The sequence below is a fragment of the Gymnogyps californianus genome, chromosome 1 (assembly GCF_018139145.2).
Source record: "Gymnogyps californianus isolate 813 chromosome 1, ASM1813914v2, whole genome shotgun sequence".
Lineage (NCBI taxonomy): Eukaryota > Metazoa > Chordata > Aves > Accipitriformes > Cathartidae > Gymnogyps > Gymnogyps californianus.
This window is the reverse complement of record NC_059471.1, coordinates 34,126,732-34,197,565: the sequence shown is the minus strand read 5'-3', so window position 1 is coordinate 34,197,565 and position 70,834 is coordinate 34,126,732. Positions and strand designations below refer to the sequence as shown.

General features: G+C 41.2%; 2 protein-coding genes across 3 annotated transcripts; one reads left to right on the top strand and one right to left on the bottom strand.

The window, feature by feature from the left end:
* Nucleotides 1-26,828: 26,828 nt before the first annotated feature.
* Nucleotides 26,829-51,522, top strand: WBP4 (WW domain binding protein 4). Its single transcript, XM_050902258.1, has 10 exons — nucleotides 26,829-26,913; nucleotides 33,379-33,451; nucleotides 34,953-35,015; nucleotides 35,109-35,232; nucleotides 36,031-36,252; nucleotides 37,188-37,243; nucleotides 40,378-40,444; nucleotides 42,428-42,588; nucleotides 43,647-43,873; nucleotides 46,328-51,522. Coding segments are annotated over exons 1-10 (1,203 nt in total). The 5' UTR covers nucleotides 26,829-26,911; the 3' UTR covers nucleotides 46,536-51,522.
* A 2,374-nt stretch (nucleotides 51,523-53,896) lies between these two features.
* MTRF1 (mitochondrial translation release factor 1) lies at nucleotides 53,897-70,568 on the bottom strand. 2 transcript variants are annotated; one of them, XM_050890889.1, is made up of 10 exons: nucleotides 70,523-70,568; nucleotides 67,490-67,945; nucleotides 62,672-62,763; nucleotides 61,759-61,840; nucleotides 61,422-61,529; nucleotides 61,158-61,330; nucleotides 59,827-59,944; nucleotides 58,495-58,631; nucleotides 56,811-56,909; nucleotides 53,897-55,478 (listed from the first exon to the last, which is right to left on the bottom strand). In XM_050890889.1, exons 1-10 carry the CDS (start codon nucleotides 70,533-70,535, stop codon nucleotides 55,356-55,358), a joined length of 1,401 nt encoding a protein of 466 aa, XP_050746846.1. In that variant the 5' UTR covers nucleotides 70,536-70,568; the 3' UTR covers nucleotides 53,897-55,355. The 2 variants fall into 2 exon arrangements, with proteins under 2 accessions (XP_050746846.1, XP_050746841.1); XM_050890884.1 differs by lacking the exon at nucleotides 70,523-70,568 and having other exon boundaries at nucleotides 67,490-67,970.
* Nucleotides 70,569-70,834: the final 266 nt, after the last annotated feature.

Genomic DNA, 70,834 nt, shown 5'->3' with positions numbered 1-70,834 from the left:
ATAGATGGGAACTGGAGAACAGCAGAAGTGACTCGATACAAAGCTCATAAAAACAAGGTAGCTTTCTCCTAACCTGTCAGCTTTATTAACTCTGTCAAAAGATCCCATGAAAAACACAAGTAACTCTAGAGGAACATACAGCATGATGAAACAGTATATGCAGCCACAATACATATTAACGTGCTTTTTTCTCTCAACAGCAGACAACAATTTGAATCAACCAAGCTCACCCCTTTCTTCCAATTTTGAAACCCAGTCTCGTGCGGGATGACATTTATACTGAGCCTACTTAAGAAGTCAAACCACTACCACGCAAGAAGGTGAGGCAAATGCAGAAGGAGCTTGCAAATGAAGCGATGAGACCGTTAGTACACTAACGGTTACCATTCAAGAAGTGCAAAACATTCCCCTCAAAATAAAAAATATATTTGGTATATTCACACAGAACTGTTGACAATGAGTTAAATATAGGGTGTTCTAGAAATAGACTAAAATGCCTAATGATAGAAGCAGACAGTGACATTCACTCAATCTAGAAACAACCCTTTCCCACAGTTTCCAACCTATGTATTTAGTATTGCTATTCCAAGCAAATTATCTTAACCGTAATATTTTTTCCCCCAATACAGAAAGAAATAATTTTTACATGCAAGTTTAAGAATTGGAAGTTCTTTCCAGGCTAACAAAACAGCTATCATTTTCACATTCAAACCTGAACCTAGTACAAAGTCACAGGTGACCCAAGATGACTGATCTCTTTAAGGACAAATAAATGACCTGAGCTCTAGCCATCCGATTCATCACTAAAGATAGCTGGTAGGTAGTTAAGGCCTAAAGCACATCAAGGTAAGAATGCATAAACTTTAGTCCCTATCTAATGGGATCCTTTTAGCACAAAGGCTGACACAGTGGGAAGTTTTGCCGCAGGACAGGCCCGTATTGAAGAATAAATCGTTTGTACGTCTACACAGATTAGCCCTGTCAGGTCAGGAAAGTGAGAATGTCTAGAGCCTTTCACATGGCTGCTGCGGACTTTTGATAAGCAAAAGACTTCAAATTTCAGTATGTATAGTCTCTGTCAACTACTTTATCTGTGAAGGAACATTTAAGTAAGATTTAAGAAAGCAACATTTAAGGAAGATTTCAGGAAGCAAATAATCTCTAAAGCACATCAGTGGCATTAAAAGGATAAGCACAGTAAATCACTGGCGTATGGTAGCAAAGTTTCAGCACTTACAGAGCAGATTGTAACCAAGGCTGGAAACGTGAACTCCACCTCCTGCCACTCCTGTGCTGAATCACTCCGGCAGGGGAAAGTCCTTGCTGCTCCTCACACACCCAACAAAACTCCAGCGAGCTACCAAAACTGTCAGTGAAAACAACAAAATCTGCCAGCGAAAGCTGAGAAACTTTTGTTAAAGCTTGCAGCAAGTGAAAGCTGGTTTGGAGATCAAAGCTTCTCCTCTGATACAGAGGGAAATCCTGCGTTTTTCTTACAAAGTCTTTTCTATCAGCTCACTGAACACAGTCCTACTGTAGTCCCCTCCCTTGAATACAGCTGTGCTGAAAAAAGAGAAAAGGGTACACTTATACACCTCGTGGTTTTTTTTTTTAATACACAGAAGTGTCCAAAGAGTAACGCACACCACTGAAGTATGAGTTTGCAGCAATACTGAAACATCAGGCTATACCAGGCCAACAACATTCTTCAAATCTGGACCTTTACTTCTTTTTTTTTTTCTCATTTGAGTGCCAAGATCATAGACTTGGCAGTTCTAATATTCAATGGACGAAAAAAAGTGCACGTTAGAAAACAGGCACTTCTGTAAAAGCATGGGTCTGGAAATAATGTTCAAGCTAACTGGCATCTAACGATACCACTCCATGGCTCACCTCCCAACAACCACAAACTCAATCCAAATTGATAGATCCCTGCCTTAGGGTGTGGGGAAAAAAAAATATTTTTTTTTTGAGACAAACAGAGGCTTCAGCTATAAAAATCAACAAAAACTAATGCCATTTCTCTGTCCCTTCTAATCCACTTCGCTGCCTTCTAGAATATCTGTCCAAGCTGTCATCTGTAAGGCTTGGAGGACCTTCAAATCACTTTCCCCTAGCTCCACCACTGCACCCCAGATGCTTCTGTAGCCCTGGCGTAGTCCTTGTGCAGCAGCAACAGAGCCGGAATATGGCAGCTTTGCCTTCGAAGAGGAACTGCTCCTCCACGAAGCCCTGCTCAAGAGAAAGCAGCAGCAGCTACTTACCCTTTAGCACACAAAAAGCTTTCTGCCCAAGATAAGCAGCTGCAGCCTGGGAGCTGACTTAGGATAACTGAAGTTTATAAGGCTGGATGTCTTGACAGGGTCCAGTACAGAAGAAAGAAGGGGAGGAAAGAGTTAAGGAAAGGGAGGCCAGTGCTCTGCCAGTTGCAAGCATGGCAGACAGTTGTTGCCTCAGCCCTAAAATCTGAAAATAAAACTCATGATGAAAAAAAGGAAGATGCAAATACCTTAAAGAATTTTTCAGTAAAAAACTTCTATCGCTAACTCAAAACAGTATTTTTTCCAAGTGGTTCCTCTGTAGTTTTATCATCTTCTCTGTGGATTTTTCAACATGAAACAATGCACGAAATAAATCTCCCAAACCCTTGCAAAAACTGTTGCTTTTAGAAAGAAAAAAAGGCAAAACATAATATCAAAAGATGGTAAAAACACACCATACCATAAGATGCAGAAGGAAGATATGGGTGAACACTGGAAAGGCTGAAGACAAGAGGCAGCCTCACCCAAAACATGACCATTTACTTAATGGTTGCCTCCCTCTCTCCCTCCCCTGCAAATGATCACAGTATTAAGCAAGACTCCATTAGACTTCTCAGATATAGGCTCCATACAGTAATGAAACTGGAAAGTATTCCTCTGTGCGCAACAGTTTGAGCTCCTTGTCATTTCATTTTCAGTAAGAAGATAGTCAACTTTATTGCTCAACTGAGAGACTGAAATATAGGGTCCAACGTTATATACTCAGACAAAACTCCTAAAGATATGCATTTCTGTTCAACTATAAACAAGGTGGAAACACTAATTCTTTTTCAAATTATTGTGCTAGAGTTCAGAAGTACATAATTAGGAGAATCAAGGTGGTTTTCATTCACTAAAAGTTTAAAAAGCAATTTGACACACCGCAATTACCTCCAGGATTTTCTTCTCCCATTACAACTACCACTAAGCCCATTTTATAATTGGTCTGTCCCTCTGCCATGTACACCATTCCCATTACTATAGTTTCTTAATCATTTTCAGGAAAAGGTGAGTAACTGCCCATTTTTTCTGCACGAAACAACTCAACTCCCTCTATTTTAAAACACCACCACGGCGGCTGCCGCCGAATGAGTTTGTTTCGGCAGAAACAGAACCGCAATTTAAGGTCGTGGGCATAGAGAGCGATCCATCTTTGAAACGACAAACCTGCCATTTTAAAGTCGCTCGAGTCCACACTGGGCGAACAGCAGCGGTGGAGCAAAGGTGCTCAAAGCCGCAGCGCTGATTACTAACACTTTGCCCGAATCACTCTGGACCATGCTCTGCTTAAGTGTAGCTTCGGAATAAATAAAATTCGTTTATCGTACAGTCACCTGAGCGGCAGCTGAAGGGGTCAGATCAGCAGCCTGCCTGACAACTCCACACGCTTCAACGGCGACAAAATTGTAAAACACAGCAAAATTACAAATCAGCTGTAACACTTATGAAGTGTGCCGTTCAGAGAAGCACAGCGACGGCCGTAGTGCCCTTCGCCCGGAGCGACACGCTCAGCTACAGGCAGCTCACGGCGCTGCTGCCCCGAAACACCGCTTTTACTCGCGGCTCAATTTATTTTTTGTTTTTCCCAAGCGCGCCCTGGTGCTGCACTTTACCAGAAGTTCCCTTTTTCCCCCCAGTCCTCCCCAGACGGCTGAGGAGAGCTGCTCCAGGCGCGGGCTGCACGTCGAGGCGGCAGAGGCCAGCAGCCCGGGGAAGCCGCGTCCCCCCCGCCCGGCCGGCCGCCCGCCCTTCTCTCCCCGGGCACGTACCGCCTCGTCGCGGGGCCTGCGGCGCCGCCCCAGCCGCCCCACAGCTTCGTGCAGCTAAAATGGCTCCTGTCGAGGGGGGGAAGTGGTGCCCGGGCCCCGGCCGGTGAGTCACCGCGGGGCCGGGCGGCTCGGCTCGACACGACACGACACGCCCCGGGCGGCGGCCAGCGCTCCGCCGGGCCCGGCCCGCAGGTGGCGGCGGCCCCGCTCCGCTCCCCGGCCTGTGCTGACAGGGTGCGTGGGGGAACGGGCAGCTCGGCGGTCGGAGAGGGGCTGGCGGGCTTCGCGCCCCGTTTCACCTCCCCTCGTGTACGGAGCGTGACCAAGCGTGGCTTGCTCTCCCAGCTTACACCAGCGGTGGGCTCATGGCGGCGGCTCCCGCCCGGCTCCCCTCTCCCTCGCCCCGGCCGCTGAGGCGACCCAGTCTGAGCGCCCGTGTCTCGGAGCCCTCAGGTAACATCCCACCCCACTCCTCTTCATGAGTAATAAATAAATCAACACGTTTCTGTGGAACATCTGGTATTTTCTACCAGCGCCGTCTTGCTCAGGCTCAACTGGTTAACCCCAGAAAAAAGCAAAACTTAGGAGGGCCCAAATCGCTCAGGGAGATTTAGTTAACATGCAGTGTTCAATGAAGCACTGACACGCCTCTAACTCCAGAGCCAGGGCTCTCAAGGATCCCCAGTAAATTTCCGATATGCTCCTTATGTTCTTTAAACGAACCGTCGTGCCTAATAAGAAGCTGAAAGCCACCCAGCGCAGAGACGAAGGCAACATAAGCACTTCGGATGGGCTCTACAAACTCATCGGGCACACCACAAGGCCTGACAGAAATTTAATCTTTAAAACATGGTGCGGAGGGTGAGGACAGAATTATTTCGACCATGTTTTAGTAGGAAGGGTAAGCGCACGCTCTGTTTGCAGGCTGGCACGTGCATTCGTTTTCCACTAATTTCCAGAACGACGGAGTCCAAAGCAGCACGCTGGCCGTAAGGGAAGGCACGGCACAAAGACCCAAGCCCATGCAGACGACGAGAAGGTGTAACTGCAGGGCAAGGAGCTGGGAGGCAGGGGAGGAAAGAAAGCAGCAGAGGTGACCTTGCAGTGAGCAGGGAAGACGTGAGTAAAAACCTGAAGCTACTCCTAGCAAACACATGGAAATAATTCCAAATATGATTAAGTGCAACTGTCATTTAACCCTCCCAGTAATAATTAAACAGTAGTCCCACAAGTGGTTTGCTGAGCAAAACTAATTGTTTTATGGACATTAATATTTCTAACTACTGGCTATGTTTAATAACAGAGAAGAAAATTTTGGTTTTACTTCCAAGTAATTCAGTCCCTATGATACCTGCATGGCGCTCAAAGGCAAAATTGGCTCCCAGTTTATTGTTTAAAGAGCAGTTATCCAGGTACGATTTTATTAGATGTATTTTATCATGTTATTTTAGAGCCTGCTTTAGCGGCAAATCTGAAAAAAGCAGCAGCATGTTTTTTGTGACTTACTGAGTAAAGGTAGCAATTAAGTCACTACTGAAGTAGCTTCGCTACAGCTCTTCATCAAAGTATGTCTTCATTTGTATTTCTCGGTTGAAAAAAGACCACGTGGAGGAAACACCGCAATGTTATTTTAGTCACTATATATTTTCCACCTCTTGCAACAGATGTATTTTCCCTCTCTCCAACAACTTAATTCTAATCCAGTCTTAGATCTAAAAGTATTTGTTTCTTGTGCTGCAAAACCCTTTGGAAATCATGGGACATTGAGGGGAGAAATCTGACCCAGGTGTACAGCGGTTACAAGGAAACTGTAACTTGGCACAGGGAGAGTGCCATTTTAATTATTAAAGAAAGTCTAATAGTTATGTTTTATAGGGGAAAAAACCAACACAGTCTTATCCAGGCAATCAACTAAATTGAAAAATCATTTCGTAGTGATGTATGAGCACAAGCTATGCAAACATTTCGCCGTTTCTAAGCTAAACCTGGAAGCAGTATTTTTTTAAAAGCATATGTAAAATGTAAACATATTTAGCGAGAGAGAATGCAGGTGGATGTTCATCCCTGGAACTGTATCAGGTTTCTTGCTAATTATAATTTCGGCTTAAAGAAGAAGTGACCTTGCCAGTTGCTGGGAGGAGTATCTCTATGAAACTTAGATCATCGTTTGCCCAAAAGACACAGATAGACACTGGCCAACAGCATGGCTTAAGCCAATTTAAACAGCTTTAGCCCTCCGCTCCATCCCGGCTGCATATTCCTTGCACTGAGCTACCCCCGCGCTGTTTCCCAGCGCAAATATTTGTGCAGCCGCACAGCGCGGCAGAGGGTGGAACCCACCAGTGGAAAAGTTAAGGCTGCACAAATAAATAAATAATGCATAATACAATTTTCACGTTGCCGTTGGCCCCGGCTCCCAGAGAAACGCATGCCAAATTACACCTCGAGGGGAGCAGTTGCAGCTGAGCGGGCCGCACACTGGCTGGGGTGGGACAGACCTGGATGCGGCTCCCACTTCTGCTGGCCTCACGCGTGACCCCGAGGAAGCCACTTCTCTTTTCATGCCCTGGTTTGGTAATCGCTGTCCCTCCTTCTCAACTGGCTTTGAAAGCTACAGGTCTACAAGAGTGGGATGGGATGGGATGGGATGGGATGGGATGGGATGGGATGGGATGGGATGGGATGGGATGCTTCCCCAGGAGCCACAGGAGGGGACCATGGCAGTCAGCCAGCACAAGAGACGGCATGAGGCTCTGAAGCCACGTGAGGACAGACCAGAGAGATGTGCTCCGGAGGTATGCTGCTCAACCTGAAAGACAGATACATTTTAGTCTCATAAAAACAGGCCGAAAGGGAGGTTTGTGACTGTGTTCAGCTTTTGGTTTTGGATGGGGGTTGGACAGGAGAAAATACTATTTTGATGAAGGAAAGTGAGCAGAAACTTTAGATTTAAAAGCTCTTTCTTTTTTATTTTCCTGCTATATTATATACAAGGTCACCACATGAGAAGCCTAGCAAGCCCCCATTTACGTGGGACCCCATGGTGCCATTCCTAAAGCAGCTCGAAATGCTCTAACTCCTCTCCACTATTGCAAGAGGAGATCCCACCACCCTGCTCTCAGCTCAGGGTCATACCATCAACTCGCACAGGCTCGGGGCCTCATCAAACTCTGGCTCAAGACTGGATAAAAATCTGATTTAAGGAACTTCCATTCCGCATTTGTTTTTGTAGGATCCCAATATCTCAAGCTTTGCAACATATTTAATCTCAGGCATCCCTGCAGGAAGGAAATCCTAATAATCCCATTCACAAGCATGGCAGGGAAGAACACCTGAGCAATGGACATGCCCAAGATCACACCGTATATGTATGGAAGAACAACACTTGAACCAGCCTTCACCCAAGTCTTGAGTTAGGACCCAAACTCCTGCACCTTCCTTTCTCCTTGTATACAACACAAAGAAACAGTAGTAGCACCTCTACAACATTTTAATATAATATATATCTATCATGGTATTACTGTCCCAGTACTTTGGATTTGTGGACTGGCACCTCCTACTGTGGTAGGTGCCACATGAAACACAGACTGAAACTATTGCAGGTTTCTAACACTGCCAGATGCATAATGACCTAAATATTTACACAGGGAGAAACTGCATCAGGAAATTATAAGGTAACTTACTCCTATCCCCAAAGAAAGTCTCTGCTACAGGACATTAGGTATAGAAAAGTTCTCATCACTGTGTTAACAACTTAATCACAAACTCAGACCATATACTTCTGATATTTTTAAGACAATTGTTTGCCATCTACAAACCTCTTGCATTTTCAGAGATTTCAGTAAAAAAGCATCTCAAAGGAGAAATGTGGAACCCAGGGTTTCGGATACCTGGAGTGCAGCCCACGCACCTATCAGTTCTTAACTTGCAATTTAAAGGTATGGTTCAGTGATGTTTTAGTGCATGCTGAGTACAGGCTGAAAGTAGAGCACAATGAATTTGAGAGAAAACAGTCTACTTTTTCACTGTGCTGGTCTTCTGAACTTTAGTTGAATTGTAGGAAAGGAAAGGTGGTAGTAAACAAAGCGCATATGAACAGGCCACTATTCTTTTCAAAAGCTGGGAGGGAAGGTATCCCAGCCGTCCTGTGTTTAACTGGAATCCTTCAGATAGTAAATGTCATCTTCTTTCAAAATACACAAGAGAGTCTTTCGCAAGTCTGTGGTCAGGAAACTCCCAAGTCTCCAGAAATTATGCCTTGGTAGCAGAAGGGGCAAGAGAGGTGTTCGAAATGAAGTGCATTCACAGCCGAGCACCAGGCAGCTTTAACCTCATCCATTTTACGCTTCCAAGTTTGCCTCCAGTATTTCCTAGCGAAGGCAGATTTGGCAAAGTGGCTGCCTTTGCCAGCAGCACAGCAACATCCCACACAGCTACAAACCCCTGACCTTGTACAGCCTTGCACAAACTCTTCTTGGCTCACCTCTAAGGTATTCCTAGGTCACATCCCAGAGATGACAAGCCTCTAGGAAAATCTAGTTATATAGTCACTTTTCCTTGCTCTTTCAAGTTCCTTCCTTCCTCCTTTTGTTATGGGTTTCCCTCTGCTGAGAAGTAATGCTTCTCAGTACTTCTGAGAATGGTTTAAAATGTGGTTATATCCTCCTTTCTAATGACAAGCATGCTTCGGAGGGAAAGAATTGCAAAAATCCAGGTAGTAAATACAGCTCTGACACAGGATAATCTCTGATCCACTCTCAGCCAGAAGCTGCAGGCTCCAGCTTCTCTCTGACACTTCTCCACCAACTCCAACGGCACTTTTCTCTCCCCATCCTCTTCTTGCACGGGTTCTGGTCCGTGCAGTACCTGTTAAACCTTCCACTGATCCCATTAAACACATTATTGCAGCAGAAAGCTGCCTGGGGTGGGTGGGGAGCACTGGCTGCTCTTGAATCAGCTCAGACTGTGATGAGAACTGCCAGCAAAGGACACAGGACCTCCCTCTGTGGGTGGTAATGAACTACTAGACTGGGCCAGCACTAAGGTAAATTTTCACTCTAAGACTCACATGATTGTACAACAGCTGAAAAAAAAAAAAGCTCGAGGCATGTTACTTGGGGGATGCTACAGGCAGAGAGAAGGGACAGAGGTGCTGCTTAACCCACAGCTCTCAGGCCTGAGCTAGGTCTGTTCCACCCTCCCTCTGCACGCTACTTGCCCGTTAGTTTTGGAAAGTGCACTGAAAGTCATTTAACATTCTATAAATACACCTGCCAGTAGGTGTGACAGAAGTCACACTTGTAAACCCACAGCTCTGAGGCAGTCACACAAAGAAATGAAAATAAAGACAGGACAAATTTATACCCCATACTTGTTCTCTCAGTGAGCTTTAGACCCCCCAAAAATCATGAAACAGAAAGAATTAAACCATGATCTGCAAATATTTGTAAAATACATGCAACGTTACCTGGTTTTCTCAGGTGACAGACAGGAGACATCATCGTGCCTCACGTAATGTTATCACTAACCACATTCAGACAGACAGTTAATGCTCCTGTATCCTGAAACCCAACTCACTTACAATTTCCTACTTCCTAATTCTTCATTCAGAGTCACTAAACTGATCCAAAAAGGCCAACATCCCTTCCATCTTTAAATACCGTCGCTAGACTCTGTTCCAGCATGGGCCCTACAACAAATAAGTCAACTAATGGGAAGTAAACAGGCAGAGAAATGTATTTTATACCAACAAATGGGTAACTCTATCTGGATTTTTTTGTTCATCTAGAAGAGCTTACTGCTTGAAAAGACAGAAACAGTTTCTGAAACAAGGCAGAAGATAGTGTACTTCTAATTAATGCCCAAGTACAGCTATGCACTGTAAAGGTACTGCTATTTTATGTACAGAACACCTCACTACAATATATTTCCAACAAACAAAGCCAAAATGACCTCATTTTTGTATGGCAATAATTACTGGATATCCCAAGAGAACCAGCAAGGGCATAGCAATACGATGTTTTTATCCCAAATTCTCACACAGTATGTGTACCAGCCCTGAAAATTCTTTAAAAATATACTTTGATATCGTACAAGGCTATACAATCCTGACTGCATTAAGATTACGCTAGATCCTTAGCTTTCCAAAGGAAATGATCACCTGGGTGTACAGCTGGTTTGAAAGACAAGTATTAAGTCGCCTATCTATTTCTATGGATTTGCACTCAAAACTTGTAAGCAAATACAGGTTTCCTGCTATTGTGCAAGACAGACACAAAGATGAGGGGATACTAGGCATGAAGTGAAATTGATAAATACTGCTAAAATTCAAAAACATATGTATGAAAGAAAAAGTTAGATTTTCCAAGAATAAGAAACAATCTTTCCAGAAAGTAAGTCAGTATTGATTCTTGAAGTAGATCAGCACTGAACATCCTCCCACAAGGTAAGCTTCGGATCCCCCACTATTACACTTCTTCAGAGCTGCGTTGCTGTAACAGGATGGTTGTATTTGCTCTGGAGTCCTTGCAAGGATATTTTTTAAGAATACAAGCTCAATCTGAGACTAGTAAAGATGTTACCATGCCACTAACAGTAAACTTAGCCTTTGCTCTTTTCCTTTCTTACACACACACAAAACCAAACATAAAATCCAGAACTATTTGTAAACATGTTGTTCTGTGGGTTTTGTTCTGTTTTTGATGTCGGAATGTTGTAAACCCTGATATAAGACAGAAAAAAACCCAATCGGGCAAATGAATGAATAGAAATATATACCAAGTGAAACTATGTTGCAAATACACACAGAAGGAACATAAAAGGAGTGGGTAGGTTTTAGATAGTCAAACAGTGGTTTCTTAACTGGGACTCTCTGTAGTTGGCTGAGGAATCCTCATTAAAAAGCTATAACTGTATTTTTCCTCTTCTCATTCTGTGAGTCACTCATTACATTTTTGGATGTTGCAACACTGATGAATAATAAACACATACTGGGAAGAAGAAAAAAAAAAAACAGTGTTCACACTGAATTTTTTTATGTCTATATTTACCCATATAAAAATCGTATCAAGAATGAAGCTGAGATTTGTAGAAGTTTCTATGCAAGGAATGCTATTAATCACAGACAAAGTATTTGGTACAGCCAGAGACAAGCACACAGATATGCACAGAAGTTACAGCACAGCAATGTTAGTATTACTATTATTGTTTGGCCTTTATACAGAGCAAGAGGATAGGGGGAGGGATCATAATGTTCCCCATCAAACTCTCTCCTAAGGGAGAACAGCCAGGCACCGCCCTTAGCTAGACAGTTCTGGACCCAAAGCTGTACTTCTGCAGCTGCTTTTTTTTTTTTAATTAATTTTCTTTTAAAGGGTAGAGAGTTAGGTTGCAGAGACTGCGCAGTCCCAGAAAGCCGTGCTACAGGAAATTATTGTTGATATCTTGAAGAAGTACCACGGAATTATTTATTCACATTTGTGTTTTAGACAATAACAAAGAGCATCTAGCATATGCACATGTTGGGGTGGTTGCTGCAAGGTTTTCCACTGCTCCAGTCAGATGAAAAACTGTTTGCTTCTATTCCAATTTTTGTTGTTCTTTCAATCCCGCCACCCTAGGCAGGCCATGTTGGCTACCTTGCACACTTGTGCCGACTCCCTGTATGGATGCAGGCCAAATTTATGGAATTAAAGGAAATCCAGATAAATATCATTTTTAGAAAAATGTTGAGCTAGTGTTCCACAAATAGTTTACATGCTTATGAGAATGCAACAGGGTATTTCTGCACTGCATAGGATGTGAACACAAAGGAAAGGAAAATGTGTTTATTACTGTTCTTCCAGCTGCTCTAATTAATGGAAAAAGTTAAAAGTGCTAACTTGGAGAGGCAGAAGAAACAAAAGAAGTTGTGCAAAAAAGTAAGCTCATGTGAATGAATCCATTTTCCATTGCAACTCATTCAGATAGAGAACTGGCTATTAAAGAACAGTTAGCTAGAAACACGACCCGATTACTTGCTTGTTCAGGGAACAATCAATACTTTTAGTAGCAGGCTTACCTATCCAAATACATGCTACATTAACCAATTGATGAATACATAAATCATGGAGAAGAGAGAAAAAAAATAAAGACCGCAGGACACAAAAAGGAGGGGTGTCAGGCAGCTTGGTGCTGCAGGGAAGGTGAACTGGCTGCTGGAAGGCCAACATTTTGATCTCTTGGCTACATTTCAAGTTGCACAAACAGCAGCCTTGCATCTTTATGCTGATCTTCGGCCAGGTGAGCAGTCCTACCAGCAAATCCTGTAAGATTACAATCCTGTGGATCACTCCAAGAAACCAAACCCTCACCTCTGCTATTGTCACTTGCCCATAAAAACAAGGTACAGCAGTCGGACATATATCCTAGAAGATACCACTGCACACATGCACAGAGGCTCGGTTCCAGAGAAAATTGCTGCTACTACGATGTGTTTTCCAAAAGCCTCCCAGGAATCATCTTTCTTGACTCTGTGGTTTAGGGAGCCCTGAAAACAAAATCGGGAACCAGAGGCTAAGAGAACGAGAGGACATTATTTCAGGTACGGTTTCACAGATGTGATTTTTCTCCTGCTTTCCACTAACAGAGGTCATTCATTTAATGGAGGGAGCTCAATATTCTTCTCAAGTAACCCGTCATAAAGACTTAGTATTCTCAATGCTCCATATATTTATGTTTATTATTTTAGTCTAATATTGTCAATTTAGCATTTCAGTATATATGTTTAACCTTATAACCCATTTTGTCCTGCATTTACTGAGGGTCCATCAGCTTTAAAGATATCTGTGCTCTGGAAAACATCCCACTAGCCAGTGTGGAATGATTTCAACTCCCTCTACCATCGAGGGACAGAGACCTAAATTTGAGGGTAGAGTGCTCACATTCTAGGACGGTAGCTTAAATTCAGTGTTTCATCCACTGCTTCTCGGTAACCAATGTTATTGCTTGAACTTTTACTTTTAATGCTCCCCCTTTTTAGCAAGACACATTAGAAATGTTTTCCAGCTTTGCACATCAGACAAAAATATACTACTTGTGACTGTGGTCACAAAAATCTTCCTTTATTTCAACCACTACTGAAGAGTAACATCAAACTAATTTAACTGTAATATTCAGAATAATTAAAACAGCTTTTCTTAAGACAGTGGTCAATGATCTCACTCATGAAGGAGAAAGAGTAAAGAAAATGACCTTTTTTTTTTCATTAATTGCTCACATCCTCAAGCCTGCTGGTTTTAGGATATGAGCCCTTGCTGCTTTGCACAAGCTAGGAGCAGCTTACTCCCTGCTACTCTCTGTTCTATAAGAAAACAAACTCCTCTACCCTAAACAAGCACCCTTTAATTCCTTTATTGCTAATCTTTAATTGCATGCAGCAGGGTGCTGCTTCCCCAGAAGATCCCAAATAACCTATCCGAAGGTTGTGGTTCCAGGTGATTCTAACAGGGTTAGGTACATTATTTCTACTTACTTTCTGAAAATACACTAATTTCCCATCATTATACTCAAGAAAATTACATTATGCAGTGAACGTTTTCAAAGCTACACAAGTATATCATTTGTGCACCATTCTGGCAGAAGTCAGATCTGGAGGTGCAGGAATTATGCAACAAAATTATACAGCACGTTGGAAAATTCACTTGTACCATTAAACACCAACTAGCGACACCAGACAGCAAACAGGAAAGATATCACCTGCATCATCAGGAGATGCACATTTGCATTTTTGAGGTGAAATGGCAGCTAGATACCATATAGGGAGGGAAACAGGGAGAAGGGAGCACCACGCTTTGGATACAAATCCACAGGAAACCTGGCCCTTTACTTAAAATGCCCAGGGAACAATTCATGTTTATAGGCAGAAAAGAGCAGGCTGAAGATCTGCAGGCCAAAGTTAATACAGCAAAGACCTTTTAATCTACATAGACAAAACAAAACAGAAGAATGGGGAAAACAGCATGTAATCATTGAGTAGTGTTGGCTTAAGGATTGTTTTCTTCCACGCTTCTGTATTCCTCAAAATGGGGTGGGGTGAGGGGGTGGTGTAATATAAGGTGTAAGTATATGGCCTTCTCCTTCCTAGTTCTACTTAACTAAAGAAAATTATAACCAGGCTCTCATCCCTTTGCCCATCAGCCTTCCACCTTACAGAGTATCATTACTGGCGTAACCACACAAGCCTTAAAAAAAGGGAATGAGATTTACTAACACGACGTCATTCCCCTTACCCCTATATCCAAAATGCTCAAAAAATGCTGCAAAGTCAGTTCTCATAATGGAATGTGGATGCCAGTATTTCTGGATGAGAAGACTTGTGTTAGGTGAGGTTTAATCCATGAGTGGGAGGGGAGAGGATAAGAGGGTCCCACTCATTACTTCATTTGATGTTGTATTCAAAACATCCCCGAAGTCAAGTTACTAAATTCCTATACATTTTATGGGAAAGATCAAAACACACAATGAAATCCTTCCCTCTCTCTCCTGATCTGGATCCGTAAAGGTTCAATTTTATGCAAATATTGTCAAATGTGAGTCCAAGAGACACTTGAAAGAATAAAGCCAAAACAAGACCATAACTGAAGAACAATACCCTCAAGATAATTTAAATATGCTATTACAAAGCAAACAGAGAAATAAGCAGAACATAGTTAAGGCAGACGCAAACACACCATGATAAATTATTAACATTTTGACTCCCAAGTATCAAGACTTTTCCCCAAATCATGATATTTATATAGAGTATACATATATATGGTGTATATATACATACACTATATGGCTGTATATACAATACAGTACACAGTATATGGCTATACATACACTATACAGCTTCCGGTGGGCTGGGAAGCCATATTCAGAGAAACATTGCAAAGGAATTATGAGGAGATCTGACTGACATCTCTCAGTTAATCTGAAACACTATAGCTGGACACTTTTCACTTCTGTATTCTACCCCCTATACATTTTGGTGCACTGAGGTTTGGTTTTGTTACAAAGCTCCTCTCTGAGACGCCATCCAACATCACAGAATCACAGAATGGTTTGGGTTGGAAGGGACCTTCAAAGATCATCTAGTCCACCCCCCTGCCATGGGCAGAGACATCTTGCACTAGATGAGGTTGCTCAAAGCCCCATCCAACCTGACTTTGAACACTTGTTCATCCACACCATCTCTCTGACTCTAAGCAGAGCAGAAATCCGCTTCTGCTAGCTGTGCTTGTACAAGCCCTGAAAAGATGTCTCATCATCACCCATTTATTTTCATTTTTATTAAACACCAAAGGTATAAAGAATTGAAATCCTCTGGGAAAAAACCAAACATCACTAGTGAGATAAAATGGAGCTGGTGGCAGGCTACTCATTCATATACTCTTTTCCCCCACATCCCTGACGGGGCCTTGTTGCCTCAGTTTCCCCATCACTTTCCCTTTGGGTCTGATCACTGGCACCAATCCCAAGCTAACAATAGCACCTGACTCCCCACAGAGTTGCTCAGGGTTGTCTGTACCTTCTTTCCTGTTTGGAAAGGACAGCTAAGTAAGACCAAACTGTCTAACAGGAATTGGGAGATCTTGAGCTTGAGCTCTTGGTCATACCCAACTGGGAAAGCTCTGGTGCTTCACTGATGGCTACCGCTCACTTAGAAAATCTGATCATTAATTAGGTGAAAAAACTGCCTGTCCACACTTCATGCTCTTAACCTCCTCAAAACTATATCACGCTAACACAATGTTTGGGAGAGGAGGGGAAAGAAATCTAAGCTGTAACTACAGATGACTGCTCTTCAACATTATTTCATAGCAGCATTCAGATTTGAGTTCATTTTCCTCACGTTTAGTAAAAGCTAACACTTTGTTCTTAAAAAGGACACAAAAAAAATCCTTCAGTAAACAAATATCCACACACTAAGTTGGGTGAGAGGAATTTAAATTTCTCACTATGGGTAATGAATTCAGCTCAACATTCTTCTGTAAGTGCTGATCTAGCTCCCAGTTATTCTATAGTAGTTTAAATTATCACAATTTTATCAGCAGGACTATTCACAGTTTCTTCTGCATCTCGTTTCCCTGGCTCATATCCTTACAGGTAGAAGGAGAAAACTACTTTGGATTTACCTTCTTCTATTTCCTTCCTTTTCTAATTTGTTTTACCTTATTTTCTCTCATTCCCAACTCTATTCCCTATTCTTCAGGCATATGAATGAACATTCAAGATACCTTTTGGAATAAAGATGGAAGAATTTGATTGTGGTGGCTCCACATAGCAAAAGCATAGAGACGTCTGGTTTTAAGCCACCCAAGCTGTGACCATGTTCCAGCCAGAATCCACATACAATTCTGATCTCCTCCCCTGCTTAAACTGGTAATTTATTTTTCTGGCAGATAAAACAAGTAATCCCAAGAAAGGGTTTTCCCCAGAATGGTGAAAAAACACCTTTAGGATTTTTATTTCTACTTGTTCACTAGCAAATTGAAGGACATGACTTAGAAAACTGATTGGGTAAGAAAGATGGAGCACACATACCAAAAAGTACCAGTGACAGTGTTCATAAAGCCACCTTCTCACATTAGTCCTCCAATTTCTTTAACACAGTATCCAAATTCAGTGGTTTTCCTAATACTTCCCATTTAGAATAGCTTCCTCTGCTAAAAGGCAGTCATTCTGCAAACATTAACGCAGTGCTATACAAAAGAACCACAATTATGCATTTTCTCCCTTAAACCACACCTGCACAAATACTTGCGCCTATTGAAACACCTATAAGAAGACTACTGCTCAGTCTGATAATAAAATATACAGAATGGAAACTTAAATCTGAACATGTATGTAACAGATCCTTCTCCACCTCCAAAAAAAAAAAAAGAAAAAAAAAGGGAGGTCGATATGGCTGTCTACCACGTGTCATAAACCAGAAGCTCCAATGAACTATGCAGTCTCTAACTATATTTAATCTCTAACTATATTTAATGTTGCTACATGTCTTGACGTCAATCTGAAACAAGAAAAGGGGCAATGCATGAGCCCTGGAGGATTAGAGAATTCAGAAAAATAAGTTATATTCTCAACAGGTATTGAGGCAAAGACATAAGACTTAGAACCTAGTCTGAGTCTTAAAGTATGTGAACAACTACACAGTGTTTAGCACTAATTCTCTACAATAAAGGCAATTCTCTCTATAACTACCTTTTTTCTTCAGGAAAACATGAAATGAGTAGTTTTCTTTCACTAATGCACATAGATTTGGGAAAAGAGGAAGAAAACCCCACCTAAATAGTAAAGACAATGAGGGGGCTCGTACAGTAACAGCCTCATGTATGACGACCTTCCAGCTGCTAGTCACACAGCAATGATAAAACAGAGACTACAAACTCTCATTTCTGATGCAGCTTTTATTTCAGAGGGACAAAACACAACACTTACAAAAGTTAACGTATTGGTTTTCTCACAGAAAACATACGGAGACCTCTTAAGCAAACAACATCGTGAAAATGCGCTGTGACCGTTCAGCTGTCTGACCTCTGTTCTAGACTGCCCCAGAAACTACATCCAGAGGCAAAGCGAGTAGCTAGATCAGACTTTAGGTAATGTATTTGCAATAATTCACCTCAGATAAGGTACATAATGATGCAATCAGCCGCTCCTCTCCTGAAAGAGTACAATAATGGTAAAAGTATACCAGTAAATTTGATCACAAGGACATGAGAACTATTTAACAACAACAGATGTGTCCTGCAAAATTTTCAGAAACGGTCATTTGCCAAGAATATAAATGTATATTTCTGGCTCTCACCATCTTGGCTGCAGTGTATTTATGGTCAGAAGCCAGTTCATTCATTCATTAAAATATTACACTTGTAATGGTTGAAAAGTTTTACTACACTGTAATATTAACATTTGAAAACTGAATTTGAAAAAGCCTTAGTAAAATTTTTACAAACCCTAAAGACTAAATCTGTTAACCCATAAAATGTGTTCAACTAGGAAAACCTAAAAAACCCCTAAAGGTTTGTTTCGGATGGCTCAAGATGAAGGTTTCACTTGAAAAGGCATCCAGTGAAAGACAGCTCCACAGAGCACATAGATACTCAAATACGTAAGAAGAAAGGTTAGCACTACTTCAGTGGAGGTAAGCAGGTGCTGGGGGACCTATTCTCTGCACACAATTACACATGGGTATAATTCTCCTCTCCCAGAAGGAAACATAAAAGTAAAATGCTGGCACAAGTCTGCCGGCACAAGGCTGGAGAAAGGTTTACAGTTCAATAGACTGCGGACACATCTCATTTCCATTATCTCCACTAACACACCACTAATTTCCTCAACCCACCCCCCCAACAGCTTGTCAGTACAGTTACCAGAACCTGCCTCAGCTTTGCCACCTAAGCTATACTGGCAGAAGATGAGTGACAAGCTGCTGGGGGGGTGACCGATGGAGAAGAGAGGTAGCCATCACAGCCACAGCAGCCATGGGCATGGAGACCAAGCGGCCTGTACTAACACATGCCGCGGCCCTGTTCCTCCTCGGAATACCCCTGCAAACCATCACTTTCAGTGATGGTGTGAAAAAGGCGATACCTTTTCCTGCACAGCTGTCCTTCAGGCCCAACATTTTACTTAGAAGATGACTGCAGTTGGGATTCATATCAATTAAATGTCAGCCATTTCATTAGATGGTGCTGTCTGGCACGTGCAAGGCGGGACGTGCAGGGAGACCAAGAAAAAGCACTGTGCAAGAGCTGCCTGAAGGCGTAGCTGTTTGGAGAAATTACTGCTAGAAACATTCAAGCACTGGACTTCCTTCTGGAGCTTGGTAGCGGCTTCATTTCTGTTGCGTGCATCCTACAACTTTCCCACCAGCAGTTCCACTTCTCAACCACCAGCTCATGTCCCCCCCTGAAGAGCCCAACCACACCCCAAAAGCATCCGATACACGCTTAACGTGCGAGCTGCTGGGAATGACACAGCGGCAGTGTCTCTCCGAGCGGCAGCAGATGTTGAAACAGAAGCTGCAGCAGCAGATTACCATGTGAGCAACCTTCTGCCAGGACTTGGAGCGTGCTCGGTTTCCTACCTGAATATATGACACATAATCAAGTCGCAGAACAAGGTCAAGCAAGCTGAAACACCTCATTAAATTTCGTTGATGCCTGTATGACCAGGTACTTCAGACACTGTAGCTGCTTAATGTCACTATTGTATTAACGGAGGAAAAAAGACCAGAATATCACACTGCCTAGAGTATGTGGGTGAATCTGAAATAGTAGGTTTTAACAAGAAAAAAGATATTTCTGTATACATACATAAATAAAAGAAGGAAATTAAACTAATTCTGGGGAGCAGGCAAAATTACATCTTCACTGGCCACAGATGTGGTGGATTAGGGACTACGTGTTTGCACACACACAGCAGGTACAGAATAATACATTCAATAAAAACACCTAACTCTTGACTATCCTGATTATAGTTACATTTGGCACTGGTGAAGGGGGAGACCAAACCTGGCAGAGAACACAGTCCTACTACTATTTCTAGCCTTTGTTAATTTGGTTGTCTGGGTGCATAATTATCCTATACACACACAGTTTGTGCTGTTAGGCGCACAGTCAGTTATATAGCTCCGCTATTTAGTAGTATTACGTTCAGATTTGATATGCCCCTGAGATGGACATAGGTCACTTAATTCTGTAAATTTTAATCTCAGCCTAAAACACTGTTTCACTTCACAGCCAGCGAGGGAATAAAACTCACTAAATATTACGAACACAGTAAGACGTCACAAGGTGGCAAACTACAACCCATGACTGCACTTTCAAAACAGACATCATGTGGCGATACTCATATATTGGCGATATATATAGGCGATATCACCTCCATATCAACCCAAGTTTTATCCAACTACTGGAACATTAAAATAGGATTCACAATTTACTGTTGATACTTTGATTTTGCCATTTTCTGAGAAGAAATTTATTAAATAACCTAACTAGAGCTCTTAAAAACGGAAAACATCCAATCTGATTTGTACTTTATTAGTGAGTTGGATACTGTATCTCCTAGAAATCAATAATGCATTATCATTAACTCCAAGGAACGTAGCAATAGGCGTATGGGCCAAACCCTAGGAGGCTGTACTGTCATTATCTTCTCAAACATGCACATCTCAATAAGGCAGCTGAGGAAAGTGTTTTTAGAAATCACGTTTGAGAGGAGTACTTTAGCGCTTAAGTATTTCCAAGTAAGCGGAAATACTTACATGCATGTTTTCAAGAAGTCTAGAGATACTGATTTACAAGAACTTAGGCTCCTCAAGTTTCAGTTCTTCTCAACAGGAAAACTTCCAGTAATGTCATCCTGTATAGAAAACGCAATTTGTTACCTTAAAACATTCATAGGATATTTTAAAGTGTGAATGAAAAAGCCCAAACCAAAACCACTATGTGAAATATTGAACATCAGACCCTGGCATTCTTTTGCATACAATGTACCCTAGAGTAGGTACAATAAAATAAATTTTCTGCAGAAAGAAATACTTCAACACTTAAAGTATATTTATTCTAGTTCAGATGCCAGAGGAAAAAATGTGTCTGTTACATTAAAAAGAATGAACTATGGAATTATAAAACATCATCTCATAACTATCTAGGCTCAAGTGCAATTCCCAGGCCAAATTAAACCTTCGGCTTTATTGTGAAGCTGCCTGAAAAGGAGCTCCGCAGGTAATGCTTCAACTTGATTTGAGCAGTCAGTCATGTGTTTCAGGTTACACAATTATTTCACCGCCATAACTCCTGTTGTTTTAGTAACTGCCGGGGGTGCTACGCTGCCAAGCCATATGCACGTGTGCCCACGTCCCTGTCTCTGGTGTCTGCTTGCAGCAGGAGATCTGGCAGCAGGAGAGGCATGCCCAAAGGACAGAGAGGTGGTTAAGGGGAGAGTGGGCTTGCAGGTACCGTGAGCCCTCAGCAGCTGACTTCTGAACGGTGAGTGACGTCCTTGCCTGTCTAATGACAGGGGAAATTTCTTCATCCCTGAATATAGCTGTCAGTATCCTGAGCAAAGAAAGACCGTACACAAACCTGGGAATATGAAGGGACTCTGTACTGACAGAGAGCAAGCAGTAAGTGATGAAGGTGAGTACCCGATATCCTGTCTCCAGTTGCCACCAGATGTTGATGCTCTGGAGGAAAGTACACAATAATTAATCATAATCCCAGAAGTCAAATTAGGCACCAAGAAAAAATGGCCCTCCTGACCCAAGAGAAAACCAGCCAAGTTCTGAAGCATGACATTTTATTATAATCTTGTCCAAGGTAGCAACATGTGCTACAATACACGGAAGGCACTGCAAATAATCTTGTTTTCTCAATCTAGGGAAGAATGCAGGTGAACAGAGCACAGTCCTTCCCCCTTCTACACACACACTGGAAATGTCTTCCACTGAACCAAGCCAAAGCACATCCTTGAGAAGGAAACCTCATCTCACTTTAAACACTCTCAGCAACAGCAAATTGATTACAATGCTTTCTTGCCCTCATTGCTACTTATTATTTCAAGGTACAACATACCTAACTTCATCTCCCGAACACTGGATGTCTCAGTAGGGTCAAGTAAATATCATGTATTTTCCTTACACATACATACAATATACACAGGCATCATTTCCCCTCTCAGTCTCTTCTGAGCTGAATAAACTCAGTACACCCTGCATTGTGAAGCTTGGTTTCCAAGCCGTGGATCACTTTTGTCACTGCGCTCTTACTAATATTTCACATCCTTCCTCACGTGTGAGCAGCAAAACCAGACACAGAGTTCCTGTGATCTTACTAATGCCACGTACTTTCCTATTTCTGTGCAATATTTATATTGCTATACAGCCAAAGACCACACTTCAGTCACAGCATTACAATGAAAACTCCTGTTGAGATGATTCTCCACACAAATTCTTAAGCCTTCTTTCAAATCACCAGTTCGAAGACAGTCTCCTATCCTGCTGGTGTAACTGCATTCCTGGTTTCTTTGTATGCGGCTGCATGAAAAATGCCTTCTGCTGGATGCTGACCATTTAAAAAAATGATTTGGAGTACGCTGTACTAGTAACTTGTCCCACACACACACAAACCTGCATGTAATCTATTCGTAATGACAAGATATCATCGCAAAAACTGTGAATATAATGATATTAAACAGTCTTACACCAAGATCCAGCCCCCAGGGGACCCCACAAGAAACAGCTGCACTCCCATAGAAGAAAGGCACGCCTAAGTTCCTCTCTAAACTAAGAAAGATTTATGATGCAACTTTGCCAATGTTTGTGGTATTTATTCCACAGTGACTCCATGGCACAATTGTTTTCAACTCACACTTCACTGCAGAGTTAACAGATATATCAGGGACACAATATAGGGTGAGTCCACTACAATAGAACAGTTGATGAATAGCTTAGGAATTTGGGAGATGTGTTTTTTTACAATTCAAAATGCTGGGAAGCAATTTGCTCTAGTTCTACTGTAAATTGGTCTTTAACAATCGTTAAGTCATTCTGAAAGATTCAGAACAAGTGAGCCCTGGCTTGTCATTTATTTCAGAGGCTCCATTTTAAAGTTTTCAATTTTTCAGCCAGGAAAACAACAACAACTCATGTGAGTAAGGAAAAGCATTCATACAATTAACCAAAGAGTTTTAGGTTTGATTATCTATTAAAAAAAAATCAGAATCAACTGGCTGCCAGTTAGTCGACCAGGTAACCTATTAATTAATATTATAATTCAGCAGTGTATTTCCATGTACAGAAACATATACACAGTATTGATGAAGCTTATAGCACCGCCTATTAGACAGTCGCTGAACACTTCCAATGCAAGATCTGCTTCCAGCTGCTTGTAACTTGGCCAGACTTTGACTGTTTGGGTTGAAATTTTCCAAGCTGAATGTCTGCCTCAGGCTAAATTTTGTTCCATGTGTTGTAGAGGTTACCTCTGAGCGAGGGGTGCAGAAAGAGGCAGACTGCGATCAGAAGAACTCAGCCAAAATACTTCAGCTGTTTTCAGAACAAGACCAGGGAAAATGCTGTCTTTCAATGTTAATAGAAATCTCTGGCAAACTTGGAAGGCTGTAGCGCCCTTCTAGCTCTTGGTGACAGATGTGAAACCTGACATGAGGGCTGGAGCTGCTATATTGGAGGTGTCCCTTTTGCTGCCCCCATGAAAAATCCACCTGCATTTGGTCAAACGTCCAAAGATGAATTGCACTTTGTGCATTTCCAGTAGGTATTTGCTAGGCCATGTCCACACTCTTCTCAACTCCTTATGCTGATCAGACGACATAGGCCATCCCCACATAAGCAACTTCTCCCCCAGCACCTGTGCAGGACAGGGCTGCAGCTCAAAGAACCATGCTCCAAGCCAGGGAACAGAAGGAGGCTCCAGGCTTTCCACGTAAGGGCTGGTGGAGGCCACGACGGCACCAGGTACTTGGGACATGAGCAGGAGTCCTGCTTCTCCTTGCCCTTTCCCTGCCCCGTCCTACGGGTCTTTGCAGCAACACAGACCACAGCCACGACCTACCACCACTGGTTATCCTCAACAGAGAGCTCAAACAGCAGAGTCCCAGGCGTTATATTGGGAATCCAGCCGATGAAGGATGGCGACACGAGTATGCTACCCTAGGCTGCCTATCTGCTTTCAGCTCTTTTCCTAAGGGAAAGAAAACCTAGGAAATTACACACAAAAAGCAATATTAAAAATGTAATTAACATGGCAGACTTTAGGAATTATTAGAACTAAGTAGCCTACAGTAATTAAAACCATCTCCTAGTGCTTATATGCATGGAGGTCAATCTCTAATTGCAACTGACCTGGTCACATTTTTTTCCCCATAGAAGCTTTGCTATAATTAACACACAAATTCCTCTTTTTGCCCTTGTTCTCTATAGCATCACTACACACTTTCAAACCACACAGGGAATTATTTCTTTTCTCCCAGGTTCTTTTATCTTTCTCATCACTACAGTAATCCATAAGATAAAGGATACTGTTATCCACGTGTTTTTCAAAGATGGGAAACTAAGATATGAGAAGATTAAAGCAAAAAGTGATGGACACTGAGCGAGCAATTCTGACACTCAAGACCTGTATTTCTAACATGCTTAGACCTACAAAACATCTTCTGTACGTCGAGAGCGAACAGCCGTTGACTTTTGCTCCAGATGGACAAGTTCAGCATAACCGCAAAGCAGATCCCAGGGACTCAGGCCAGGCACCCAGAAAACCCAACAACCCATGTGCGAAAACCTTTATGTTTACGTGGAAATCCTATGGCAAAGGCAGGGGCTGCAAAATCCAATTCTCCAGCCGTCTCAGGCATGAAACTGCCTCTCCCTCTGCGTATAATTGTCTGCCTCGTTCACGTTACCTCTTCTCCCTGCTGCCCAGCCGGGGAGCTGCTACACCTTGGCGGATGCACCTCTGGTTCATCACCCGAGCTGGCCGGGAAGGATGGTGGCGGATCACGTCATGACAGACACCATCATCGCGCACAGGCCCCAGGGCGGCCAGATGAGCCTGGCAGTTTTACAACTCCTGAGCACTTGGCTTTGCAAACTTACCGACAGGGTCGGGCTGGCCGGGGCGGAGAGGTAGTAAATGTATAGAATATATAGAGATCAGCTACATCCACTGGGTGGCAGGCATGTTTCACGGGATCCAGATACGTGTATATACAGAGGTATACAAATGAAACCTCTTAAATACTGTGCTTGTTCCCTGTCTCAGCAGCAGCAATTGAACAGACACCGTTTTAAAAAAAAAAAAAAAAAAAAAAATCCCACAGAGCAAAGTTAACATATTCTGCCTTCATTTTAACACCGCCTTCCTGTCCGCAGCGCTGAGGCATTCAAACTGTCCTGGCACTCGATGGTCAGAGCTGTACGGACACGCAGTGCCCCACGTCACTTCTGTCGGTGGGTGCCCTAACGCGAGGTGGCAGGGACCTTGCAAGAGTCTTCAGAGTCTCTGCTGCACTAATTAATGCATAAAGAGTAATGCCTGCAGAGGCCAAGCCTTTAAACTCTTCCCCAATTTAACAAACTGGGGGGTGGAATTTTTTTTGGACTAACAGCTGTAAATGTGTCTGTGTGCGTAAGCAGCTAAGTTTTAAAGTTCAGAGAAACATAAAAAGCCAGGATTTTCCATGGATTTCCACTTAGCATCTAAGCAGAATCATTTCAAAATTTGCTTAGAAGATGTTTCTGGAGAAGAGGCCATCGACCAAATTTCAACCCAGTGCATATTTTTATAACCAAGATGTAAACTACATAAAAACTACACTTATAATGGAAATGCTGACAAATGCAGAACTACTGCAGTTAGCTATGACAGTCTGACCACAAGTTCTCCTTCAGGAAAAAGCAACATTACTTCCCCCCCTCCTTTTTAAGGCTGCTCGATAGCAAGCTGGGGCAGGGGGTGTGCGGTACGTACGGGTACCTCTGTCTTATCCTTTTATTATGAATTTAAGCAACTCTTATTCCACTTATTTCCCACATGTTGAATAAGCCACCCTCTGGTTTTGCCATAAACAACCAGAGGGCCTCTTAAATCCATGACTCACTCCGCAGGCTTCTCCTCCACCCTTGTGCGTGACTATAGCAAAAAGGTTGCCAGCTGTAGTTGGTGAATTATTTTTTTTTCGCAGCACCGTCGGGAAGTAAGTCACACAGCGCTGGGGCGGGAGACGGGAGCGTGGAATACAAACCCGGCACGAGTTTCATTTGTGGGGGGAAGCAGCTGAGGAGAGGCTTCTCCGGCTTCACCAGCCCCGGCCACCCGGACGCACGGGACGGACGAACACCCCCGGGGGGGCAACACGGCCCGCCCGGGGCCGACGTGTCGGTAGCGCCCGTGTGCGACCGTGTCGTGTGTGTTACCCCTCACCCCCCCGCCGCCTCCTGTCCCGGGGCGGCGCCGGCCGTTGGCCCCGGCCCCCTCCCCCGCCGCCTCAGGCGCGCACGCACGCGCCGCGGCCTCCCCGTGCAGGGGCGCGCGGCCGCCAACCGTCCTGCGCGCGCGCGCCCCCGCCCCGGCAGCGCGGAGCCGCCGCTGCCCCACGACGGCGGGCGGAGGCAGAGCCGGCAGGGAGGGCAGGGTGGCGGCGGGAGGAGGAAGAGGCGAAGTCGGCACGGAGCACACCACACCACCCCCCCGAGACACACACACACGCGCGCTGCCTGAACTCCTCAGAAAGTTGGCAGGGGCGTCCGGCGGGACGGGGCGCCGCTGGCCGCGGCCCGAGAGCGCGCACCGCCGCCCGCACTCACGGGGCCCGCCGCCGCCGCCGCCTCCCCAGCCCCTTCGCCTCCCCCCCCCCCCCCCCGCACCTCCCCTCTCCCACAGCCGCGGCGGGGCAGGAACAGCCCGGCACGGGGTGCTGCCGGCGGCGGGGCTCGAACCCGCGGCCCCCGGAGGCTCGCCCCCCGCGGGGGAAGGGGGAGAGCCTCCCCGTCCCCCCGAGCGCGGGGCCGCCGCAACCTGCGGCGCGCGGGCGGGCGACACTCACCGAGCGGCGGCCGCGGCTCCCTCTCCGAGCGGCTCCCCGCAGAGCGCTCGCCTCTCCCGGGGGCGGGGGAGGAGGAGCGGGCGAAGGCAGGAGGTGGGGAAGGGCGGGGGAGGAGAGCGCGGATTGAGCCCTCCCGGCTCCCGTCGTCGCGCTCTATGCCCCCGCCCCGGCCCGCCCCAGCGGCGCGGCGCGGCTGGCGGCGAGCGGAGGGGACCGGCGCGGTGCGGAGGCGCTGCCGGGGAAGCGGCGATGTGAGTGCCGGGGGCCGGGAGGGAGCGGGCAGAGCCGGCCGCGCTCCGCGCGCAGACCCCGGCCCTGGGGGCCGAGGTCGGGCAGGGCCGGCAACGCGGGGTGGGGGCGCCGGCGGCCGGGCCGGGCCGGGCCCGGCCCCCGTGCCCGCAGGCCGTGGGGAGGCCTTGGGGCAGCCGGGCTGCGGCTGTGCCCCAGCTGCGGCCGGCGACTCGCGCCTCGCTGACCGAGTTATTTCCCTCTCGCTCCGGTCCCTCTGCTCCCGTCCGTCCTCTCCCCCCCACCCGGTTGTTTGTTTCTGCTGCGCTTTCGGCCCCTTATCTCTGCCAGACACGCCGGGCGGCTTCGCCTCCCGCCTGCGGGGGACTTCGCGTCCTGCAGCGCCGGGCGCTGAGCGCTGCGGGGGAGGGTGTCTGTCCCTCCGACCCCCCTGCCCCCTCAAACCGCGGCCTCCTTCGGCGCCTCTGGTTCTGGGTGGAGCGTGTGGAAGAAAGCCTCTGTGCCTTCATTTTGCTGGCCATCACTACTTCTTTTAAGTATTTGATTAGAAAATTTGTGTTAATACCTGAGCACATTTCGGGGGGGTAAAGATCCAAGCTTTGGTCTTTATTAAGTGGGAATGTCATATGAATGGCATTTGCTCGTTTCTGTTACTTTTCAAGATATCCTAACTTCTCTACTGAAAAAAAAAAATCTTAACCTGATCAAAAATTTCTTTAGAGATCTTTCTGTGGGGAAGTATTTGATGGTTAGGTTGTGTGAGCCTGTCTTGCAGACTGATACTACATAGAGCAGTGTTCTTAATTTTAGTTATTGCTAAAATTATACCTGAACAGTTTCCTGACCCAATTTATGTTGCTGGTTTTTTCCTCTCTTCTAATTCTTATCATATTCTTCTTGACATAGCCCATATCTTTCTTCTGCATCTACAGCAGCAGACGTCTGCTCTCAGTAGATATCCCTGACTTCAGATACTTAACTTTTGAAGGCTGACTCAGGCAGTTCACTTCAGGTTCCCTGTATAAGGAAGAAACACGCACCTATGGAGTTCAATTTGCATCTCAGATGCCTGTTTAGGATGGAAAGAGTGGTGTTTTGGAGATGACAGTCTCCATCTATTGGCATGGAGAACTTAGGCAACTCGATATCTCACTTTTCAACAATTGCAGTTAGGGGAGATGAGGTCCACTGGAGCTCCATACATGCAGAAGGCTGCCTGCCCTGATATTCTTGTGCATTCTTGTATATTGTTAAAAATATTTGTAGCATTACTTTTCAAGTTACATAATTTACAATTTAGAAAAGAGATCTGGCAAAGCAGATCCACGCGAATGATCTTCAGCACCAATACAGGTCAGACTGAGCAGGTTCTGCAGACTCTGCTGTCTGCTCAGATTGTCTTGCGGGATATTATGATTTGTATGTTGTTCAGAGGGGGCTAATATAGTAATAAAAAGCAGCAGCCACTCAGGTTGTAAATTAGAATTTACAGGATTGCCAAAAATATAATCGACTTGAAGGCCAGAAGAACAAAACCCTTCAGAGAACTGCCCTGTTTCATGTGGATGAAACTCCCATCCAGTACTACTCTGTAGGAGCCCACATACAGACGTATATTCTGTGATATGTTACAAGGCCAACAAGCTAAGGTTAGGTAGAACAGCCCTGTGTATTCGGTGTGTCAGGGTGCTGTTTTCTTGAGTCCTTATTTTTAAATACCATTTTTTTAAAAATAAAAATGAAGGGCATGTATCTAAGAAGAGTTCTTAGAGTAGGATTAGTGCACTATGAATGAATGGAGTTACTGTGAATTATTTGGGAGTGTGGGTCGTTAGGGCCATGGCACTGGGACCTATTTCACGGTACAATAAAACCTTTTCCTTTTTGGCCTCCTTCCCTGCCAATTTTAGGGTTGCATTCTTAGGTCTTACCAATACTGGGATATTTGAATTAGAATTAGCTGTTCTGGAATGGCTTCCCGTGTGGAGGAGGGTCTATTGTGAAATATATGTGATTTTTTTTTCTTTCATTCTTTCTACTTCTTTCCATTACAGAACTATTACTTTTCTTTAGAAGTACACAGTATTCCAAAATAGAATTTATTACTATTTCTGAATGCTATGTCCTGTTGAGTGGCTGCTGTAGAGCAGCCACAATAGCTACTCTGAATTCATTTCCTTGTGTAGTCAAGAACTTGAATCCGTGTATTACTTACTTCACACACCTGTATTCAAGATGATGCATGCACAAGCTGTTCAGTGCTCAAACCTGCAGAAAGCTGTAAGATATTAACTTTGTGTCAAGTCTTCAGAGGTTGTAGATATTAATACCAAAGACGACTGTGGAGCATGTGTATGATGTTTTTTACCCCCTAAAGGCTTATAATTTGGACAGATCTATCCCTGATACAAACCCCCCTGCATCCCTGCCAAATTTCAAGTCTGATATTTTAGAACGGAGCTATTCAAAGCAAATGCTTCCAGATTTTGTTTGCACAGCCAAATTCTTATTTTTTTTCTTGTGTTCAGAACCACCTGAAGCAGTTGTTTCTTTTTTTTTCCCCCCTTCCTTTTCCCCTCCCCCCACCCCCCCTTTTAATTTCAGCCGGTATGTGGTAGGAACAAAAACCTCCAGCCCAGTCTCAAAGTTTGGCAAAGCTGCCTCAGCTGAAGATAGCTTCTTTATGAGGGTTTCTTAAGCTTCCCTATATAAGGAAAGCTGATGGCACCACCTGTTAAAACATTAATAATACTGTAAGTTGTGAGGAGAAGCAGCTCGCAGGTTGACAGTTCGGGGCCCTGGACCCCAGTGCTGCTGGAGTTACTCGGCAGGTTACTTTCCGAATGTTGTTGACAGAACCTGTCCCCTTTCTGTGCTCCCAAATGCATAGTTCACGTGCTGGAGTGCGTAACCCGGTCATTGCAGTGTAGGCTGTGTGATTCTCATGACTCAAGAAATGAATTATGCAAAGTAAAAATACCTGAGTTTTGGAGTTTTCTCTCTTGAGTTTCAGCATTTTCATATCTTTTGAAATGGCGAATGTCACAGGCACTGTTAATGCAGAGTTGCTACTTGTTCTTCCCCATCTTCTCACTCCCTCTGAAGTTTTAAATGAATTTCAGAAATCTGAAAATGGTTTTAACTTTGACGCTATTTGCACTCTACAGCTGTTTGCAGCAAAGAGTTTGTCATTTCATTAAAGTTTCAAGGAAACAGTTTGATGTTCACTCCCTCTTTTTCCCTCCTTCCCCTTTAGCCCTCTGAACCGTTGCACATTCTGCCCCTGAGTGGTTTGACCAGTAAAAGTTGAAAAAAAAATCATTGTTCTTTAGGAGACACAGATTTCTTGCAAGATAGTACAGGATTTCCAACTCTGGCTGAAAGTTTACAGCAGTTTGTCCAGAAGTTGCCCAGTGCTCATCTGTATTGGCGCTGCTCTGTTCCCTGTGTGCCCAGTAGCAGGTTGCCAAGCTGACTTGCTCAGCCAGCTCTGGAAAATGGGGCTCCAAGAAGACTTTGTCAGAACCCTTCCTAGGAGGTAGAGCTTCGCAGTACAACTTGCACGCCTCTCCGGGTCCGTGTCACCAAGCTCCTGTTTGGGAGCCACACCTGGGTAAATGTGTACAACGTTGAACCTCAACCCTGCAAAGCCAGACTTGATGCGCTCTGGACTGTATCTTCGTTTTAGTGAAAGAAAGGAAGAAAGATAGTTGTGGTGATGATGGCTAGCTGGTCAGCTTTCTGGTCCTTAGGAGGCTGGCCCAGCTGTAAAGCTGAAAACAAGAATCAACCTTAACTTTACTGATGTAAGTGCAGGCAGAAGATAAGGAGCCTTAAAAGCTGTACAGTTTTGACTGCAATGACTTTTTAAAATAACTATGTTTCCCTTGATTTGTACACAATTATTCAAGTAGAAAAGACCTATGTACCACTTTAAGAGCATCTGCTCTCAAGCCTGTATTTGGCAGATTAATAAAACAATCGCATACTTAAACATTGTCATCGATCTGGATTAACTTTCAGATTTGTGACTGGAGCCTGTGAAGCACTTGTAGCATCTCACTGAAGTGGGGTCTCACTTCAGTTGCTGCTCCTTTCCAAATGCTCCTCTTTGGTTTGCTGTCATGACAGCACTGTTGGTGGTTTGCAGGCTCCACCGTTGTTACAATGGCAGATGTTACTCGGTGGGTATTTCAGCTGAGCTTGCTCTTTTTTTGAGTGGTATGAACTCAAGCAGAAAATCTTTAAGAGAATTACTCAGCATATAACACTCCTCGTGCTCATAAGTCACAGAATTGGGACCATAATTTACACAATTAACTTCATTAATCATGAAATGCAGGATTTAAGGTTCCCAGGATATCAGGTCTTCTGCGCAGAGTATCATTTACATTTATTTTATATGTAACAACAGAGAGCCAGCTTCAATCTTTATGAACACCAATAGGAGATGAAGATAAAAGGCTTCTGTCGTCAAGACCTGGATTTGTGCTTAAACCCCAGGTGTGCCCTCAGGTTCTCCAGCATGATTACTCTTACGTGTAGCTACAGCGGTTTGCAACAGATGTGATGTCCAGTAGCATTTAGGAAAGAAATCAGTGGAAAATATAGCTGTGAAATTAGAGCTCGTCACACTCTCAGGTCTTGACTTTTGATGGGTGCAGCTGTACAGTCTTAATTTTAGCACTTACACTTGATTCTGTTGAAGAGAGAGAGCCAGCACCGTTAGGTTAAACTTGGAAATACGCAGATGTTCTTGCACATCCGAAACATGCAGTGAGGCTCTTTTACAATTTATGTGTTTTCTGTCAGAATTGGTCCATTGCCTTGGGAAAGTTAACCCAGCTTTTAGCTGGAAATCTATCTTGCATGATGTCAAAGGATTTAGAGACAATTTAGGAGCCATAGCTCAAATAGGAAAAAGGGCCTTGAGGTATTTCTGAGCACTGAATTTCTCCCTCCCACTCAGCTGGTTTTCCAGCCAGAGTGTTCGATTTCGCAGGCTTTGGCCCTAGTACATTTTGATATATAAATCTCAAAAGCCTTTTAATTAAATGTGTGACTAAGTAATCACCCAGTTTTAAAGTACACCATTTAGGGATGAGCGGATTTCTGTTTAAATGGGGGGAAGCCCAGCTGCTTCTTTCTAGCTTTCCAGAAGATTGCTTGAAAAACTGCATGTTGCTAACACAGTATTGCTTACAGGTTGATATATTTTTGCAGAGCATATCCTTTGTACTTAACACTTTTAAATAATTGTAACCTCTTAGAAATTGTATTTTTACATTAAGCGCTGGTAGGAAAGCGTATTTTGATATCTGCTTAAATTTTAAGAGTTGAGTCAATCAGGTCTGTTTCTGTTACAGATCTACTCACATGTATCATAAGGTTTGAGGGTGCTGTCGTTGTGCATGGACGTTGTTTTGGTTTTATTGAATAAAAATGTCAGGAAGTATTTTCCTTGAACTCTGTACATTGATCTTCAGACGGAAGGCAAAGATCCATTTTTTGGACTCATCTTTTTTAATGTTCTCAGTGTAATCTTGAATTGTTTTTGTTTTCGCCCTTCATTCTTTTTCATTTTAACTTAAAAATACAGAAGTCTGTTGCTGGAATGTGTTCTGTTGAACCAAAGCATTGCATCTGTTGCTGCAAGCCAATGAGAAATGGAATTATTTCTGCACAAGCCTCATCTGGCATTAGAAAGCATGTTTTGATGAAGAAACAGCCATTGGAGGGGTTTTGTTGCTAAATACTTTTATGTACTAACTTTTGAGTTCTGAAGAGTTTTCCCCAGGTTTCCTCACACATATGCAACTTACCTAAATTGTGTGGTTCAGAAATACTCACATTTTTACACTGAAACATTCAAACAATTTACTGCTGTGTCTGTGACCCCACAGATCAGAATCTGTCCTAGGATTCCCCACAGTAGCTCACGTTGTCCAGAGCTGCACCTTTGTGTTGCTAAGCTCACGGTGTACAGTATCCAAAGTAGACTTCGACATTCAATCTAAAGTTTTACACTTAGAAACATTTATTGTATGCATTTTTATGAAAAATAGTGCAAGTTGCACTTTTCTGACAGTTCTGTGTTTAATTAGGGTATCTAGAGCTGCTTGTTTATCTCTGGCTTGCTTTGTCCTGTATTTCTGGTTCTTACAGCATCACCTCCATTGTAAAAATTTTGCAGTCTTCAGGGGTCAGATGGGCACAATCCCAATACTGAACTGTGCTTTATGGGACACAGTAGTCAATGTAGCTATTCTTGCTTGCTCCCCATACTTTGGTTTACAAAAAAAAAAAAGAAAAAAGAAAAGAAAAACTCTTAGCACTCAATGGCCCAAAGAAGACTAAATTTAGTTTCTGAAGTTATATATATATATATATATATATATATATAAAAAAAAACCTGTAGCTTTGATTATTGTTTCAGATTATACATCTTTTTTTTTTTCTCTCCCCAGGGCCGATTACTGGAAATCTCAGCCAAAAAAATTCTGCGATTACTGCAAGTGCTGGATAGCAGACAACAGACCTGTACGATGGTCTACCATACTATGTCAATGATTTTGAAATACTAGGAATTTGAATTACAGGCTTTTAACATCATTTTTGATACTAATCTACTGATGCATGAAATTTGTTTTTTAAAAATGCCTTTGTAATACTTGTAATATTTAAAATATATTACGTGAGAGACAGATACCTGCATACAAGATGGTGTGTGCTGTTCTACTTGGCAGTACAGATAAGAACTGAAATATCTGACCCTGCTTTTTCTTCAATTTCTGTAATTTAACATTTGATCTGTCTTGAAACTTTGTCTGTGCCTGTTCCTAGCCTTCATATGCAAGTAGAAAGCAAAACCTGGCATACATACTGTTTATATATGGTAGGCCTGGTACAGCCAGCGCTCTAAGCGTTTAAAGCAGGTTTCTTTCATTTCACACAGCCCACAGAAACATTAGTGGGTTACAGAAAGGTGTTTCTGACTTGCAGATGCCTTTTGCAGACTACTAGACCCACTGGTTTCTTACTTGGAAATAAGTTTTGCATTCCTGACTTGATGCCAGGGGTACTCCTGGAGCTGAGCTTCATCTGGCTTACAATTAGATACCTGCAGTTCAGAATGATAAGTGTGAGCTAATTGGTTTAGGTTTCTTGTAGTCAGTGAAGAGAAATACACATTGAAGGGGAGGATTTGGGTAACTTATAAAGTCTGTCTTTAAATGAGATGAATCATGCCCTGGATGTGCATCCTCTGCACATCGGTTCATGCAAAGAAATTCTAGGGTTACTAGGTCAGGCTTTGGCACCTAACATCTGAACACCTACATGAGCTCAGATGTTTTTTGTGAGAACCACATGAGGACTTCCACTGTTGTACCTGTAGAGGTTCTGAACTCCTTCCAGTTCCTACTGGCTTCAGTCTTTCTGGCAGCTTTTTGGCTTGCAGACTGTTCTGTTGTCCTTAGTTACCCAACTCTCCCACTTTGTCTTTTCCTCTCTCTCTCTCAGATTCATGGACCTGCAGACTACTTTAAGTTCATGGGATATTTGTGGAGCATAGCATAATGTAATTAAGGACCATAGCTAATATTTGGAACACTAAATAAGCCATATGGTTTTTTAAAGTTTGCAGGAAAACAGGGTAAAAAAAAAAAAATCAAGGGATGATGCTTGGAAAGATAGCATGGAGAGGGAGCCCAGATTCCCTGTTAACTTGTCTCCAATGTGTGTGCTGAACAGTATTATTTGAAAAATTGTAACTCTTATAAACACAGACTATGAAATTTTATGATACCATTTTGGAGTGTTACTGATTTTTCATAATTTCTATGTTGAGTGTTTCTCAGTGTTGCTGAATTCCTATAGCCATTTTATAGCTGTAGTGTTTGCTCTAAGTGTTTTCAGAACAGGTTACATTTAGGCTTGTTCAACTAAGTTTAGTCTAACTAAATTTTAACTAAGTAAAATTAACTAAATTAAAATTGTATAATACATATTATTTTTCTTGGTTTTTTTTCTCGCTTTGAAGAGCATTGAGTTTCATGAAAGAGGAAAGAATCATAAAGAAAATGTGGCAAAAAGAATTAGTGAGGTAACTCAAATATTTGCACAAATGCTTATTTTTAATCTCTTTCATTATCAGACTTGTTTAATTTATTCTCTTGGGTTTTTTGTTTTGTTTTAGATTAAAAAGAAAAGCTTGGAAAAAGCAAAAGAAGAAGAAAACATGTCAAAAGAATTTGCAGCAATGGAGGAGGCTGCAATGAAAGCATATCAAGAGGATTTGAAAAGGCTTGGAATTAAGCCAGGTAGTTCATATAGCTGCCAAAAGATTAAAGACAGAATTGAAAGAATATTGAATAGGAAAGTTTTTTCTTAAATTAGGTTTTAGGAACATGAGAGGAGGCCTCCAGGACTGTGTTTGCTCAGCTAAAAAAAAAAAAAGGAGTCTGCAAATTGCCAGTAGTAGAAGTTGCAGTACAGAATGTTTTTAGCTACAATATCCGCTGGTCCATGGAACAATCCAATTTGGAGTAGAAAAATTAAACAACATGATAACAAAAAATAGGCTGTAGTTGGTGCTTTCAATCAGCAGTGCAGCTTCCCTTAGTGAATTTTATGTTTCACTTTTGCCAGTTGGAGACAAAAGTTCCTATTGAGTAGGAGAGGTTGGGTTCTCACTCGTGTCAAACAGTGGAGATGAGAATCTCCTACTCAGCTTGCAGTTCAGCAAGTACCTTCATTCTATCCATGTGAAGACATATTATCCTTTAAAAAAGGGTTGTAGTTTCAAGCTCCTGTAGAAGCTTTTTCATAACTCTTTTAGTTTCTTTTTTGTTGTTTAGTTAGAGCTCATTGGTCCTTACAGTTTTTTCTCTTTATGTTACTCATCTTTTGATATTTGGACTTTCTTATGACACTATAGTATTGCTACGCTGTGAGATTCTTTGGATATAATCTTTTAAGTTCACCTGCTATGAGTGTAATACTAATGAGTGAAAATACTCATAAGAACAAAATTTCCTATTTGCTGTTGCTCAAGGGTGACTAATATTTAAGCTCAGATTATTACTCTTTTTTTAAAAGGGAGTATTATTTTCTTTAAGATGATGTAGGTCCCAGTTCGACACAGAGTAAAACACAGAGTAACACAGTGGAAACTAAAGGAAAGAAAGAAAAGAAAGAGAAGAAGGAAAAGAAGGAAAAGAAAGAAAAGAAAAAAAAGACACCTCAGGACACCTCAATGCCACCAAAAATTGAAACAAAGGAGTGGGTGCAAGGATTTTCTCCCGAAGGCTATACATATTACTACAACACAAGAACAGGAGGTAAAAACTAGTGAGGAGCAAATGCAGATACAGTTATTGGATATAAATGAGAAAAGACTACCTGCATTTCTTTACTCTTCTGCTACTCTTCAGTAGTAAGCTGATTATTAAAATGTGAACAATTAGATGGAATTTTGATACTAACATTCAAGACTTAGGCATCCAGAACTTCAGACTGGTTTTGCTCTTTGTTAATAATGGAAGAGTGCAATAATTTCACAGTTTCTGGAAATGTTTAGACTTTCAGAGGTTAAGTATACAAAAGATAGCTGTGTTCTTCCTGAAGAAGCTTTATGATGAGGAATGTGAAATAAATTGATTGTGCCCAAGTAAATGAGAGCGGTTATGGATTGCTGTCTGATTGTTTCTTTCCACATTTACAGGATTTATCTAACTGACTGACTTCTGTTGAGGAGCTATGTGTTATCATCTACTTTAGAGCATAAAAGCAACCCTCCTTAATGATTAATGAGAATATTACAAACTGTTTCTTATAAATTTAAGGATTAACATTAGTATTTACCGTAGTCTTTCCTCATACAAGATAACTTCCAAAAGGTAAAAATCTTGTGTGTTTAGTTTCTTCTGGCCTATGCTACCATTAAAAAAAAAAAACACAACACCTTTTTGGTACCAAAATTCCAGTATCTGTGTATCAGCCATAGTTTACTAGAGTCTGGAAGGTGGTTAGTCCTGGTAAAGCCAACTGTAATTATGATACTTTGGTTTATTGTTCATACCATAGTTTGATCAAGGATGATTTATATTCCAATGAGGTGTATCTTGTTTGTATTACTTGTTTAATTACTTGAGGTATATTACTTGTTTGTATGTGTGCACACATCAGTGTCATACCCTTTAGATCTGTTTTTTCTAAAGATTATTAAACATAAACAGGATTGACTGACGGGTGAAATATGTTTTTGTTTTTTAAGAATCACAGTGGGAGAAACCTAAAGGATTCCAAGGCAACTCTCAAAACTCACAAACGGTAATCAAATACTGTTATTCATACTTTTCTTTGTCCTTGTAAACGCTTATCAGAAGTAAGCTAGGCAATTTGCAAGTCTTCTGATTGCAGAAGATAAACTGTTTGCTCTTAGTAAACTTAGAAAAACATAATTTGAATATATAGAATGTTTTATGATACACTTGATGAAAACTGAAATTTTACTATACGAATCTTTTTTGGCTAATTTGTTTATCAAGGGACAAGAAGTGATAGTGGTGGATGTATTTTTACAGAATGCTTTTTTGATGCTTCAGCCCGTAAAATTGAAAGCTTTTGGGAAATTCTGAATAAATTCTGTTCAACCCTTTGTGAATGAAATGTAATTAAAAAAATTAAATCTTAGACATTTGAAATAGTTAAGACTCCTTTTTCTTAGGAAACATTGAGATTGCATTGTCAGATAGTTAAAAAAAAGTGCCTATTTTTTGTGTTTGCTTCAGGATACAGTTATGTGATAATTTGTCTTTTTCTTGGGTTTCTTACGGTCATGGAACCCACGTGCAAGCAACCTTTTAGCATATTACTTTATTTTCCTTATTTAAGGCACAGAAAAACTTGCAGAGTAGTCCAAAGACAGAAAGATTTCTTCTTACTATTAATGGGCTTTCCCCGATACTTATCACTCCAGGATTTTTGTGCTTCACAACATTAAAAATAGGATTTTTACAACGCTCCTGTGAAGTGATGTTATGTTTCCCCATTTTCACGATGGGTGTCATAGGTACAGTACAATTTAAAGTTAGTTTTGTTTGCTAATGTTGGATTTTATGTTAGAGATCAAAAAAGCCTGGCTTTTTCAGAATGCTTGGCATTCTGTAGCTCTATATTGTCGCATCTCAGAAGGTAGCCTATGCTTGGTACTGGTTTACTTACAGTCAGAGGAGAAAATGGTTATAATTGTGTATATTTTTAGGCAATTGAATCAATTCACAAAGTGTACATGAAGTCTCATCTGTATTCCATCTCTTGTTAAGGCAGTGTTTTATCTCAAAAATGCAGGCTTTTTCCATCCAGTGTTCATTCCCAAGAGACTGCACGCTTTGTGTCAGAGCTGCCCATCACATGCTACTCTGGCTTTCTGATTCCTTTATCCTGTGGTTTTGCACGACTTGTTAATCAGCACTTCAACTTTGTCTTTTCAGTCAAGGCATAGCTTTGCAATATTTATAAGCCAATCTTACTGTAGCCTTCCACTGAAAGTGGTGGTCCTGTGACTAATCTTGCATGGTCCTTGGTGCATATTTGCTCTGACAGTGAACTAGTTCAGGGAGTGAAGACATCAAGAGTTTACCTTAGTGCTTTGTAGGCTTACTTCCTTGCCATCAGCTCTCTGGGTAATCAGAGAAATGCCGGTGCGGGGAGAGCAGATGGAGGAGAGGAGGAGCTCCCTTCTTGGCAACAATTTGAAGTTAGCTCGTCTCAGCTATATCATAAACACACACCTTCAGGCTCAGATATCTCTCTAATGCCACATGGCTGTATTTTGCCATTCCTCCCTCACCCTGCTCGGTGACTTTGTGGTGTCTTGAGTTATTTTCGCTATTGCTAAAAACAAGCATTTGATCACTCCCTTATTTAGTCTGAGCTAAAGATATTGGGAACATTCCAGATTTCTACAAGGACTCACTGCCCAGAAATTAAAGGGCATGCTTGCAATATGTAGTGCAAGTGAGATTCACAGGCCCTCCTTGTTTTACAGCACATTAGCTTGCTGCTCAGACTTCGTAAGAGGTGGAGAGAACAGAGTAATGAAAAGGCATGTTGAAGACTACCTGTAACTTCAGTTAGATTGACATCATGCTTGTTAGCATTTATGTAGTAGGATACTCAGTGTGCCTAGTGTCAAATATCTGCTGAAAACCTCTAAGAACCAGGTCTAAAATGCTCAGGATCTAACTCTAACAAAAAGGATAGGTTGTACTTAAGACTAGTTTTTTGTCCTCTTTCTACTTACATAAAATAAATTTTCCTTTTGCTTCTTTTGTTGAAATTAGCACACTGAAACTTTTGAGAGCAAAGCCTTGAGGAAACTTGCTCACTGAAGGCTTTCTTGCCTTTGCTTGCTCTGAACCTACTGGTACAATTTTTCCTGTTTACAGAGCGGGTACAAGAACTTTAACTTCTGGTTTTCTTGTGGTTTTTTTTTTTTTTTTTAAATAAAAAAGTTTTAATAGAGTATTAAGCAAATGTATAGGTATGTGTGTGCGAAAGCCTATTTCTATGTGTATGTGTATGTATACACACAGACATTTATTAATGCAAAAATAACGTATGGTGAAGCTACATAGATGTTCTGCCTAATACAGGGGACGGGCAGTATTAGTACTTAAGGAGCAGTAAAATAGTTCTATGTGTAAGTGTTGATGAAAATCAGGTTCTTAAGGAAGATTTTAAGTCATGGGTAGTGACTGATTATCTAGCTGTGGCTGATTCTGCAAGACATCTTTATTTTAATTACATATCCACAAATACATACCAGCAACTTCTGCCACATTTCATATATATTTATTAATCAGTAGGGAAAAACAGTGCTTTGTTGAAATTGGTGCTTTACTAACGAAGTAAATTCATTGGCGTGCATTCCTGCAAAGTTTGAGTCATCAATTATTTTTGGTAAGATGTATTTTGGGATAAATTTTAGAAGTTTTTTTTGTTTGTTTATGTTTAATTTGTGATAGTATTTATTGGTATTGGTTTTCTGTAGCCCTCACAAAACCCTGAGTCTTCCAGAGAAATTTTTATCAATCTCTACTAAAGACAGTGACACAAACAGGAAATTACAACCTCAGGGGTGAATACTTTGGAAAATAAAAAACATGTAAAATAATGGCCTGTATAATACTTTGAACTGTATGGCAACATTTACTACACTGCCTCATACTACTTATCCACTGTTTGAAAAAAATTGTGTATGTGCATTTGCAGTATTTTAAGTCAAGCAATTCAATCTCATTTGAGTCAAAGGGAATACTTTCTAATAACTTTAGGGGTTCAAGCTTTAAAACAGTAAAATTATCACGAACAAAAAATACTCGAGGGTTGAATACTCTTATAAGTGATGCTTTGGCTGATCCTTAAAACTTTTTTAATTAGCTCCTATGTCTTTTTCTTAGGCAGCAGAGTGGGTAGAAGGTGTCACTGAAGATGGTCATACCTATTACTATAACACACAAACAGGAGGTAAGGAGAGCTTGTTTTCCAGTTAAGCTCCGTTTCAGAAGAGAGGGTTTTCAGAACAGCATTTTGTTTTGCAAATAACTGCATTTTAAGGCCATTACTAAGTTTTGTATGTTTTAAAATGCTACCTTAGTTGAAATATACTTGTTACTTAAGTCAGTGTTGGCTTTATAGCTGTATTGTCAGTGTGTATACATTTGTGCTTCGTAGGTTTTTTTAGACATTCAACTTACAACTGTAAACTATGGGTTCTTTTCTACGTATATATTGAAATTATAGTTTGGAAACCAGAAAGGGGCAGGATTTTGTTTTGATAGGTATGTAGGACTGAATCAGAATCTCCTAAACTTTGCTTCTTGCTGACATAGCATTGAGAAGAGAGTCCAGAATCTTACCTCCTACTTCTTTTCCCCGTTTTCTTCCCTACATGGGGAACTTTGTGGTAACTCCTTCAGAACAGGCATCTGTTTTCTAAATCTGTTTGAATCATTTTAAGGTCAATGATGCCTCTCTGGAGAGCAAGTGATTTTATGCTGGCTATGAGTTTTCCTTCTGCTGTTGGGTATGAAGTGCCGTTCCTAATGATACCAAGAATAGAAAAAAAAAACCAAAACCTTTCAGTTTTTCAACATGCCACTCCCCTGCCCAAATGATGATTTCTTCTTTTGAAAGGGAAAGGAGATGCTGGTTATTTTTAAACATTGCCTTCTAAGTTCAGATACATTTTATGCCTTTGGTTGTGTTGTTTTTTAAAGTTCTTCATGGACACATGACACTCATTAAGAATATCTTTATAATCATCGTATTTGGTAAAATTTTGGCTTGTGAGATTTTAAAGTGATCCCTTACTTTTATATAGCTGTAAGTGTCTTGGAAATGCTTGAAAATTACTTGTCAGTTCTGTTAACACTAATCCCATCCTCTGAAGACAAGACAAATTTTTAACCGAGGGAAATAGCCATAGTGTTTCATCTCAGGCATGTAACTTAGGAGACCGGTATCTCTAGGCTTAGCTCTACGAGTCATGCTTTGGAAGGCTGCACCTTACTCCACTGGCTGTATGTGGCACCTAGGAAAGTGAACTGTTTCAGTTACTAGTCTAAAGCTAGGTGACAGCAGTACTCTTAAGAGACTGTTCTGTTCATGCAAAGTCACTCATTGCCAGTTTCTTACACCTTTACTTCTTCAAGATACATCTAGGCGCATACCCGTTAAGTGTTGTTTTCAGTTAGGGATTTCTTTGGAAATAGATAAAATAATTGGAAAAAAAGTAGTTTTATTCCCTTTGAAAGCTTATATAAAATTATAGATTGAAAATTGGTGTACTTTTGCCTTATTGTTACTGAAACCAGTTTTAAGACCATTGAGTCAACTTTATTTAAATATTTCCTCTCAGTATATTTGCTGGAATACTACCTTTTAATTGAAAATGAGGTCATATCCTGTACATACTTTCATGTCTTTTCAGATTGATGTTTGCATTTCCTTATTTGCTTGACAGTTCTTTAATTGGAGACCTAATGTTACCGAGCCAAGTAGCACAGGGAATGGGTTTATCTGCCTGGAGAGCTGAGGCTCGCAGTTACCGTTCTTTATCTTATCCTGTCTTTGTAATCAATGGACAACTCAAATCAAATAGGCACCTCGAGAGGGCTGTTTGTCTGTCCTGTGTAAGGATGAGAGGGACCACAGTCTTGTGGACCGCAGTTCACTGTGCGTGGTATTTTTCTTAAGCACTAATTAAAACAAGCTTTATCAACAGTGAACTCAGCTGTCATGACTGTATCTCTGCTGGGAAGTGAAATGTTATCTTTCTGATTATGTTTATTAGAACAAACATACCAAACAAAGGCAAAAGCCTTGTGCTAAATTATTTGCTGTATTTTTGCATGAGGCAGCACTGCTGCTGAAAGGTAATGTTGTTGAAGCAATAATAGATCAGAATTAGAAACATAAATAATGTGGTTTTTCAAATACCTTGGACAGTATCCACATGGGAGAAACCGGATGGTTTTGTTTCATCTTCAAATAAGAAGAATCAACGTGACAAGCATTCTGAAGATCTTGCAGAAACAGATTCCAAAGCATCTGACTCAGACTCAGAAGATAGTGAAAATGAAGCACAGAGTTCAGAAACAAATTTCAAGGTAAGTTTTCTCTTCAGATTTATTTTACATACAGTATTAATTTTCTAGCATAAAATGATTTATCTTTTGTCTCTTGTGATAAGCTGTACTCATTGTAATGAGGTTAAACCGTATGACTGAAATTAGAAGTTTGCACTTGTTTGAATAATAAAATGAACCTTTATTCAATTATTTGGCCCATTAGTGACACTGTTCCAGAATAGAAAGCATGATCCTTCCTTCAGCCCACCAGTAGCAGCTTGAATTCGGCAAGAAATGTGATGTTCTCTGAGAAAGGTCACTGTCATCTCGCTGAAATAATCCACAAAATGGTTTGGATTTCAGTGTGAGGATGACTTCAAACCTTGATTGGTAAATGTGACTGCCAAGAGACCTTCAGGGACTGCTTTTGACTGAAAATGACGTGGTTGTAGTTTCCTTATTAATTGAGAAAAACATTGGCAGCACATAGTACAAAATCCATATCAATTACATATTTTTGTCTTCAGATTTAACACTTAAGGTAAAGGGTGTGATTGTGGCTCTGGTTGGGTCACATGGTTTTTCTGAAACTGGTAGTTCAGAACAGGCAGAGAGAGTTTAAATATAAGATGTATTCATAGATAGGTGTTAATTCTAAAATATATATTTTTGTATCACTATGCATCGTTATAAGCTACTACCAGGTATTAGCTGTAAAATGTGTGTATCTGCATGCACAGAAAGTTATATGTGAATTTTTGCACACCACACACACCCCCCCCCCCCTTTTTTTTTGAGACATGCTAAGCTTTGTTTTGTAAGGAAGTTTGTATTGGCTACTCTTGCTAACTTCAGCCTTGGTAGATAGGATTTTCCAACTTTAACTTTTCGTAACATTTAAGATTTTTTTTCAACTCTGTGATGAACGCTTAAGGAGAAAAATTTAAAGATTTTATTACAATATGCGTTTATTGTTTCAAGTTACTCTTGGTTGAAAAGTATGAATAGTAGATAATAGTAAATAAAAGATGTAAAATAAAGCTACATTGTGTTTTTATTTAGGCATTTTTGCTTAAGGTGGGTTTTTTCCTCTTTAGAGGAAAGGAGATAATGGTGAAGAATCAGAGGAAGGGAAAAAATCTCCCAAAGCTAAAAAGTTAAGTCCTTATGGGAAATGGCGAGAAGTTAAGCCAGAAGGAACTGTTGATAAAGAGGAGAGTACATCAGCTTCCCAAGAAACCTCTAGTGATGCACCTAACAAGACCAACCCTTATGGAAAATGGAAAGCAATTAAAGAAGAAGAAGATGAAGAAGAAGAACCATGGTGAGGATCTTTTTACCATAGTTATTTTTATAGTATTTGTTTCCAAAATACTTGTTTTCAAGAGCTGAAGCTTTTTCTTCTGACTTCTGGCAGAATTAGCACAGCAGTGATTGGAAACGTAGCCCAAATACAATTCTTTCTGCAGTGATTATTTTAAGTAATAGCTCTCCATGGCAGACGGTGGTGTTTTGGTTTTAGTGTAGAAGTTCACCATGAGTACAAAGTACATTAAAGTGATTTAAAGGATCATTGTCATCCATCATTTTTCTCAGAGGCTGAGTATCAACTGTTTAAATGTAGTTACTCTAAGCTTATGTTCCTTAACATTGTCTCCTGCAACAATGTGGTTCAGCTGCCTCAGGAGCTCTTCTGACTGTTTTTTCAACTGCTTCCAGCCTTGGAACAGCATAGTCAGCTTTCTCAGGGCCTCCAGCTTCCAGGCTAAACTTTGTTTCTTTGTGATGAGTAATTAGTTGGGCTAACTCTGCCTGGAGTTTGAGATGTCTAGATCTTCTAGGACCACCAGCAACCTTATCTTGATCATACTGGGTTAGCATTGGTTTGAATTCCTTCCCTGTGGGATCAATAGTTGCTGACATAATGATAATGCTTTTTTAGACTGAGCAATTTCTACCCAAGCCTGGTATGTTTGGCTGAGTTACTTCCACAAGCAGTGAATTATTTCTCACTTTGTGGTGGTGTACTAACTCTAACTGTTCACTTGAAGGACGCAGCCTAAAAGACTCTTCAAATTTTTTATCTTACTTTCACCTAGTATTGCAGTAAAAGACTTCTGGCTCAACTGTTTTTCTTGTTCCCTCATTTCAAAACAAAGTTAAACAAAAACAAAACAAAATCCACTACAACCTTTTCTGCTGTCACTATGGGTAAGTCCTGGAGGCTCTTATAAGGTGGTGGGAGACGCTTTCTGTAATGATTTAACTGAGGAGATGAAAGACAAAACGTGTAATCTAGTTATGCCAATTTTAAATCTGGAAGCTGTCTCTCTCTCCCACGTCCAACCGATGTACTGCAGATGTTTTCATGACATGCATCTGATCAGGAGGTTTGGTTTGGTTCGTTTTACGGCATAATGCCTGAGATGGTTCATTTTTTTTGTGAAGTGTGCTGTCTTTTATGGCCAGTTTCTTGTTGTGTGGCCCTCCAGGAGTCCGGAGAAATTAGGTTTCAGAGAATGAAAACAGTCTTTTCCCTCATACTCACCCCATTCTCCAGCATTTTAGTTCTAAATTATTCAGCAGATAGAGTGTTGACACTGTTCAAACTAAATTAAGCAGTGATATACTTCCTTGGAGATGATAATGTTCACGTAACACCTCCTGTATTGGACCAGCTAACCGCTCCTTGACTCCAGAGCTGATAAATTCTTTCAGGTTTTTGGAAAGCACTGTCCAATAAAAAATGCTTTCAGCTACTGAACCTTATATATCAGTCTGTACATTAACACACAGGCTTGAGATATATACACATGTAAATGAGACAAATGCAGTTGTCCATTATTTACTTTAAATTGAGACTAGGCACAGTGCCAACCACTTTCAGGAGGTTTACATTTTTGAGATACAGTCGCATTTTCTTGACTTGCTTGACTTGCAGTCATTCTCGTGGCTCTTGTTTGGGTGCTTGAGCTGATCCATGTCTTCCTTGAAGCGTAGGACCTGAAACCAGGGATAGTACACGAGCTGACATCAGACTAACACTCAGTAGTACTGAAAGATTTCTTGTATGGATTGGCCAGGAATACAATGGGTGTCTCTTTGCAGCAGTGTTATGCTGGTGTGATTCCTGATGGATTTGTGATTTAGATAATTTTCTGTGAACTGTTCAGTTGTTCTCCGTTGTATGTTTGTGCCACAGGTTATTCTTGTAGAACACAGTGTTTTGCTGTTGACCCCTTAAAACCGATTGGTCATTTTTAGACGATGTCTTTGATTTGTTCAGATTAGTATTAGCTGTGATCTTGTTCTCCAAAGCTGCTTCTCCCAACTTGGGGTCACTGGCTGATTTGGTAAGCCTGTTCTCTGTTCTGTCATGCAGACCCTCAAGGATGGACACTTTGAGAGAACTACTCAATAGCATTTTGGCAGTGAACCACTGCTAATTACTCACTGACTACTGTCTTTCAACTTTCTTAAATTTACACACATGTGGCCCTGTTATCTTTTGCAGGACTATTTACATGATGAGTGCTTGGGCCATGCTATAAGCTCTGTACAGAGTGAGGTCTTAGTTTTTTACTTTTTATGGCAGCCCACGCAGAAGAAACAAAGAACATTTTTTTTTTTTCTTGACACCTGTCATGATGATGATCTTGGCTAGAAGACCGCATCTAGCTCAAAGCTGTTTTGACAATTAAATATGGATGTTACTGTCTGCAGTACACCATGTTGTTTTCTCCATGTAGATTAACCCTTTCATGTTTTCCTCTCCCAGTGAAAAAGTGGACCTGGAGCTTCCTAGTACAGAGAGTGACAATCTACCACCTCCAGTGCTAGAGGTTCCAGAAGATGCAACAGTGATATTTAAAGAGAAAACAGTCACCTCCCTTGGAGACCTGACAGAAGGGGTGCCAACATTTAAAAAGAGGAAATTTGAAAATGGAAAATCTAGAAACTTAAGACAAAGACTAAGTGATCAGTAATACTTAACAAATGATTTTAGATTATGTTTAAGCTAGAGTGAATCAAAAGTTTAATATTTTAAACAGGCTTTTATAAAGAAAATGTTGGATAGAAATTAAGGATTTATAGGTATTAAAACATATGTGAGTTGTAATATTTTTTTATTTTATTTTGATGTGATTGATTTTGGAACGGAAGTTTGTGTCATATTACTTATGCAATATTGTAAATACATTTATTTTTTATTTTAACCATGCCATCTAAGTTCAATTTGCTCTGTGTATGCTGTTTTAAATACATTGCGTAAGGTTTTTTTACTCCTTTTCTAAGTATGGGAGAATGTTGTAATCTTTAATCTGGCAAAAATGACGCAGACCTTTCATTTTTACAGAGGAATTGGATCAATGGCATGTACTAGAGAGTAAAATCATCCCCCAAGATTGTTTATGTGGAGTAGTTTCCCAACTAATGAGTAAAAATATTGTGCTTACTAACCCTTGGCTAATCGCTTGCAAAAGAGTAGGTGGTGAGACTGCCAACATTTCAAACAGATCATTTGAAAGCTGTTTTTAGAGGAGTTAGTCACATCAGTGCCACTCATTACAAAGGACATTCTGAAAAATTATTTGTGTACATGCATGATAAATGTATTAAACCTCTATAGAAGATTTAAACCTGGTGAATCTTAATTTTTAATAACAGCACCAGAGCCACTCCTGTTGGAGTAAATATTTCTGTGGTGTCTTCCTGTTGCATTTTGCTTTATTGTTGCCTCTACTTGAATTTTTCCTTCTTTTTACACGTCAGGTTTTCTTTTTTTGGTCTTGTTTTCTTTTTGTCTCTTTCCCTGTAAAAAAACAATTGTCTGATATTTTAGTGAAAAAATATTCCAAAGACCTGGCCCTGCTACAGCATACAGCACCCTTTTTGAGGTTGATGGGGTTTGTCTGTTGATAAGAGGAGTGTATTGAATAGCTGCAATGTTCACTAAGCTGAGAGGGGCTAAGTGTATTGAAGCTTCATCGTTGTTAGTACCATAGGAGAGGAAAACAAAAGATGGATAAGTAGAGCTGATGGCTGTACTGTCTAAGATGGCTTGGACATTTTCTTAAGGATCATAGATTTGATTTCTTCACTTGGTGGGATTGGCCTGCATTTAGCATCATCAAGATTCATTGGCTGAGTAAGAATACAGCTACACTCATTGCTTCTGTAGGTATCAAACAGTGGACCATAAAGGTTCAAATCATGAATCCATTAAAAAATGTCTCTGTTCCTAAAGCTCACAGTGTTTCGTTCAGGAGAGTCTCAGTCAAAAACAGAGGGTGCAGTTAAGACAGTTGTCAGAGTCCAGCTACAGCAAAATAGAGTTGGTAACTGCTGCGCTTGAACTTCATTGAGAAAACGACTGTTAATCTGTCAGATCAGCGGAGAAAGGAGTGCAAGACAGGGAATCTGGTTTATCACGTATTACAAAGGAAGCTGAAGTCCTTTTTTCTATTCTGTGACATTTTCTCTGCGTGTAGAAGAGAATTAAGTATTGTATTTAATCCCATGTGTTTCTTTGGCTTCATCAGCATTGTGGTATTTCTTCTGATGTTTCTTTTGAGAAATTTGAAAGTTTCCTCTAGTATCTAGCCCTGGATTGTCATTTAGAGATGCAGGATGCATGCTGGATGCTTTCACAGTCACAGATGCAGGAATGTACAACATGTACTCCACATGAAAGACCTCACATGCAAGGCTAGAACAGATTTTCACTCTTCTTTGAACACTACTCCAGCAGCTAGGCGCCTGCTCTAACTTGAAGCTTCCATGTGTTTGTGACCGGTTTACGCTCAGTTCCTCCCAATTTACACAAGTATTGCCCTTCAGCTCAGCAGCTTTTCTTCCTCTTGAATCCATCACATCTTTTCTCTTTGGAATCACATAAAGCGTCCTTGTGTGACAGGACCTTCAGTGCTCCACCAGCACTTCTCTTCATCCATTCCAGCCTGAGTTTGCCTAGACTCTATGTTCAAGGAAGATTAAGGCCACGCGTGATGTCACTAATACTTCCTTAGCGTATTGGAAATAACTCTTGATACGTCCCTAAACCACATTTGCCTTTCACATGACTGCATCATGCTGTCTGCCATGGGTGCCCTGTGATTTACTAGTACAACTAGCTCTTTCTACTCCTTTGCCATTGTTAACTGCTGAGTTAACAGCTGATCATGCTTGCCTTTCAAGCGCAATTTTTTTTTCTTACAAATTTGTTTTGTACTGCTGTACTCATCCTGCTTCTGTTAGTCCAAGCCTGAAGTATATACATTTCTTTATGATCTCTGTAAAATTATTTTATTTATTACAGTTTTATACAGTAGTATAGTTTTTTTGTAGGCTCCACTCTTAATGTCCTCTGAGGACATCCTTCCTCTTTTAGTGAGGTTCCCAAAACATTAGCATCTTTCCTTAAAAATGTTTTGTCACATTGAAGTGGTCATAGGCAGTGATTTAAGATACCTGTAACTAAATTGCTCGAGCAGATGATCAAAAACATCTGAAAATAAAAGTATTCAAAACTTGTTTCCTTGAGGAGCTGCTGTTAGTTGTAATATGAACCAAAGGTCTTTGTCAAGTACTGTGTTAAACAGACAAACCAAAACATGAGGAAAAAAGATTAAATGTTTCCTTTTTTCACTGCTAGTAAAGTTGGTGTAAATACCACACGCTTGCTTTTGCTGATGTGACTTCTAAAGCCTGCATTTCACAAAGAAATACAGCGCTTCACTCCCCACTACCTCTGAAAGTCAGTTTGAGGAGAGACCAGTTTATTCTTTGTCCTTAAGTGTAAATTATAATAAGGGCCAGTTGAATCAAATTTGGTATATCCAAAGCCACTGTTTAATTTTGCACCATGCTGTCATTCAATTTCCTTATTGTGTATCTAAACCAAATATTTTCTCTTCTATACAAAAATACTGTCTTGTGTGAGATTTAAGGCAGACGCTGCTTTTCCAGGACATCTGTTCTGCACAGATCTCTCTCCCTTCTGTGCTATCTCCCTGCAAAATCTTCTGCCTTTGGAATTTGCCGTAGGAATCCTCTAGGTATTACCATAGTTACCCTCCTCATCTGCTAATCCTTCCTTGGGCCACACTGGCTTTTGACAAAGGAATGTTCCTTTTACTGTTCCAGAAGAACAGTGTTTTCAGAAGAAGAGTGTTTTGTTTTCTGACTAATCCATTTTCTATCATGCAGCGTGTTTTTATGTGCTTGGCTGCTTTTATTGCAAGCTCCTTGAGTGAGGACTACATCATTGGTTTCATAGGCTGTCGTAGACATTATTAGCAGTATGAGAAGGAGAGTCGGAGAGAAAGGGGGAGTCATTGCAATTTCTGATGATGATTTCTTTTGTGTGGTTTTGAGCAAGTCAATTCACTGCTCTGTATTTTTCTTTCCTTGCCTCATCTTTCACCTGCCCTGTCTGTTTAGAAAGACAGCTTCGCAGTACAGGACGCTTGGCTTTGGTGTGCGTGTTTTTACAGTAGGGCCTGCCTGAAGTTGGTGATGCTTTTAGAAGCAAACATATTGCATACACTAAAAAAGAAAATTATTTTGTTGGGCATTTGTTATGCCAGGAGCTGTGCAGAGACCTGCTCAGTTTGAGCCAGATTATAGAATAATCCTTGTTCCTATTTAGGCTAAGCCAAATTTTAACCCTTCACTTGGGAATTTGTAGATTGAAATCCAGGCTTTCTCAATAGGGTAAAGTTTGCTTTTTGTTTGACCCTCGTAGACAAAATCTGTGCTGCAGCATCATCCAGCCCCAATATTCGGATTTAGAAGGTGAGACGGCTGGTCATGACATAGATCTGAGTAAAATTCACTAACCTGTGCATGTATAAAAACATTTCTCCTTCCCCCCTCCTCCCCCCCCCGCCTCCAAAAAAGATGTTATTTCAGTGCAAATTTTGGCATCTCAGAAAGGGAGTAAAAAAATTATTTCATGCTGCTTGGTTTCCTTGGTTTGCTTTTTGAATTGTGCCTCCCCTTTTTAGTACTTTCCTTGTTATTGCTGTCTTCCTCCAGTATTCCTATATATGCAAATCTACATATCACCGCTGTGCCGCGTTGCTAGCGTCCACTTTCACCTTATCCCCTGCTCTACTGCGATCTTTGGACAGCTTCACGTTGTCTTATGTAGGCCACCGTGTCTCCAGGTACCAGCTTATGCCGAGCGCTTCTGCTGCCTGTTTGCATCATGCCCTGAAGAAGTACAACCTTACCTGTTTTCAGACAACATGCAAGCTATTTCAAGACTGATTACATGTGCTCTTTTGATTTCCTTGATAATTTGTTTTCCTGAGACAGATTTCATTCTGTTCCTCCTACAGGGTTTACAGCCCTTAAATCCTTTCGCTTGTTGGTACAAAACCTGTCTGTATACCTTCTGCTATCTGCTGCGGCAACCCCTGGGTTCTGTTTTGTCAGCCATATCTCTTCAGTCTCTCTTGTATCTACCTCTTAAGTCCTCTTACCTTCGACCTGCTAAATTATTTAACTTAGAAGTCATGTTAACCATTTGTGTGATTAACAAATTTAGCTTTGTGAAATGTTTCAGGATATAGCTTGAATAAAAGTTTCTGTACAAAGCAAAAAGTGTTGCAAATAATAATCTGAAAAAGGCTAAATTTGCCCAAGAGAGTTCCCAGAGAGTGCCAGCAAACGCAGGTCTGATTTTACCTGTAAAAGTAGAAATAGCCTATGTTAAAAACCAGCAGACAGCATTATACAGACCACAGGCTGAGGACCATGGATTTTAATGGCTTGCTTAACTGAAGATACCGTGAAGAGCAGTGGAATGATTGAAAAGCGCTTGGTTTAGTTTGCGAGTATTGTCTGCAAAGTTAAACAGCTGGTTTCTCTTTAACAGCTTCTCAGTTGCAATTACAAAATATTGCAAGCTCTTGAAGTGGAGTTTATATGAAAATACTGAATAAAGCTTTCTTTTGAACATCTGTATTACTGTTGCTCGTCTATTCAAGGGTTTTAGGACAACCTGAGAGATTTATGGGTGCATATTCTGTTAAAAATGGGGCCTGGGGTAAATATAAACCAAAATAGGTATGTAAATATGGAAATGCTTCTTAAAAGAAATACTTTTATTTTGTGGTCACCAATGTAGTGTCTGGGTGCCTTCCAGTAGCACATTAAACAGTTACTGGAAATTGTTTTATTCTGTGCATCAATTATGAGTAACAAATGACCTGGGTTAAAATTGTTGATTTTAAAGTTCTTTTTAGTTCAGGTACGGTTTGTTGTAGTTACTATTTAGTAACATTCAGAATACAGCTGAATATATAAACTTTCTGATGATAACAGATTGTGATTCAGTAGTCTTCATATCTGCTGGTCTTAAGAATGACGAGCAATGCCCTGAGAGTTAAAAATATGCACTTTTAAAAGGTGGGGAAATGCATGTAAATTATTTCCTAACATTTCTTTTACTGAAAAAAATCTTTTTGTCAACGTGACCTTCTGGCACTTTTTTTACAGAAAGTGAAAAAACTGTTCAGCTGTACTAAGCAGCTAGAAAAAAATAAGGTATGATGCAGGCAAACAGTTCTGCCGGACTATGAAATATATTTTCTTGCTAACAGTGTTTGGTTATTTCTTCCTTTTAGCTAAATGAGAACAAGCAGCTTGCCACTTCAGGTGAATAACTTCATTTGTAGTTCCAGGATTTCTGAGGCATTCCCCTGTACATTCTGTTGATGATTAAATGAAAGCAAGCAAGGGAAGGTACCAGGGCTGTTCTTTTGCAGAGAGTAAGCATCCATCTTCCCTCTGCCATAAAAAGGGCTACTTCCAGGCGCAGCTTTTGTCTGGCTTCCGTCTTTACTGGGTGAGGCGCTGCCGCTCGAGACCCCGGCAGGGAAGTGAAAGAGATCCAGGAACTACGTTTCACATCAATCAACAGGAGCTGAAGAGAGATGAAGTTGGTGCCTTGCACCAGCGGCAACACCGCATCCACGCGGAAGGTCTCAGTTACGGACATTGATGATCACGAGGGGAAGCCAGGCGGACGGGGCGGTATTTTGTTCTGTTTGTTGTAACACTATTTGACAACGACATGGGAAGCTGCAGAAGGCCGTTCCTACCAGATGAACCTGCTCTTGCTCTGCTCTCCCACGACCAGTTGTGCTGTCCCCAGGGGCTGTTAGCCCGCCTTGCGAGGAGCCGCTTTCCCTTTCCTTTTCCTCCCTGTGCTTTGTTACAGTAATTTTTCCTGCTAGTGATTTCACTGCTAAAAGTCATGGTTGCTTGTAGGAACTGAAAGGCCCAAGTTCAGAGTATTCTGTCCTGAAAATGCCTCAGAGATGGCATCGCTATACCCCACATCCCTCCCTCGAGGACAAGGGCCAGCCCGCGGCCAAACCCCATCGCAATCTCTCAGCTCTTACATCCCACAGAAAGACTGGAGTGGAAGAACTTAGAATAAAATACGGCTTCAAATAACATTTTGTAAGTTAGGAGAAAACATAGCTTCAAATAATTGCTTTCTCAATGAGGAGAAGCAAATCTATCCGGTTTTAGTAAAGCAGAGCGTTGCAGGCAACGACCTCCCGTAGAAGGGGGTCTGCTCCGTATCAAATTCTGTCATAACTGAGCATAGCCATATTTTGCCGTCATATACAGGTATGAGCAATGCAGGATAAGCTTAATAAGACGAAGATTCTTCAGAATGCACAGGACCAGGCTGGGAGAAGGGATTTAGCTGCTAAATTTCAATGCCTACATTGGGGACATCCAAAATTTAGTAGTAGAGGGGAGCTGCTTTCTGCCTTCCCCTTTCTCATCACTCTGCACAAAACCAACAACAAAAAAGGGCTACAGAAAATTAATTAACTTAATTGCAAATATCCCTAAGGTCCTGCAGTCAAAACATGACCGTCTTTCTTCCAGTAAAATAAATGAGGCTCATATAAGTGTTTCAATAGTTTTTCGTAGTAAAGAACTTCATAGGCATTAACTAATCCTAGAAGTAGAATCTGATTATTTAAAATGCGTACTTTGTAAGAAGTTTCTAAGATGGTTCAAGATACATAATTAATAAAATAAATTGGTTTGCATCACGAAAGTGAGCATGGTAATTGGATAAGCACGTTAACTGGATACTCTCCTACTACAGCTGATGATATTAGTTATTGCCAGTCCGTCAGCGCTGTGTAAGTACAAGCCGAGTTGCGTATCTTCCTGGAGGTTTTTTTTTTCTGAACTGCTTACTGCAAGAAGTCAAAGTTCAAGTGTGCAAATGACTCTTAAATTGCATGGCAGTATGTTTCCTGATTGACTTACAGAGCTATAAATAAAAAAAAAACACACCAAAACCCAAAAGCTTTCGTAATTAAATTGTTGGAAGCAAGTAAAAAATTGTCAGACAAAGCTTGCTGATAAGAATGTGCAAACACACAAAAGAATTGGAAAATCATTCCAGAATTGAGAAACTGAGTATAGTTTTTCTGCTTTCTTCCTGGTACAAATTTTGTCTTTCTTAATATAGCTGCATAAGGTTCAAACTGTTGTTTGTTATATATAAAGTAGTAAAAACCACACCATTTAGAAGAACTCAGTATTGAAATAATTATTTTTCTTAAAATAACTGACATTTTCTCAGTCCTGTATCATTCATGATTACAAAATAAATGTGCAAATATAAGTCAACCACAAGGCGTAATTTAAATCGTAACAACGAATTGATTCTTCACATGCAAAAGATTGTGCAGAGCAGCTTTACAGCATACCCTGGGAAGAGCGGGATAAAAAGAGAACACCATGATCTAGCAAGTCAACCCAGTTCAGCAGACCACTTGCATATTTCTGTGTAACGTTAAACACGTGAGTATTCCGGAATCACTGCGTACGACTACTGCCTGCCTACGCACGTACGCCTGTCAGCATACTGCACAACGTGCGCTTAGGTGAAAACATGAACGCAGGTCCTGTTAAAGCCAAGTGTGCTCTGTAGATACTTGGATCGCCCTCCAGGTCAGGCACACATTCCCAAAGACATCAAGGCAGAAACTGAATTCCAGAGCTACCCGACTTGCTAAAATGCATCTATGCCATGAACTCGTTTTCTCTGCCAAGGAGGAGGGAGCTGCCTGTTATCACTGGTGAACTCCTCCCAGAATCTCATCAACTTAATTTGAAACTAGAACACGTACTTTTACACGCCACTGCAGCAAGTGGTCCAGACCCACCCTAAGCTGACCCAAGAATGGCTGGAAGAAAGCTGACAGGCTTCTCTCTTAAGATTCCGGCCCCTTGCCCGAGATCGCTCCCTTTGCTTTTGTATATTCACTCTAAAAAATAAAGCATCATAATACAGAGTTATTTTTAAGGGACTAAATTTAGGAAGCTCACCCCATCAATGGGTACAAATAAGCACTATTCATGAGGCCGGATTCTAGACTATGTTTGGGGAGCTTAGGTTCTTTCACCTGGAGAGGAACATCTCCCACGCCCAAAACAAAACGTGCACTATGTGGTATTTCTTCTGCTCCATCACCACGATTCTGTATCTTTCCAGCTGCAATATGGTCAAGAGAAGGACCAGCTTAACAAAGCCAGGCTGCCAAGACAGCAGGTATGTGCACACAGTACTCCAAGCTTGTTCTTTTCTGCTAGGGCTGCTGTAATAAATTCAACCCATTTGCACCAAAATATAAAAAAGTAGTATCACACACTGAAAAACAGAGGCATGGATTTTAATCGATCTATCATCTAACAAATGCATCTGTTTTATTTTGCTACCGAACACAACATTTCTGCTTTAACTCTACGCAAGGTCTTCAGCAGCCTCCTCCTTCTAAAGCCTGCAAATTTTCTAGATATTCGGTGACAGCCTCTATCTCTGCAAACTCCAGGAGCCTGTTGATTAGCTGATCCAGTGCTTCTTTCCCACTTAGAATTTCCTATGAAAAAAATAAAAACAGACAAAAGCATTACTGAGTGTACATCAGTATTATTCTGAAACGCTGACTACTCAAACGAGGAGCTCCTGGAATGCGCTTTGCCTGGAGTCTTATCTTGGTGCATCCACTTGCTCATCTTTGCGGCTCCCCCGTGTAAAGCAACGTGGCGTGGTGCACAGCAGCGGGACTTCAGCTGGCTGCCTGTGAAAAGCACAATGATTCTGGCAGCAACAAAAGGTGCTACTGGTGCCTTCCTGCCATGCTTTCACGTAACCCATGTGTTTACGTGAAAATCCCCTAGCAAGAACAATCAAGGGTTGAAGAACCTAATTCAAATACTGTTGTTCGTGCCAAGAACTAGGTTGTTTTGCAAGCAAAGCTCAACTAACTTTTGTTAGGCAGTTTATGGTTCCAGTTTCACTCAAGAAAGGTAACGAGTTCCCAACGCTAAGTAACTGAAAAGCTCGACTAACAAAAGTCATTTTTATGCAATCGTGGAACTTCTTCCCATTCTCCTGCACGATGGTATTTGTGCACCCATTCCCCACTCCGTTAAATATGAACCATTCCACATTCAGCATGCCCTGTGTTCTCTGAAGTTACCCAGGACACCTGTGGGTACAGTTTGAAAAGCGTTGCTCCTTACGCAACAGCACTTACAGTAAACTGGATACCTAAGCCAGAATACTGAAGGGTCACCCTAAACTTTGTCCTAAAATTAAAAACATTTTCATAGATTTAATACACAAAAATGCATTATTAGGTATTTGTTTCCCTGTAAAAAAACAAATAAATAAGATTCAATCCATATGTAGAGATTTACTCAGAAATAAGACCTCAGGTAATCTTAAAATGACAGCATTTGGTTTCAGTTTAAGTGTGGCCTGCGAGGCAAACATAAAAGAAAAGTTTTTCTTCACTCCGGCATTAGGAGGAGGAAAGAACGGCTTAACAAAAAAAAAAAATCCTTCGTGTCAGGTTTTTCTTTTGGATGTACTAAGCTTCAAGAATCTCAAATGTCACTTGCCCAGTTTGGCCGAGGGACTCACGGAGTTCACAGAGGACTACATGCTTGATCATTTTTCACTCATATAGTAGGAGAAAAATACACAGAGAAGTAAGCCAGCAAGTTATATCCTGTGCCAGTCACCTTTAACACTACTCTACAACAAGGCAGGAAAGAAAGTTTAAGCTTTCTAAACCTACAATGTTCTGTCAGAGCACAACTGGCTATCTGATTTCCTCATGTATCTTAAATTGTTTTCACTAAGTTAATTTTTTCTTCTTATGGTACACATAAGTACTTTAAATACTCTCATAAGCAACTATTACCTTGATATTGCGTGCATCATATGAGATCCTGTGGTCAGTGACTCTGTCCTGGGTGAAGTTGTAAGTACGAATTCTCTCTGACTGGGCTCTTGTTCCCAACTGTAGCAAAGCAGCAAAAAACAAATTCTATTATATTGTGTTTTAAAAAAGAAAATCAAATACTACTCTAAAACAGCATGCTTAGAATAAATTTTAATGGATCAGCCTGTTCCAACTACAGACCTAGTGGTCGCTGGCTTAGCATATGGGTTTTTTTAAATATTGTGGCATTACTAAACTATATTATTTGTGATTCTGTATCACAGACCAAGTTTTTACATCCTCCAGTACATTTCTGTTCCAGGTCTGTAGCTGGAAGAATTACGTTAACTCTCAAAAGTCATGCAAGGGAAGAGATACGTCTATACGAGTCCTTAGTTCAAAAATATAAGTGTTTTTCTTTTTTGGGGGGTTGTGGCTCCCACAAAAAATAATGGAAGTAGGCATCATTAATAACAGAAGCAGCACAGTCAACGTGTGGCAAAGCAGTTCCACTAACATTTGGCTGTTGGAAATTAGCACTGAAAGAGAAGTAAATTAAGAATACGAAGAGTAGTCCTCTAGTGGTAACGTGCAAGAATGCAAGCAATTCTAAAAGTTTTAAAATAGAAATCCAAATGTAGCATTGTTGTGTGGTTAAACGCTTTATTAAAATGGAGAATTAAATGCTAAAAACTGCGTAGAGAAATGGGTGTCTGCTTCAATGGGCTTTTTTGAAAATTTCATCTGCACCCAACATGTATATTTCAAAACAAGGAATTTATTGAATAAATTCTGAAACATTAGGAAAGGTAATTTACTTTTGCCTGAGTTTCTGTAGTATTCATATAAATGTACATCTAAGTCCTTTATGCAGCTTTGAAGGCTCTCAAGCTAAAATTAATGACAAAAGATAAATGGCTCGCCACTTACAATGACTGGGTTAATAGTCTGCAGGAACAATACACTTAAACGCAATCTGAAATTAGTGATTAAATAGCTAAGCTGGAAACTTTGGAGTACTGAATAATTCTGTAATTCTTACGTATTTTTATTCCTGTCGATCACAGGAAAAGAATGATACCATATTTCAAGAGAAAAGCACACTTTGCAGCATAACTCTTTATGGAAGCTGTTTCTTCCTTAAGGTTCCTTAAAAGGTTACCGAAACCATATCAAATAAGTTGCTACCTAACTGCGTAGTGGCAGGATTGTTTATATACTTGTTTCTTTCAAAAGCTCTGTATGGTCTTATCAAATACTCTGGTTTAGAAACAGGTTAAAATACAATGTTGAGAACTTCTGGTCCTAGTTTTCATGGAAAACAACTTTTTACTGATGCTCTAGTTGTGTAACTCTGGCCTTAATAGGGGGATTCAGTACATGATGTTGAGTGTTGCCTTTTGGATAATTCCAGCTAGTCTTTTGACTCTCTTCTTTCCAGCTACAGTTGATGTCTCTTTCTCATTGCCTGAGAAGTCTACAATAGCGTTGAACTGGGATAAGTAAAAAATAGACTTACCATTTTAAAATACAAGATTCTCCTTTGTAAGCACACCTGGTTAGACACACATACTCACTTGCTCTGTCACTGTCACTCAAAAGGATCAGAAACAAATCTACAGCATAGCATCCTCTCCAAATTTCAGCAATCACATGTTCTCACCTGCAGTTTTCTGGCACTCTGCTCTTGACTTAGTTGTTTTTCGATGATCTGCTGGTACAGCTTAGCTCTCAGTGTCCGCAGAGCTATTTCCTTGTTCATCTGCTGTGATCGCTCCTGCTGGCACTCAACTGCTAGTCCTTTACAGAGGGATTCAAAAGAGCTCCGATCAAAAGCCCATTATAACAAAGAACAAACAAGCTAAATTAATTCTAACACATTAGGCAAATGAAACTTTCCAGAGTGCTGGTTTGTAGGGCCTTTCAGCTGTAGGATAAAAAAATCATTTTAACACACTGGCCACAACCATTAGTATGTTTTTAAACTCTTCACAGCTGCACCAGGGGCTTTGTTCCGTGCTACAGAAAAGTCAGGGATATTTTAAAATTTCATGAAGCAAACAAGTTTCTGACATTCCCTCCAGCAAACAGGTTCACTCCAATTAGCTATCACATGTTAAAAATGTAATTTGCACAGTCTACAGAAGCATGTTTAAAACAGTGTAACACAAGTTTTTAAAGTCTTAGTCTAGACAAGCCCTTGGAGACTGGAAAATTCATTATTCTAGCGGAGAACAGTGTCTAAACAATAGTGGCGAGTCTTGAACTTAATTATGAATAATGAAATAAAGTAAAATAAAGATCTTTAAAATAAATTTAGTACTTATTTTTACTTCTCATTTGATTTCTGAAATAAAAAGGCATATAGGAAACAGCTGTTTTCAGGTCACTGCTGGAATTTCCTGTGCCTAAAGAGATTCTGCATCTGGACAGATAGAAGCCCACTGAATTTCAATAAAAACAAATCCTGAGAAAGACAGAGTGGTCCTCTACCTTCCCATCAGTATACATTTTCCTTTCTATTCAACATATAATAGCATTATCTAGTACTGAATGAAAATCTTCAAGCCTCCTTTTTTCTCAGTCATGTAACTACACAGGTTCCAGCTAGGCAAAGCACACCCTTGGTTGCCAACGGCCATTATTCCTGAAGGTACAGAGCACACAGCACGAGTTATTTACATCTTCCATCCCATCCCTGTCACCCTCCATTTGTTCTTTCATCCTTCAAAGACAGTGTATTCATTAAACACTCCCTCTGAAGACAAAACCGGCATAATAGCAACTTGCTGAGCATTGTGCCACTGGTACATACCCCTCTTCTCACACATTGCCTTGCTAGAAGAGGGGCAGAATCAGAAGGGGCTAATTCCTTTTTTTGGTGTAAGGCCCAACCCTGCAAACTCACTCTAAGAGACAACTTGCAGGATCACAAGCTTTCTCTTCAGGATACAGATTTAGGGTGATCAGAAGTACGAAATACAGCCAGACTTACCTGTGGGAAGGTGTACAATTCTCACAGCGCTATCAGTTTTGTTAACATGTTGCCCTCCTGCTCCTTTGGCCCTGAACGTATCTATACGCAAATCTTTGGGATCCACTTTAACATCAACCTAGAATCAAAGAAAATTACTACTTTCTGCTCATTCTAAAAATATTTAAATGTCAATGATACTCGGTGTAAAAAAAAAATCACTTCTCAAAAAATTGCTCCTTTACAACTGTTCCTGAGGAACAGCTATAATTATTATACTTTAAAAAAATGCAGCGTCAAATATCTCTGCAAAGCAAGTGATGCTTTAAATATTTCACTTATTTTTTCAAACTCTCACTCGAGGTCCTTCACAAAACAAGGTGTGGGTGTGGGGGGGTTTGGGGGGGTGAAGGGGTGTGGGGGGGGTGGTGCGTGAACAAAACAAAACCAACAACTTTTTGTAAAACCACTCGCTTTGGCAGGGAGACTAAGAAATAAGCAAATAACCAAAAACTACTTCTAAACAGCAGTGCAAGGATCTTGTTCATGAGTCAAGCCTGAATGATTCTTGCAACAGTGCTTAAAAACATCTAACTGAGGAAAAAACGGGTGTATCCAGATCCAAGTAAGGATTGCAGCATGGGAAATATGAGTCCATGATGACCTGGACCATAGTTTGAGCTCAGTGGATGGGAAAGGAACATTCAGATCTGATCAATGTTGCAAGGAAAGCATTACAAGGAAGCAGGAGAACATGCAGGGAAAGCCTACAGGATCTGGTTTTGTTTATTTTGTTTGTAAATTGCTGGTTTAAGTGAGAACTGTTGGTATCAGTGAGATCTCAGAAAGACTAGCCAACACACTCACTCATTCAAATTCAAAGCAGACTGTCGATTTAACAGAGAAGGACACCAATAATTTAAATGAAACCAAAAAAATCAAAAGGACCTGCAGAATCACATTACTATGCAACACTGAATATTTTCTTGGATATATTCCCTGTCTTAATACATGACACGATTTAAAATTGGCTTACTCACAGCAGTCAGCTTTGTGAGTGTTGGGGCTGGAATACTCATTGAAATGATCATTGATTTACTTGCCATTTCAGGCAACAGCAAATCTCTGCAAAGTTACTTCTGATGACCCATTTAAACATGTAAGGTACAGAGCCAAGGACTATCGCCTTCCAGAGTCAGGGAACTTGTGGTTCACTTGCTGGGACTCGCACAAAGCACTTGGGTATCAATAAAATCCCAAAACAGTAACAGTAACATGGTTTTAAATAACACGTACTCCAATGCCAAAATGGGCGAGCAGCGATACACCATCCTGATTAACAGTTAGTTTACCTCCTCTGGCTGAGGGAGGACAATAACTGACATTGTCCCAGTGTGAATACGCTGCATTCTTGACGATAGGCCCATCTCAGGGATTCGCTGGACTCGATGAGTCCCTCCTTCATATTTCAGATGCCTGTAGACATCATCTCCCGAAATATGAGCAGCGGCATGATGCAACCCACCTACAGAGACAAATAATGTGTGACAAATATAGCACAGAAACACTGCTTTTAATTTCATTGTCTTGGTGGAATGCCTGAAGAACTACTGTACCTATCTCAGCCGGTGTATAGTTCACAACGTCAAAGGTCCAACGTTTATAGTCTGCATAGTTCTGGTACATCTCAAACATTTCTTTAGTGAACTGTTGGCAGATGTCTCCTAAAAATATAAAGGCGCTACAACATAAATAGCAGTTCACAACATGGCAGCCACCAGTTTTTAGATTTAGCTTCAACTCTAACCAGTCATTAGACAGATTAATACTCTTCTTTAGAAAGTATTACTTTATACCATTAAAGTATAAAAAGGCATTAAGAATAACCCATAAGAGGTTTAATAAAGTTGGATGGAGGTTTGGAGTAATCTTTGCTGTGGGGACTTTGCTGACCTCCAGTTGTTCTGCCAGCTGTCACTTCTAATATGACATGACTTCTATCATATTTTTCCTTTGGCACTAGAAGCTGGAAAAGCTGAAAAGGAAAAAAAAAAGAATGTCATTATCTCCTTCATGACTCTCTATCTCCTCTTAATCAAATTTACAGCCAGCCTTCACAATTGCCACAGCTTGAGTGCACACAACCACCAATTTCTTTTGGCAAACTAGTAAGTAGGACTAAAAACTGTCCAATGGCCGTTGCAACTCAGTGCAGTCACTGTGGAAATGGGATATGCTGGTGCATCCACAGGAAAGCTAGCTGAAAGTTCGATCCTGCAAAGTCAGGTGCCAGGTCACCCACTCCAGCCCCAACTACCTATGAACACAAAGTTATTAGCTATAACCCAGCCAATCTTTACATTAATCTTATTTTTCAGAAAGTCCCATTTCATATTATTTCAATCTGAATGTAGAAATGAGTCCAAACATAGAGGTCTTCCCTGAATCGTTTCAGTTTCTCTGCTTATAATTAATTTCCCCACTCATGGGGTGCTGTAAGCTGAAGAGAAAATGAAAGACTGCAAGTTCGAATCAGAAATCTTTCAAGAATGCATGCTCCACTGCCACAAACAGTTACTAGGATGTCATGTCAGGTCTCAATAGCTCACCATTTTTTTAATCCCCTTCAGCAACTGCAGACAGACAAGCAAGCAAGCAAAAATGCCTAAAATAATAAGCTTCTAAGACACAATTCTCAGTAAGAAGCTTACTAATAATTAATGTTGCCACTTCTTTTCAGGGAGATTACAGAAGCTGGACTTCTGTTTCATTAAATGGAAGTGTCACAGTCTATTGGTAAGATCACAAAGGAACATTTTTCTGACATCTTTATTTACAAAGCTGCATAATTTTACCTCAGGCTCACCTTTCTGCACAACATGTTGATTTTTTTATCCAGGGTTTCCTTCTCTTCTAGGGCAAGCTCTAGAAGTTGTTTCTCATCTCTGCTGTCGAGCTCTAAATTCCAACAACAGGAATAGATGTTAGCCAATCTCACCTAGCTTAGAGCAAATTGTAATACAGCTGTCCAAAGACATGCAATTGCAGCAGATAAAAACTTGCAGTTGCATTTTGCCAGCACGAAATATCAAATAAGAGCAGCCCAAGCCAGGATGCATATTGCTAACTGAATGATCATATTTTTCAGGTGTGCTGGAAGGAGTAGCGGATATCTTACCTCTCAATCTCTACCTTATGGCTCAAAATCTGCATCAAACAGATGCCAGTCCCACCTGACAGTTTCTCACTCTCAGTTAGACTGATGGTTATGGCACACAGATTGACAGTCCAGGGGCAAATCCACAAACGGATTTGACAAAATACATCAAAAACATGCCTGCAGACAAGAAGTGCCTCAGTTTCCCTTACTACAATTTTTCATGCAACAAATATTTTTGTTTCTACACTTGCCCAGAAACACCCATCTACTCAACAATTTGTAGGCAACTCATTAAGGTGAGCACTACAAATAATGGTATGATGATAATAACGAGGTTTCTAACCTTCTGTCTCCTGCTGTTCAAGAGATCACTGACATGTGGGAGTTAGGGATGCAAGTCATCAGGATGTGGGAGACCTCACTTGGACTCTTTGCTTTGCTTAATGAGATTCCCTTCCCCTCTCTTCAGCACGTGAGACCACAATCTGGGGTACCGTGTCCAGTTTGAGCTCCCCAGTACAAGAAAGGCATGGAAATACTGGAGTGAGCCTAGTTGAGAACCATCAAGATGGTCAAGGGCTGGAGCAAAGGACATATGAGAAGAGGTTGAGAAAAGTGTTTGTTAAGCCTTAAGAAAAGCAGGAGGAGGGGAGGTTTTATTGTTGTGTACAACTGCCTAACAGAAAGACATTGAAAAGATGGAGACAGACTCTGTATATCGTGACAAAACAAGACATAAGCTGGAATACGGGAAATTCTGATTACATATTAGGAAAACTATTTTCACCCTAAGGGTGGTCAGACACTGGAACAGGGGCTCACAGAGGTTGTAGGATCTCTATCCTTGGATATATTCCAAACTCAACTGCACAAGGCCCTGGGCAACCTGCTCTAACTCGTCCTGCTTTGAGCAGGACATCAGACCAAATGACCTTCAGAGGTCCTCTTCAAACTACATTATTTGATGATTCTGTGATTAGATTGCCCCTTCCCACATTTTAGAGCTTACGAGGAAACTAGGAAACATTCTCAGGTAAAGCTAGCAGAAGCTCCAAACCTTTTCTGCTATGGAAGCTCCAGTTTGCAATAATTAAAGATGCTGATCAGTTAGCATTAGATTATACACTAAGTAGAAACTTGGAAGACAGTTGGAGTCAAGTGGAAAACCTCTCACTGCCAGAATAGGGAGCGCCCTCTCCTTTTCATCTTTCTTCCCACTGTTCTACCAGCTGAGGAGTGGCTCTGTCACTCATCTCATCAGAAAGTAAACCAATTCAACTCACTGAAAGAAAAAAACAGGTCTGGTTAAATAAATGCATGTATTTTACCATGCCAAGTTGAACTAGATTTAATTTACAACCGGACAATTACCAACACAAATGGGAGAATGGGGGAAGACAGCTTTGAACAGCTGGGAGTGAAAGCAAGGGAAGAAAGCCACAAAGAGGATGAGAAAGTTTTATGCCTTGGGGCCAGCATGGTAACCATAGGTTTGCCTCAGATGCATTATGAAACAGGACACTCAATAGCTGAATGCGTCTCCTCGCCTTGCATGACCAGCTGCCTGAGCTCTGGATTCTGCGGCAGGAATCGGGCATCTCAAAGGCAGGGGCAAGGACCGCGGGCTCCACATCTCTGGGCATCTGGAGCCTGCTTCCCGTTCACAGCAGCTCACACACACGCACATTCACTGGTGGCCTCAGCAGCCAGTCTTAAGAACTAAATGGGCTGGGAAGTTGAATCAGCTTTGCACACTGGGCAAGGACAGCAGCAGCTCCTCCATATCACAGTTTTTAATTTATGCTCTGGGGTTTTTTTCCTTAAATAAAAGATGTCAGATCAACACTTGAATGTGGCATCCCCTGTACATAAGGCAAGAACTGTATAAATTTCCCTACCAGTATGTCACAACTCTAACCCAAAGCTGGTACTGAATCAAAGGCTTCTAGCTGGTCCAAAAAGCATCATTATTGATTAGTTAGATAAACAGTATCGAATTAACTACTGTCAGCAGAGATGAAAGAATGGTCTAGTGGTAACCAATGAGCTTAAGGTTCAAAGGATTGGTGTCGCATTCCTACCTCCCTGCAAACCTGACCTTTAAGAATTCACTTAATCTACCCAGTGACTCACATCACCAGTGGCAAACCGGAAAACAATATTTTTCTGCTTCACTGAGCGTTGCAAATATAAAATCCTATAGCAATTGTGAGGAATTCAGGTACCACAGAGAAGAGGGTCAGTTAAGGAGCTGTGGCGGTGTGCTCCCCCCAACCTCAACCCGACCTTTATTCAAGTGATAACCACCAGTGGCCGTCGTAATGGATGCATCTGGTCGTGATGGCTGCATCACGTGATGGCAAAGCGGATTTGGGGGAGACATAACAACACAATAGCCACGGGCTAATTTGAACAATGTGCCCACCTAACCATGATGCTGGTCAATGTCGGACTCAAGCCAAATTTGGAAGAAACTAACATCTGTAGTCGGTATGTAAATATGACTATTAGACAATTATCTTACTCCATAAATAGGGGACAGCCCAGGGCCCGTTGAGCTCTCCTGCACGGCAGCAGGCTGCATGCCGGGATGTCCCCTTGAGTAGGGACGCCTCTCAAGGTTACTCCTCGAGGCTGAGAGAGTCCTTGCTGCAACAGATTCTTGGTAAGTGATTAACAGCATGTTAAACTTTGAAATCTCCGCTAAGTGATATAAAGGATTGATTGTGCACATATAATCCTTTAGACATAAACTGTTGACCAAGTCTGGGACCAAGTCTGGATCCAGCTGCACCTGAACTCCCCTCTGAGAAGCAGTTCAGAACATAAGGGGGTCCTTTCTGAACCTCATGACTCAACGAGAGGGTCTCCCTGACAGTTCTGTCTGACCCTGTCCTCTACACAGTAGATAATGAGGTGTACCTTGCCATCGAATCTTGTTAAACCACTGTCGCATTTATTATCAAACTTTGTTAAACTGCCGTTTTGTATCAATAAACATATTGCTACTTCTGTCTTACGAGCGAAGTGCATCACTCCATCCACGACAGGAGCTAAACGGAAAACAAAGAGCAGTCAAATAAAGGGAACATCTGTGTTTTAACTTGGCCACACGATAAACAGCACAGATAAAATAATTTGGCTCCAATTAATTAACTTCGTGGCTGTAATTTTCTTTCATTCTTTTCTTTTCCCTTCTTTCAACTAGAACTCACTCCATTCATCCACATCATAATTTATGGAATTAGAAAAATTCTTCATTGGATCATGTACTTGATCCAAACCAGCCTTTTTAAGCTGAAGTATGAATTTCCCAGTGTTTTCTTAATACTTTCTAATTCTTCCAAGAACACTTCTTTTTCAGTGTTAAATTTTTGTCCCTCCTCACCTTCACTCCTTTTCCTCTTTCTTCAGTGAACAGAACTGGAGAGGGTTGGAGATTAAAACATTTTCAATAACCAACATTTTTTCCAAAAGCACAAACATCTATTTATTTCTAAAACTAAAGAATACAAATGTTTTCTACCTTTCTAAACAAGTGACATTTTTACCAGCTTTATTTCAATATGGCTTTTACTGTTTTGTCAACACCCCTTGGGTCTCTCTCTGAAAAGCACCATGAACTTTCATTCTCCTCCATTTACACCGCCGGCTACCCATTTCTCCTGTCCTTTGCTTTTCCCTTGCTTCAGTTCTTTAATGTAAGCCCCATTCTCTCCAGGCCAATGTTTCCCTCTCTTGGCTTAATACCTATTGGGGTAGCAGAATGGATTTTTTCTTTCCTACTGTGTGCACCTCCTCACACTTCTAACAATGTTTTTTTCTCAAAATGTTGCACCGTTACTTATTTTGTAAATTCTTTTACTCCCTGTGTACTTTCTTATTCCTGAACGGTATCAAAAGCAGTGACAATTTTTAAGTCTTTTTTACCCCAACTTCTACTGTAGCAGAGTATTGAAAAGCAGCAGCTTCTTCTTTATTCCTTGAAGGGCTCCTCAAATATTTTCAAAGAAATATCAGCTTTTGCAACTTATATTGGAAGCTGACAATTCAGGGCCTAATGAAAGGTCATGTAATTTGCTCAATAAGTATCAATGAACTGGCTAGATGGAATCCCATTTTACATAACACGGGTGAAGTCTGCATCTATCAAATGTATTAGGCTCACTAAATTTTTTTCCTTCAGTTCACACTGCTCTCAGTTCTATCAAAAAACAACCTTAAAACAAACATTTCCAAACTATTTCTGCCAGACAGATAGCCCTGAGATTCCAGACAATCCCTACTCTCCCAAGTTGGCTGTATTAAGACCTCAAACTGAAGTGAGGCAAGATGAAAAATGGAAGGATGTGGGTGGATGGAGAAAGCCCTAGCAGCACGTGAGGTCCCAGGAGCAGGCAGGACCAGAGAGTGTTCCAGGGCTGGCTTAACTTATTTAAAAGCTTTCTTCAAAGGCTGGGCAAAGAAGTTTATTGCAAGCAAAGCTACTGTTTTGAAACAAGTAAGTAGATGTGTTCTCCTTACCTCTGCACATAGCTTCTAACTCCTGAACTTCTCTTTCAGCCTCTCTGATTTCTTGAAATGCAGTTGCAATGGGGGACAGATTGGCACATCTTCTCCTCAGGGTTCTTTGCTCAAAGTCATTTATTGAGTCAGCATTTAACAGATGACTAACCTGCTGGTACTCCTTGCTTAGAGTCTCCAGATACTTCTGCACAGCCTCATGCTTCCACAATGCTCGAGAATCCTGATGTTTTTTCCTATGCCAACTGTTAAAAGTCAGAGTGAATCTAGCCGTGTCCAATAAAGATTTTGGCCTCCAAAATCCACAGTTGTGCAGTCCCACCACATAACCTATCTTCTTTGCAACAGGGAGAAGACAGCTGTAAAGTTGACTGTGACAGTAGCAATTGGCAAGCAGGCTCTTGAAAAGACAGACACTTTGGAAAGGTTTCATTTTGTTTCTTATTTTTCTACCACCTGAAATTAAAAGTAGACAGTACATGGACCAGTGTTATTATCTAGAAAAAGAGAGCATTCTATTAAAAAAACAAACAAACACACAAACACAAGAACTGTATCAAGCCCAAATGCTGTCCTCGATTACACGAACACAAATGCAACTGTCATGGACAAAACTATTCCTGTTTTAGTCTTGGTTTAAACCAGAAACTCTTATCAGCACCGTTGTACTGACTGAGGGTTGGAAAAGGTCTCCTCCCTCACCTCTTCAAACAGTTCGTTTATGCTGTGGCAAAGCTACTGTAGATGTGGCTTTACAGACAACAGCTTCATTTTGCCATATGTCTCGTTGGAAAAATCCAACCATTGAATGCCTTACTGGTGAAAGAAAAATGTTGCTGAGAGAAGACAAATCTATACTAGAGGTACAGAATTCTATACAGAGAATGTATGAAAGGTCCAGAATTATGTGCAAAATTATACCCACTACCACAACAGGATATAACTTTGGCAGGACATTAGTAACATCGAGCTGACCTTGCAACAGATTAGTCAACAGGACTACAATACACTTGCAAGAAATTACCCATATACGTACTATGTAAGACATGGGAACAGTGCTTTATGTCCCCTGTGTACTCCTTCCCATGATGTATTTACATATAAGTGACATAAATATTTTCCATCCAAAAAGTGAGTAAGAAGCTGGTACTCTGAAATACAACCCCTGTATGTTTCTGAGACACTTGGCCTACAGTTTTGCAGGACACAGGCTCCCCTTAGCATCACTGCTGCTCTAGGAAAGATCTTTTCATTTTATATCATCAACATTGCAAACTATGTTAGGAATTCTTACTGTGCTCTAAAAATTTATATTGGAGTGCAAGGGTCTACCAAGAGGACTAAATTCGTGTTCTACGACTACTCACACAGAAAAGGTTTAACAAATAAAGAAGCCCTCCTTAATATCTCTGCCAGTGCCACAATCCCATGTCTACTGATTTTTACAAAAAAGTGGATTCGGAGAAACAGAGAGCATGAAACTTTTGCAAGAGGATCCCCTTGAAACATACACTTCAGTTTTCTGACAATTATTTTTTACTCATCAGTGACGACCTTCTGTGCATCTTCAGGCATTTTATTAACAAATTAGTATGACATTCTAACTACTCAACTCACCCATTATCCTCACCTATTTACTTTCATCCATTTGTCCACAATGAAGAACGAGCAATACGCAGTAAACCCAGAAGTACTGCGTCTTGCTTGTCTGGATGTCTGTTTTACTACCTACAGAAGGAGGGAAGGACCTTTATTCTACTTCTGCACCTTCCCCAGATTCCCCAGCCAGCAGGTGCTATTCAACCCACAGCGGCAACTTCGGGACTGCTTTAATTTACAGAAAGCCAGCGATACCCCTCATGGATTGCTCTAGTGACTAAAACCAGCTGTAGCAGAGGGATCATATTCCCTTCACCAGGAACACAGCAAAAGGCACAAATCCGGCTCATCATCTACAATCCTGCACTTAGTTGCTCAGGGGCACGTGTAGACTCAATTCCAAAAGACCTAATTCTGCTGATGATACTGGAATTGCTCCAGATCAGCATGGCCCATTGTCTTTTGGTCAAGTGCTAACCATCATTAACTCATTTTAAAAATATTAATGTTATAATTTATTTTAATTAATTAAATAGATTAATTATAACCATCTAACTCATTTTTTACTGGTGTAGTTAAGAAGCGATGTACTCAAATAATAAGGGATTCGTAGTATTGTTCTGCCTGAGCTCTCAGAAATAAAATTCTTGGTTTTAAATGCCTAAAAAACCTAAGTAATGGCATGACACAGACCTTCAAGAAAGTCAGAAATTTCAGAAAAAACTTTGCTATGTTAAATAAAAAAGTTATCTCCTTTTCAGAGAGATGTTGCCATATTACATTTGTGCAGAAATAAGCACACATAAAACTTTTACAGAGCTATGAGCAGTAGATGACTTATTAACTGCTTTCCAAACCAGATTTTAGTAACTTTCTAATGTGACAAAATTACCCTGTGCACATCACAAATCAAAATCAGTAAGCAAAAGTGACAACTGTAATTGTCTTATTAAAATAACAACAACAACAACAACAACAACAAAATTAAAATTTCCAGACAGGAAAGAGTTATCAATATTGTGAACACTTTAAGAGGTTTTAAAAATCATTTCTAACAGTCAAAGATGCTACTAACTCCATGCAACTGAATTCAGACACATAAGAATATGTAGGTACACGGGAGGAGCATGTATTTCAATGCACGCTGTAACAGGAACAGCTCAAGGCCGTGCCTCCGAGGCCACCTTTCATACACCTCTGCCTCCCACCACAGCTACCCCGCGCAAACCCTCCGAAAGCCATGCACAAAGTCCCCCTGGCAGCCCTCCCCCATTGCAGGGGTTGTGGGTGGACGAGGAAGGCAGGGCTGCAGAGCAGGCAGGAGCAGGCAGGAGCAGGCAGGAGCAGCCGGAGGTCACGCGGCAGCGGAGGGCAGCTGTGAGGGGTGCGGGGGGCTCCGCTCCCCAGCACCCATCAAGGAGCTTTGACACTCACCGTCCATACACATTGGCGCCGGACGGATCCTGCCTCAAAACATGAGGCCATGGTAGACGGGAAGTAGAGCGGAAAAACTCCCAGTCCCAGCATGCCCGCTAAAAAACACGACTCCCGGCATCCTTTGGCTCAGGCCCGCGTGGGCAGCTGGCCCTCCGCAGCACGGCCAGCCCGCGGAGGCACGGGGGTACCGTCACCAAAAGTCTGCGAGCACCGCTGGAGCAATGCTATCAGTAAAGGCAGACTTTGCTTTACTTTGTGAAACGCAAGCCCCGAAATAAAAAATGGGGAACGTGACCTTAAAAATAGGTC

Coding starts and splice junctions, on each gene's coding strand:
- WBP4 (XM_050902258.1), top strand. Junction 33,452..34,952: donor GGATAGCAGACAACAGACCT/GTACGATGGTCT, acceptor CTCGCTTTGAAG/AGCATTGAGTTTCATGAAAG. Junction 35,016..35,108: donor TGGCAAAAAGAATTAGTGAG/GTAACTCAAATA, acceptor GTTTTGTTTTAG/ATTAAAAAGAAAAGCTTGGA.
- MTRF1 (XM_050890884.1), bottom strand. CDS start 67,970: ATGTACTGTCTACTTTTAATTTCAGGTGGTAGAAAAATAAGAAACAAA. Junction 61,841..62,671: donor TCAACATGTTGTGCAGAAAG/GTGAGCCTGAGG, acceptor TTTCCTTTTCAG/CTTTTCCAGCTTCTAGTGCC. Junction 61,331..61,421: donor CTATACACCGGCTGAGATAG/GTACAGTAGTTC, acceptor TTGTCTCTGTAG/GTGGGTTGCATCATGCCGCT.